The 72,089-nt window shown below is 44.3% G+C and overlaps 1 pseudogene; it reads right to left on the bottom strand.

The window, feature by feature from the left end:
- Positions 1 to 42,288: 42,288 nt before the first annotated feature.
- Positions 42,289 to 42,405, bottom strand: LOC126089863 (5S ribosomal RNA; annotated as a pseudogene).
- Positions 42,406 to 72,089: the final 29,684 nt, after the last annotated feature.

Here is a 72,089-nt window from a genome sequence, read left to right as displayed (position 1 = left end):
CTATTCCAAGTCCAATTGTTACGTTTTAAAAAATACTTGTGCCAATCCTTAATTTGTCTGATGACATGCAATATATCTTAATGTATGTGTTCTTATTGTGATTTCGTGATTTTCTTTGTTGTTGTCCAGTTAACTCACTCATTATTATCGAATCTATTTCCCTTTTTATCCACTCGGAAACAATATTAAATCATGTACAAAATTCGCATGTGACGTCGTCAGCGTCCTCATCATATCCAGCGCTAGTTCATGGGCCCAACGTTCACAGCTTCGACATCTTATCTATCCTTCAATTTCTCTAGCCGTGCGGAGTGACCACGCCGTTTGAGGCGCCATGTCACGGTATCGGCGGCCCCTCCCACCGGAGGTTCGAGTCTTCACTCGGGATTGGGTGTGTGTGTTGTTGTTAGTGTAAGTTAGTTTAAGTAGGGCGTAAGTCTAGGGACCGATGACCTCAGCAGTTTGGTCCCTTAGGAGATCACACAAATTTGAACATTTTTTTTTCATTTTCTTTGGCTCTAGAAAACGCTTCCTTGGAGTAAAAGCAGTCTGTGTCACTGTCCTCGTTAGTGGAACTAAAGTTTCTTGAAAAAGTTTCTATTTATCTGAAGATCTCTTAGCGTTTGGTCCCACTTTTAACTTCTTAGCTTTATATTGTGTTGCCTTACACTGTAATACGTTTTCCTTACCTGTTTGTTTTTCCCTGAGCTCCCTTGTTTTCGTTAAAAGCTCTTCACCTTTTTTCTTTTAGCTTCAGCCAACACATTTTTATGAGGACTTGAAGTGATTGTGGCAGACTTTTCTTTCTTATTCCCAGTTTCTCTTTGATTCACACTTTGTTTCTTAGACAAAAGTCTAACACCCTTTGGGCCTATGTGGAACCTACCTGTTGGATACTCAGAGAAACGTTCTTCAGTGTTTGGACGCTGAGTGGAACCTTGTCTTGGAGGAGGCGTATCACCTGTAATATGAAGGCAGCCTGCACTTGAAAACAGGTCATAAGCTGGTTTTGGAAATGAAAATATTAATGTCCCTAGCCAAAGAAATATCAGTAACTTCAGCCGCAGTATAGTCGCTGGACACGTTAGGTTCTAGAGGAAAATTTCCACACTTTCTAAAGACATTGACTGCTATCACTGAAACTGCTGCAAGAAGATACGCGTCGCCCAAGAGCGCACTTATCTGAAACTGTGTAATAATTCTTCCTGAATTATTGAGAAATTTTTCAGAAGCTTGTGTGCAGGAGGTTTCAAAAGGAGACACAAATACCACATGCAAAGGTTGGAGCTTGTGGCTACAGTATGGGGGCAAACACATAACAGTTGTGCGATTTTCTCTGGCCATATCAATGAAATTTATGTTCTTAGTATGAGTACAGTGAACATCTAAGATTACTAGAACTTGATCCTGAGCCGTTTATTCTGAATATTTAGAAAAAAACGTTCAAACCAAAAAAACTTTCGCTCTACAGCCACCCGCTAGGCTGACACGCAAATTTTATTCCTGGCGGAGCCCCAATTTTAAGTTCAACCCTCATTCATCGCCTAAGGAAGAATACAAAAGAGGGAATGAAGTTTCCTCCTGAACACAAGCACACTGCAAAAGTCGACAGTAAAACTCTATCAGCTGAAGTAGCGGCTTCGAAGTGACGTCTTACTTTGATTTCAAATACTTTGCTGTTATTGGACCGAACTGTTAGAAGATTGCTATCATCTACATTATAAATACGAAGAGCAGGATGAAATCGTTCATCTTACAATGTTTTAAAGACATCAAAAAACTTCCAGAATGAGATTTTCACTCTGCAGCGGAGTGTGCGCTGATATGAAACTTCCTGGCAGATTAAAACTGTGTGCCGGACCGAGTTTCGAATTCGGGACCTTTACGTTTCGCGGGCAATTGCTCTACCACCGAGCTACCCAAGCACGTCTCACGCCCCGTCCTCACAGCTTTACTTCTGCCAGTACCCGTCCCGAGTTCGAGTCTCAGCCCGGCACACAGTTTTAATCTGCCAGGAAGTTTCATATCAGCGCACGCTCCACTGCAGAGTGACAATTCAATTCTGGAAACATCCTCCAGGCTGTGGCTAAGCCATGTCTCCGCAATATCCTTTCTTTCAGGAGTACTAGTTCTGCAAGGTTCGCAGGAGAGCTTCTGAAAAGTTTGGAAAGTAGGAGACGAGGTACCGGCAGAAGTAAAGCTGTGAGGACGGGGCGTGAGTCGTGCTTGGGTAGCTCAGATGGTAGAGCACTTTCCCGCGAAAGGCAAAGGTCCCGAGTTCGAGTCTCGGTCCGGCACACAGTTTTAATCTGCCAGGAAGTTTCATCAAAAAACTTGTCTACGTTAACCTTTCAAACGCTTGTGTTCTAGCCATAGAAGTAGATTCTGGCTTCTTAAGGCCAATATTAGGACGACATTCTCTAAAGCACGTTATCCAGGCTTTGCCTGCCATTTCAGACTCTTTGTTGAAACGAAGTGGTATTTTGTTACGCTTTCTCAACCGGAATGCTAGTCGCCGCAAGTAATTCTCTACAATTCCACAGAATCACTTTTCCATTTCAAAAATGTAATTAAGAGTTTCTTGCTCTTTATCGTCACTGAACACTACCCTTAAGTTGCCTAAAACCTTTTTATTGCCATCTGTATCTCTGTTTTTCCCTATTACTCGTTTTAGTTTATTACGTGGATTATTGAATTGTTTTTCTGCTGCTGAAAATTGTATGTTATCATTGTTTTACTGCTTCAATCGTCTTTTGCATCGCAACAGGGTCCCATGTTTGTTTCTCTGTTTTCCGGATGTATTTTCTTGGCATCTTGAATCTCTTTCAAACTTTTGCAGAAGAGCAGAATAATGGATTTTAGTTTTCCATATAAAACGATTTGTAATGTTTTAATTTCAGTTCTAATACTATGCATAAAATATGGAATTAGCTAAATCTCTCTGGGATAAATAGATTGAAAACGAACTGTCGGGAATGGTGGCATTTCATATGTAGCGTGGCCAATTTTCCCGATCGGACGCTTGTCTGTATCAGTGGTCCACACACAGAGTAATACAATCGAAGGAAATGACAGTGACATAGATTTTTAAGCCAAAAAGCAATGCGTGACCCGTGATCCAGCAAATATTCCTCTGCATAAGAGTGAAGCAACTAAAGTAATATGAGTGACTTACGTTACATCAAACGATCGGAAAACAGAAACGTTTTCACAGAAATGGAGGAAGCTTCCTTTGTCAACGTCACTGACAACTGTAATGGTGTCGATTGCACGTAATTTGACGATTTATCGGTATAAAGTAGCACTGTTGAAGGCAGCAAAGGAGTGGCCATTTTTCCCAACCTGACCGCTTTACCGTTTTTTCTCCTATTTGGTTTTAGTTCAGTTATCACGGATTACGCTTTGGCGTTGTGCTACTGTTTTGCTAAATTAAACCTAGAGGTCAGGGCGTTATACTGGTGAGCTCCGTTCCGACGTGGACATACGAAAGACTAGTTGAATATCGTTCCTTCTAACAAAGGAAGTATCGTATGTTATTGCTGAACGCAATGTAAAATTCCAGTTGACGTGGTGAAAGAGGCTTCCTTGAGATAATTGTATGAAGGCAGTCTGCCTTATCCACACTCCTGACTATCGACGTTAATGACTAAAAGTTATCGTCAAGAAAGCATAACCTTTCGCTGTTGTTTTGTTGAATTACGAATCCTAGTAAAATCCTGTTTCACACAATCAGGCGCCTCTTTTATAATCACAAGAAACTTTTTTACTGGTACAGATGAACTTGGGGCAGACTATTATGGAGTAGTCGAGCAGTACGGAATCCCGTGATTTCTTATCTGTCAAAGTGTTGTTCCCAAATGATAGATGCAGAAACTACTTTTAAATGGTCTGTGATTCTCTGTAGCGACTCCAGTTTCGCCTCCAGACATCGTCATAGATACAGCGCAGAAAAATTGTTTTCTTACTTCTTCAAAATTTTTGCTAGTAAGTTTTAAAAAATATGCAATAGACCTTACACTAACGATCAGAACTAAGCAATTTATTAAGTAAAACAGTAGCAGATTATTAGACGTGTTGCTCGATTTATAGCTATGGATCCAGTTGTCCCTGTTGTTATGTTGCGAAGGCAGGATGGCATGTCGGGCAATATGGAATATGCCTGCTTGTATTTCTTGATAGGGCCGAAAACTAAGACTACATTAGCGAGTTTTGCTAACAGATGGATGTAAAACGAATAACATGTTGGTTGTAGAATCGAACTACTTTTTTTATAGTTCCGCACCTCAGTCCTTATAGAATCACTTCGTTGTCTTGTCTGCCTTTCTGTCTGTCAGTCTATCTGTCCGACTGTTCAAAACCTTTCTTCTCGGGAAAGGATATATGCATCAAGCTTACATTTACATCGCATTTTTAGGTCTATGGTCCCTTAGCGTAGTGAAAATGTGAAGCTCTAAGTCAGTGAACGGCTATTTACGTAACTTATTCCGATACTTGCAGACTCACTCATAAAACCTTACACGGTACTTCCCGTCGACCTACAATCATGACATTTGCCAAGAGACAAGGTTTCGTAGTACAGTCGAAGGAAAAGCACCGAAAATTATTGATTTGTTATTATATCACACGAAAAAAGCTTTTTTGTCGTTTGTTATCAGACTGTCTGTGTCTCCGTTCGTCTGTCAAGACCATTTTCTCAGGAATCGGTAGACGTATCAAGTTCAATTTTGCGTCAGGTAGTCAGGTTTACGGTCCCTTGGCGGAAGGTAAACATTAGCTTCTAAGTCTATGCAGTCAAAAGATGAGCCCATTGATGTCACATATTTTGATACTCGCAAGCGCACTCATTAAAACCTATATGGTAATTCCGCTTGAAGCACAATCATGAAATTTGGCAAGAAGAATGGTTTGACAGTACAAGTGCAGGAAAACGTTTAAAAATTGTTTCTTTATAATTATATCACACGAAAAAAATATTTATTTTATCAATTGTTATCCGACTTCAAGCTTGAAATTAAAACTTTTTGAAAGTCTTGGAATCCGTGAGACCAATGTCTTGCCAATATCATTGTCGGTAACAGGCAAGAATCGTGGAGATCTTCGATTCCCAGAATGGATAAACTGTTTGCATACATAACTAAGTTTGTACAAAACCCTTACATTAAAAACAGTCTGAGATTGCATTTTGTGCATATTAAAAATGATTTTTGTGCATATTAAATATGATTTTCCCACATTTACGCTTACATGATTTTTGCCACTCTAATCAATATTTCAGGACTATTCCATATTCAGTTCCAAGAATAACTTTTTATTTAACGTTTTTTCTGAGGTTAAGTTTTCTAAATACAAATATTTATTGCCAAAAAGCTGAAGTTTATGATAAAGTGTGTTTGAGAGGCAAACATGAATTCAGTTTGGAGTACTCTACCAACAAAGTTTGGATTATTTTGAAGTAGAATGGGTCTACAGCGGCAACAAAATTATTAAAGGATTTCATCCTGCTTTCAGCTGTTAGAATTTTATTTTACGATTGCAATTTCGCCATTAAGCAATTTTCAAGCATTTACAAAACATAATACAACCCAACGAGAATAATTTACAGTGGGATCAACAGTAGATACAACCAATTTTGAAGTTTTTTGAGATTCATACACCGAACGTACAATACTTTGTCATATAGGAAGAGATAACAACGTAATACGCACAACTGCACATCGGACAACAACTAGTCAACGATATTAGTCAGTGCCCCTCTTTATGTGCTGTGATTTTGAGTGGATTCTATACATCACATAACTACAAGTGTGCGCTTACAATGCACTAGCGTACATATCTAAAACAAGTCGAGAAAATTCCTGAAGGTGTTTTCGTTCTACCAGCAAAGCGTATATTTTTATTTCTCAGATCTGTTTGTTCATGAAGCACGTAAAGTACGTACTGAAGTTATTCTCTGAGGGTGCTAAAAATTTCTCTTTCTTCTAGAGTGACCATTAATCTGCGTCTTTCTACCCTGTGTATAACCTTTAAGGATTCCTCGATGTTGTTGGTATTGTAATTATAGTTTCGTAGCTGTTTGTGTGCACTCTGAATCTGGTAGAGAAACATCTACCTAGAATTTTCACATTCACCGCATTTTATTTTATAAATCCCAGAATTTGTAAATGGTTTTGTCTTGTGTATGTTATTCATGTGGAACTCGATTCATACATTAGTTTTACGAAAATTAAAAAAGTAAAGCAAAACCATGTAGACATTCCAGCTTTCAAATACGTATTCCATAAACAGACCTCAGAAATGAAAATTAGCTCGACTGTTTTAGACATGTATGTGCAATCTTGTAGTTGTGTGATATACCTACAGTCTACTCAGAATCGCAGCACGTAAAACGGAACTGCTGACTAGATGTTCCCTGGTGTGCAGTTGTGCATATTACGTTGTTATGTCTGCCTATACGTCAAAATCCTGTAAGTAAGGTATAATAATGTCAAAAAACCAAACAATTGGTTGTATTTACTGTTGATACCACTGTAAATTGTTCGCATAGGGTTTTATTATGTTTTTGTAAATGCCTGAAAGTGGCTTAATGATGAAACTGCAACGGTAAAATAAAATTATTACAGCTGAAAGCAAGTGAATTATTTTAAAAATAATGTTTGGTTTGCAGAGGGAACTGAAAATCTGAAATGACCGAGCCGTTCTAGGCGCTACAGTCTGGAACCGCGCGACCACAACGGTCGCTGGTTCGAATCCTGCCTCGGGTATGGATATGTGTGATGTTATTAGGTTAGTTAGGTTGAAGTAGTTCTAAGTTCTAGGGGACTGATGACCTCAACAGTTAAGTCCCATAGTGCTCAGAGCCATTTGAACAACTTTTTTTGAAAATCTGAAAACAAAAGAAATCTGACCGATCAAGAAAATCCTGTTGAAGTACAACAAAAATAATCAGGAAAAATGCCGAGTCACCTTCTAGTAGTAAAAGAGCGGAAATAAGGTTTTAAGAACAACTTTCGTGACAGTGTCAAATCTGCTATTTAGGAGGGTAGCAGACAATCATTCCTAAAATTGCGCGAGAATTCTGTAATAAATACAGCCTTTACCCCCAGGTTCCATGAAGGGGGCAACTTCCTTCCTTGGTGTCTCCTCCTCCCCCCACCACATTGCGCCACGTGTGAGTAGGTGTCTACATCACGTCGAAATGGCACGCAGCCTGGCAGGTAGTTTGTGTGGATAACCTGAGGGTCGGGTCACGCTCCCTATTGAGGTGCTGCCCTGGGGAGCAGCCCTCGGCCCCCACGCCTGCCTCCGCACAGGTAGCAGCGGGCCACGCGCCGTGATTGCCGGTGGCAGGTGTATCGCTTTTTGCCCGGAGCGCGCGCACGCGCCCGCAGCTGTGCGTCGCGGTTAGGCGCGTGCCGACGCGAGGCACCGCGCAGGCGCACAACGGGGAGTGCCATTGGTGGGCGGCCGGCTCGGCCACGCCCCGCCGCGCCCGCGTTGGCCGGGCCCGCCGCCGGCGCCCGCCCCTCGCGCTCACGCCGCGCGCCGCCGCCTCCGGTCAGTAGCCGCGTGCTAGCCACCGCAGCAGTAGCTGGCTGCAGCGACCGCAACAGCTTCCGACAGCGACAGCATCCACCCGCTGCGTCCGCACCCTCTCGCCTCATCTGCGTCCCACGTCCTGCCTCCGAGGACACAGGTAAGCATCTGCTACCAATACCATTCAGTGTTTGAGATGGAAACCAAAAATCGATGATTGTGTGGATCGTACAGAAGAGAAAAATCTGACATTATGACATTGTCAACGGGGTGCAACTACCGCAATACTGTTGTTGTTGTCTTCAGTCCTGAGACTGGTTTGATGCAGCTCTTCACGCTGCTCTATCCTGTGCAAGCTTCTTCATTTCCCAGTACTTACTGCAACCTACATCCTTCTGAATCTGCTTACTGTATTCATCTCTTGGTCTCCCTCTACGATTTTTACCCTCCACGCTGTCCTCTAATGCTACATTTGTGATTCCTTGATGCCTCAGAACATGTCCTACCAATCGATCCCTTCTTCTTGTCAAGTTGTGCCACAAACTCCTCTTTTCCCCAATGAATAGTGTCTTGAAAGGAGGATATAAGATGAACATCAACAAAAGCAAAACGAGGATAATGGAATGTAGTCGAATTAAGTCGGGTGATGTTGTGGGAATTAGATTAGGAAAAGAGACACTTAAAGTAGTAAAGGAGTTTTGCTATTTGAGGAGCAAAATAACTGATGATGGTCGAAGTAGAGAGGATATAAAATGTAGACTGGCAATGGCAAGGAAAGCGTTTCTGAAGAAGAGAAATTTGTTAACATCGAGTACAGATTTAAGTGTCAGGAACTCGTTTCTGAAAGTATTTGTATGGAATGTAGCCAGGTATGGAAGTGAAACATGGATGATAAATAGTTTGGACAAGAAGAGAATAGAAGGTTTTGAAATGTGGTGCTACAGAAGAATGATGATTAGATAGGTAGATCACATAACTAACGAGGAGGTATTGAATAGAATTGGTAGTAACATAAAAATGTTTTCTGTCTCGATACCGACGTATTTTCATCAACATTTATGTCCGGCTTCCAAACTGAACTTCAGTCTGCAGTGCTGTCTCGCTCATTTGAAACTTTGTGGCAGATTAAAACATTAAAACTGTGTGCTGGAATGAGATTCGAACCTGGAACCTTTGCCAGGAGAGTGAAAATTCGTTGTTGGAACAAACCCCAAGGCTGTAACGCAGCCATGTCTCCGCAGTATCCTTTTTTTCCAGGAGTGCTAATCCCGCAACGTGTGTAGAACTTCAGTGAAGTTTGGGAAGTAGGAGATGAGGTACCGGCAGAAGTACAGCTGTGAGGGCGGGTTGTGAGTGGCGCTTAGATAGCTCAGTCGGGAGTAACGCTAGCCCAAATGTCCTGCAATATATGTTAAAGATATAAAATCAAATACTTGAAAACGGCATAAAAGGCCGAAACCTGAATTGTACTTAAAAAAAGAATAAAACACTCAAATGGCGGTGTGTTCCTATAAAAAACATTGTATGACTCTTGCTCAGCAACATAAAAAACTCTCTCGGTTATGACTAAACCTGCCTGCTTCCATCTGAATATGATGCCACAAGCTACGTGAAATTATATTCCCTCTCCTGACTGGACCTGCTGATAATGTGACGCAGCTTGCAATTCACTACTTTTCCTGTAGTTGTTTATGCATGGACTTGAACGAAGCTTTCAATTAAAAATCACCCAACGAACTTTCGCACTTATTCGCAGGTGAGCAGCAAAACAGAGCAAAAAGTATTTGCACATTTCGAATAATTACACAATGAACTATTCTAAAAAAATTATTGCACTCTATTGTCGCATTTATCTTCGTAATAGTACCGTTTGCTTTCAAATTTCGAACATCCTCAGTTCAACTATAGTTACAGGGCAACCCCTTCAGTGCTGTGCCTCCCGTAAACCACAAAACAGGGCTCAGTGGAAAATTTTTATCAAAATAACCATAGCGCACCAAAACAAAATAATGTACCGCTGCTTTCGCTATGGTAGCTGCAAATGATCTGAAGGTATTGGAAATTTGCACGGAGCTGGTCATCGTTATTAAGACAAATGTGAAATAGATTCCAAGAAGAAATGTTTGAATAATGATCAGTTGTCGCGGATATATCTCCACTTGACACCATGACAAACTTTCATAAATTTGTCTCTAATCATCATAGAGGCCTATTCTGTTCCACACTGACAATGCAGTTGACTGCCCATTACGACTTACGTTAAAATACTGAATCTACCACTCTAATGTAAGCAGTTTTTAACACTATCGATCCACAAATCAACACTGTTTTTCAATTATTGCTTTTATTAGTTGTTTTGTCTATCAGAAATGGTGAAGGATCGGAATCGGCTGTCACTCCTCATGAGACATGTAAATAACATTAAAATTCCCATACGGTGCCGTAAATTTCCAGAAGGCATTTTACACAGTTCTTCATAAGCGGCTTCTAACCAAATTGCGTGCCTATAGAATATCGTCTCGGTCGTGTGACTGGATCCAAAATTTCCTGTCAGATATCTCACAATTCGTAGCAGTTAATTGACGGTCAGTCATCTAGTGAAATCGAAGCTATATCTGATGTTCCCCAATTAAGTGTTAGACTCTCTGTTCTTACTAATCAGCATAAGCGATTTAGAAGACGATTCGACAGTCCTTTACCGTCTAATAAAGTCACCAGAAAATGAAAATGAATTATACAATGAGTTACTCAAGTTACCTGGTGGCATGCCTGCCTCGAAGAGACACGGTGACAATACTCTTTTTAATATGTGTTCTTTCACATCCACATGATTACTCTGCATTCCATGCAACGGTCGCAGGTTCGAATCCTGCCTCGGGAATGGATGTGTGTGATGTCTTTAAGTTAGTTAGGTTTAAATAGTTCTAAGTTCTAGGGAACTGGTGACCTCAGATGTTAAGTCCTATAGTGCTCAGAGCCATTTGAACCATTTTTGCAGTCCATACTTCAATAATGTGTAAAATAAGATTCACTACCATACACATTTGACAATAATTTACTTAAGATACGACCGGTTTTGGGCTTGTGCCTGTCTTCAGATGATGATAAATGCATTTTAATATTTCCACATTCAGTGCTGGAGTTTAGTTCTGTATTCCAACGTAAACACGTTGGACGTTGCGGGTCTGTCTTATCTGTAATTATTTACGTCTACGGTGCCTTTACTGTGTTACAGGTGTAATACGGCAGTTCAGATAATAACAATAGTGACAAACGTGCAGTTAATGTGTGAAAATCTAAATGTGTTTGTAAAAAATGTGACAAATGTGCAGTTACAAATTTGAATACTCCAGCTGCATTGAACTCCAACACTGACTGCGCAAACAAGAAAATGAACGTATAATCACTGAAGATAGGCACAAGCTCGAAACCGCTCGTGTCTTAAGTAAATCACCTTTAATATTGACAGGCAGCTAATCTTATTCTGCATCCTATAAAGGAACAGTTGAGGAGTTCCGCTGCATACATTATGGATAAATTCATTCATGCTTCTGTGTTTGGCCTAGGGTCGCTAGAACCACTTTTAGAACGCGCGCTCTATCGACTTCACGTCACATGATTGTAATACTGTATGACATTCAGATTAAATTGCACAAGCTGAGTAAAACTATATCTGAACATTAGAACTAACAAAAATGTCAGTACTGCCTCGCGTGTTCCTACATTCCTCCGGAAATAAGATTGATCTTTTAAGTCGTTCCCATATTTTGCAAACAGAACTTACTACACTAAAAGTATGATAAGTTTCAAAACTGCCTTGTTTGTAATTTGAATTGCTACAATCTTCTTGAGGTCTGAAAGTATTTCACCTGTCTGATGTAGCTGTCTTGCATGTTGTTGTGGTCTTCAGTCCTGAGACTGGTTTCATGCAGCTCTCCATGCTACTCTATCCTGTGCAAGCTTCTTCATCTCCCAGTACCTACTGCAACCTACATCCTTCTGAATCTGCTTAGTGTATTCATCTCTTGGTCTCCCCCTATGATTTTTACCCTCCACGCTGCCCTCCAATACTAAATTGGTGATCCCTGGATGCCTCAGAACATGTCCTACAAACCGATCCCTTCTTCTGGTCAAGTTGTGCCACAAACTCCTCTTCTCCCCAATCCTATTCAGTACCTCCTCATTAGTTATGTGATCTACCCATCTAATCTTCAGCATTCTTCTGTAGCACCACATTTCGAAAGCTTCTATTCTCTTCTTCTATCTTGCATACCATGGAGAATAATTTCGTCATGGCTTGCTGTCACAAGGATCTCAGTAATTCTGAAGGAAGATTCACCCTCCACTGAGTCCTCCGCTAGCAGTGGAAGGTGGACGCCAGCCACTCGTGCTGGCGAAATGTCAGCAAAACCACTAAACGACCGTTAACTGTACGATTTGACAGACTGTTTTTAAATAGTACAGTACCCAAGTATGACAAACAGGTAGTTATTGTCGTCGTTTTACTGTGGTCTACAGCTGTTTACACTGGTCTGTTCCGTGTAAACCTCTTCAGTTCTGTATAGCTACTAGAACCTACATTCACTTGAACCTGCTTCATGAGGTTCTCCCTCTACAGTTTTTACTCCCCATATTTCCTTTAATTACCTCAGTTTGTCTCCTATCAACTGATCCCTTATTTTAGCCAGATTGTGCCATGAATTTCTTATCTCCCCAATTCTACTCAGCACTTCATCATTAGTTATTCGGTCTATCCATCTAACCTTCAAAATTCTCCTATAGCACCACACTTCTACTCTTCTTTGGTCTGAACTTTTATCGTCCATGGCCATAATCCTTACAAATACCTACAGAAAAGACTTCCTAAAAATTGAAATTTATTTTGTGTAGACGGTGCTGAACAGTTTATTGAAGACCATTGATTTATGTGAGAATAGCGTTAGCACGGGCAGTTTTGTGGCTTTGTGGTTCTTACTACAGGCAGCTGTTTCAAGAATGGAACATTTTAAAACTTTCATTCGACATTGCAGTTGTGGAATGCACAGCCAAATTCGGTTTTGCAACCCGAAGATGATCACAATCACGACCAAAATCGATCGTCTGTAACAAAAATAAAGTAGTACAGATGTGTTTTATACTATGCATTTTTAACATTTTCATTTAAGATAGAATTTAACAAATTTTTCTTTTTCAGAAATTCCTTTCTTATTTTAGCCAGTCTGCATTATCTCTACTTTGGCCACGTCAGCTACTTTGCTGTCCAAACAGAATCTACTACTTTTAGTTTTTCATTCTTAACCTAATCGCCGAAGTATCACCTGATTTAATTTGTATGCATTCCATTACCCTTCTTGATCATAATATAACCACTTTTCAAGACGGTATTCATTCCGTTCAACTGTTGTTCCAAGTCGTTTGCCGTCTCTGACAGTTTTACAATGTCATCAGCAAACCGTAACATTTTCATTTCTTCTCCCTAAACCTTAATTCTCTTTCCAAATCCCCCTTTGATTCCTTTACATGTTGTTAAACCCTGCACGCTACAATCCTATTTCATCCTATCTTTCGCCTGCCATGTTCGCTGAGCGGTTCTAGGCGCTACAGTCTGGAACCGCGCGACCTCTACGGTCGCAGGTTCGAATCCTGCCTCGGGCATGGATGTGTGTGATGTCCTTAGGTTAGTTAGGTTTAAGTAGTTGTAAGTTCTAGGGGATTGATGACCTCAGAAGTTAAGTGCCATAGTGCTCAGAGCCATTTGAACCATCCTATCTTTCGATTCTTGTAACTCTCTTTCTCCGTAATTCAGCCATGCTACCTAAACAGTGTCACAAGCTTTCTGTAAATCTAAAAGTGATATAAACGTAGGTTTTGCTTTCTTTAGCCTATCTACTAAGATATTCCGTAGGATCAATATTGTCTCATTGTTTCTACATTTGTCTGGAAACCATACTGACCTACCCCGAGGTCGGGTTCTGTAGGCTTATTGCGATCATTTGTTTTGGCGCTTTAGCGTGAAAAGGTCAGACATTCCTGTGCCAGTTTGCACGCATAAAGATCGCTTCGTCTCGGGGACAGAGTTACGAAATTCCATAAACTACGTACTGGAAACGTTTAGCTAAGACGTTAAGCTGAACATGATATACTGTAAGCATGCTGCATAAATCAGTTGCCAAGGCCAGTGAAGGATAGACGGAGTAATTTTCGTAACGAAAAACTTTACGGGGATAAGTGTGAGACGTTCTTACGCCAAAACGTGAACAACCGCGTCAGTAATAAAACGATAACTGCCCTATGTTGAATAATTAACGGAAAAGAAAGATCGGGTTCAGGGTTCCGTCGACGACGATATCATTACAAATGGAACACAAGCTCGTATCGAACAAGGACAAAGAATGCATTCAGTTGCGTCCTTTTTCAAAGAGAGCATCCTTACATTTATCTTAGTCGATTTAGAAACCCTTCTCCCAGCCCCAAAGAAAGGTGGCTCGAGTGCGAGTTGAACTCCGCCCCCGAATACGAGTCAAATGTCCCAGTCACTGCGTCATGTCGTTTGGCAGCCAGAGAAGTTTTCTTTGTAAACGTGGGCTTCCGCGGCCGTTGTCACAGTCAATAAAATTCTTCTGCGTTTGAAGCCGCATTGTCAACCATAAATTCTGAAGTTCGGCGACTATTGCAAGCCGCCTTCCTCAGGGTGTATTGCTAACTGCTGAATGAGCACTAGTTTGGTTACTGATATGGTATGGTGGAGAGGTTGGGGAGGAAGGGTATTAGGTGTTTTTTATTGGTCTTTGCATTGCGTGTTGTCATTGGCGGAAATAGGGGTTTTTCATTGGAGTTTCCTTTATTGCTTGCCACTGGTGGAAATCGGCGAATAGGAAACCGAGCGGCAACTGCAGCGTGGCGTTGTTTACTAACTGCCTAGTATCGACTAGGCCGTGTGACCGCTCTGTGTACCCGCCACCACTGTGGCCTACAGCGCGCTTGTTGAGGTCAGTTTTCCTGACAGTTGTTTGCAACCGGTTGGCTGTATAACCCTATGCTGAAACTACACTGAAGCCCCAGAGAAACTGGTATAGGCATGCGTATTGAAATACAGGGATATATAAACAGATAAAATACGTCGCTGCGGTTGGCAACGCCTATGTAAGACAACAAGTGTCCTTTCGCAAAGCTGTCACTGCTGGCAGCCAAGACGCTGTAAGTCGGTACCTGTCTTCTCTATTCACGTTGTCGGATCGCTTGGCCGTTTCCATAGCCTCTCTAACCTTCCTCCTAAAACTAAACGGCTATTTCGCCAGAACGCGGGCCTCTCGGAATTCGATCTTCACCCTGAACTTTTCCTGGTGTTCTGCCACCGCTGATTTGTTTTACTGTTTGAGACGGATCTATCTCTCGTGTTCAGATAACTTCGTGTTTATTGGACGCCAAATCTCACCTTCATACACTAGTCCACATTCGCACCCGATCTCATAAACTCCGGCGGCAATTGGATCTTTCGTAGAGCCCAGAACGTCTTTTAATTTGTCGTTGCTACGATTCGTCGGAATTTTATAGCTGCCAATGCGGCCTCAAACACAGAAGAATTTTATTGAAGTTTTATTTGATTTTACAACACTAAGCGATTTTCTGGATCATGGAATACTTTTGGATAATGCATGAAATGTATTTGTAGTAGCAAATATGGAGAACCATCGCTATATAATGGAATGACGATGAAAACTTGTGTCGGACCGGGACCCGAACCCGGATTTCCTGATTACTGCGGGCGGTCGCGTTACCATTAGGCTATCCGAACACGACTCACGGCCAGAGCCAAACTTCCACATGTCGTCAACCATGTATGCACAACCTACAACCGTACATCCGTCATATATATTCCCGCACAGGGGCGAAATTTTAAATGAAAGTGTCTTGCTCAGTGTCGGCAGATAAATATTACATTGCAGTGGCTGTGTTATTCAACATTACGATGCAATGTTCCTTCGGACATGTTGCTTTGTACTTCATAACAACACTGCCACTGCAATACCGTGCCGGCCGGGGTGGCCGAGCGGTTCTAGGCGCTACAGTCTGGAACCGCGTGACCGCTATGGTCGCAGGTTCGAATCCTGCTTCGGGCATGGATGTGTGTGATGTACCTAGGTTAGTTAGGTTTAAGTAGTTATAAGTTCTAGGGGACTGATGACCTCAGAAGTTAAGTCCCATAGTGCTCGAGCCATTTGAACCATTTTTTGCAATACCGTACTTTTGGATAAGCTGAAACAAGCTCAGCAGTGTCGTTCACTTCATGTATCGGAAGAAGAAAGCAGAGGGTTGACCTCCAGTCGCAACAATCAGGGAAGAGGTTTGAATCTGACTTGGGTCATGGTAAGTGGGATGGAGGCTTCTATAGGTCTCCGGTCTCGGTCCGTTGCTTGTCTTGGTACATGCGAGTGAAACGCCGCTGAACATGAGACGACTCAAATATTTTCTCTTTTGCAGATGACAAGTGTTATTGTGAATGACGGAGAATGTAATACAAAACATGTAGATAGCATGTATTCAGTAACTGTAGCATGTGCCTATCAAAGATTAACGCTCTATTGTAACAAAAGGTAATGCATACTATTGCTAAAACGAGACTCTTGAAAAAAATTCTTGTCTCAACGTGATGAAGTATTAACAATTTTAAATCCTTACTACTGATGATAAATGGAAGCCATCTTTGGAAGTATCAAGTTCATGATCTTGTGCAGAAATTGAATGCGACCATCTTCACTATACGAATGATCTGCGTTGGCTCTGACGGCACCGTGTTACGGGGCAAGTCTGTGCACTCACCGACGTTATCCTTGGCCCAGGAAAGGGCGGTCAGACTAATTACGGTGTCAGTTTCCGCACTTCGCCTGGGGCGTTGTTCAGGCGTCTCAGAATTCTTCATGGCTGTACATATTGTTTTCGACAATACTAACTCGTTAAGAAGAAACTTCAGCATCCACGGAAAAACGGTGTGCATTTGGCTAACACTCCTTTAAGCATTATACAGGGAAGATTGTACAGTGCAGCAGGTTTCATTTTCAATAGGCTTCCAGCAGAACTAAATAAAATTGAGTGATAAGTACCAAGTATTCAAATCCAATTCGAAATTCTGCACACTCGTTCAGAAATTTTTTTGTGTTTAATTAGAACTCTAATTCTTCTCTTCTTAAAATTTATGACCGGTATTATGAAAACCATATACTGACTCGTTCCATGACCAATTAACTTTGGCTAGCGTGGTCCCACGGAGTCAGCTACGTAACTAAAATAAAAATTAATAATGTCTGGTTTCTGTTCGTCTTCCCCGTAAGAAATCACCTACATTTTCTTTCATTAGCTATCTCGTGATCCCTGTTTTGGACAAAACACGAAGGTATTAACGACTCCAGAGGTGCAGTTATTTGAAACTCGTGGCGTGTATTGTGTTGACCCGTTGAAAGTAAATATATTGACCATGGAAAATTCCAACAGTTTCACAGAGGATGGTTTTCAGTATCGTTTCAATTGATTTGTGTTACGATATCACTGAAAGCTAGTTAGTGTAAGAAATTATCGCAACAGAGCAAGCCATCTGCATTTGCAACAGTTGTTGGAGAATTTAACTTCGATAACAAGGACCGGAATAGGCGAGAGCTTATGATGAATTTTCACGGTACAAGACCGCAGTGACAACTCGTATATCGCACGCGTTGAATCGGTCGCAGGGACGTTCCATGTGTACCTAGCTCGCCCGATAACTGCCATCATCGGCTACAGCATCAAAGATTAAATTATATCTGAACTGTTATGTTTTCGATACTCTTGTTTCAACAGTTTTTTTTTATTTAGTCATCCAGGTTTCAGTTTTTGTTATTCTAACTTCTCCTTGAGCAGTGTCTTGGATTTTCTAGCTCTATTCCTTCACACCTCATCTATACCGTTCACGTGTTCCTCCAACTTTCCATTTATTCATGTGCATTACGTATCCGGCATTTTGTATCAGTAATTCCATTGCGCTGTCTTTTTCAGTAATCTGCATCTGTTGTTACATTTTTTCTGCTCTCCTAGTTTTTTCTCCCGTTCAGTTTCCAAAGCTACTTTTTTGTCTCAAAGATAACAATATTGTTTACTACAAACTTTTCTGCACTTTTTACTCTTAGTGCACTGGCTAAAAACTCTACATCTATAGGTAAAACGGTGCAGACAAGCGAATATATGTCTGAGTTTTAAATTCATGTGAATACTGTTAGTGAAATGTTTCACAGATCATCCGAACGATACTTTCATCGAAGTGATGTGGATCGAGTGAGTTTACGGAATACCTGTTAAGCAAGGCTGCTGCATATTGAACTCCCTTCTGACCCAGTAACTCCATTGATAACGGGTAATAAAGGTCATTTTTCCCTCTAATGCAAGGGTTCCCGAACTTTTCCTCTGGCGGAAGACTTTGGGAATCCTGGTTCTCTGATGGAACAGCTTATTTATTTTGGAGGTTTATAACCTTTAAAAAATCAGTCCTGTTCTGTGATTACTTCTATTTTAAATCAAACCAAATAACAAATGGATCATAATAAAAATTTTCAAATATATTTAGTAACGTCAAACTGTGAAAAAAAGAAACGTCGTGTTATTAACAGTTTTTCGCGGAGCACTTATTCACTTCTAGTGAAACTCTGCTCTAGTGTTTTAAATGTAGACATCATTCTTCTTCTCAAATTGTGATGGGTTATATTTGACGAATATGTGTATTGTGACGGCACAGTTAAACTGCCTAGCTCCTTCAAGAGATATCTACACGACGTCCGTTGGAGAATACCACGTATTCTTCTTAATGCTCGCTTTTGTGCAGTCAAAGGATGTTGAAGATGTACGCACATTCCGTCCCCGAATGAACAGCACAGCACTTGCAGGTTCTGCAAACCGCCATAAAGTTGATGGTGCCAGTTTTGAACATGGGCTGTAAACGGCAATTGATATTAAAATATATGTAACGATTTGTCAATTTATATTACCTGTTACGATGCCATTGCTTGCAGTTTCAAAGAGCTTTATCTATCAAAGTACAGAGAAAAGGCTGTAATTATCAAATTTTTTCACCTCACTTGCGTCTCTTCTGCCAACTGTGTGTATTTCGTTTTCTTCCTGGACTTCAAAATGGCTTCAAATGGCTCTGAGCACTATGGGACTCAACATCTTAGGTCATAAGTCCCCTAGAACTTAGAACTACTTAAACCTAACTAACCTAAGGACATCACACACACCCTGGATTTCAGTGCATATTCGTTCGATTAGTTAGTATGGCATATAAAGTTTTCTTGAACAGTTATTCAGTTGATGTCTCAGTTCTACCTTGCTGGTTTGTGTCGCTTGCCAACGAGCAACTGGGTTTTAGACAGGTTTCTGCCCTTTGGGGCTAAATTAGTTTTCATCATTTCCCTCGTACCTACAATAGAACTTATAAGATGTAGACCACGTTTGACCTCAGCTTTCCCCAACAGTTTTTTACTGTATTCATTTGGCCTCTGGCTGACCGAAAGATGTCGTGGTGTCAGACTGTCGGAGCCCAGAAACTGAAGACGTATCTATCGAAGACCGGTGGAAAACGTATGTACACCGCGAAAAAAACGAGTAAAAATGACGAAAAACGTGTGTTTCAATGACAGATGTTTCCTGTAGACCGAAGGGTTGACCTCCTATACTTCGATATAGCCGATAAGAAGCCAGTGACAATTCACTTCTGAACTTTTTATGGAGCTGTCATTCGTATCTTTTGTTGCCTGTTCCTTCTTTCGCCTCTATATAAATTCTAACACGAATTGTAATAAGTAATTGTAAATACGGTATTTCACAGCATAGTTTTGATGTTTCAGGAGCCCACATTTCCTCTTGTTTTACTCTCTTTGGTGTCCTGCTTATTTCGTATTCTGTGCTGGATTTGCATGTTATCATGTATGTTTGTTTTACTATCTTAGGTGTCCTACTCCTTTCGTAATCTCTGCTGGATTTGCATGTTATCATGGATGTTTTCATGTAACTCTTTGCACAAGAAATCTCAGACGAATAAAAAAAGGAAGTTCTCATGTAATTCTCTGCATAGGAAATCTCAGACGAACAAACCTCAGAAGTTATCACTTTACTCCAACAGGTGTAAGTTAGAGAACATTATGCTATCCAACAAATAATTGAGGACATAGGATACAAACGCCTCTCTGATATGAAGAGGTTGGCACAAGTGTGGAATTCGTGGCGAGATGTAAGGAAACGAGTTAGAAGATTGATGAAGACCTAAAAGAAAGTTAGGTTGTTGTGTTGTGACAACTCACTTTTTCAGCAGGTATCATTATGTTAAATCACACTCCATCTGTTGCAGATATTTTTTGGCTTCTGTTTCACTGTTTCACATTCAACTTCCACAAAATAGCAGTCTTTCTCTCTCTGTGTAACCTACAATTTATTTAGCTTTGCAAGCTGTTCATCGTGCAATATTTGAACTGGTAGAGAGCTAGGATCTGGCAGTAGTAAGATGCTGAGCGAAAATAACAAAATGTTTGAAGTAAAATTACTTAGTGATTTATCCCAGAGGCGATTTTTTAAATTACAGAAGCAAGTGATATGTACCACAATGCAGTGCCTGCGTTGTTTCTATGTTCTCTGTAAGTACGCATATGCATGTCGGAAGCACACCGAAATTGCGAAGAAACACAGGCACTGTAGTATGGTATTTCATGCCTAAAAACAAGTCTTCAGTCTTACGTCTCTCCCTGTAAATCACAATCTCTGTGCTCGTATGTGGTGTAGACATAACTGTGACATAGGGAAGTTTGGATATGTCCAGGGAGCTTTCTTGGATTGCCGAATCAGTTAAGGCGATCGCTTGCGTAAAGCGGGAAATCCAGATCTAGTCCCGTGCCGGGACAAATTTTAGCTAGCACCAATACACTGTGTACATGGAGTTCCACCATATTCGCGAATATGATTCCTGCAAGTGATATTTGTCCAACACAAAGGCCAAGTTTCAAAACAGATCGTTAAGTTCTGAGAAATACCTACATGTTATGAAAATTTACTGATACCTACGGTTGAAATTTCTTATAATTAGATGTAAGAAACAGTGATCCGTAATTGCTCTGGAGAAAATTTAATAGCCAAGATCGGATTCAGTACTGTTTATCAGTGATTATCAGTTTCAATAGTTAAGACTGTCATCCTCTAATCTTTAAAAACTTGTTGTTAGACGTCCTGTTACATTGTGACTGTATATGACAGACCATGTAGACATTCTATTGGGTATAGTGTAGCATATTCCACACAAGTTTGTTAAAAATAAAAATAAAAAGCGGTTTGTCTCAAATAAAATCAATACATTTCGAAAACACCTTGTGTGTGGGTGTGACATCCCTACTTACACAAGGTGCATTTTAAATGTTTTTAATGTGAAAAACCTGTTTTTATTTATATTTTTATTAAACCTGCATGGAATGTGCTAATACCCACCAGAATGTCAATCTCGTCCCTCAAATAGTGATAATGGAACAGGACGTAGAACAACAAGATTTTTAAGATCAAAAGATGATTGTCTTAACTGTTGAATAAATTGTACTGAATGCGATCTTTGCTATTAAACTTTCCGTAAATGCTACTAAGCGTAAGCGCAAAGAGTGACGGTCACATGAAACTAGTTATAGGGAAACTTATGCTAGACTGGGATTCGCTGGCAGGATTCTAAAGAAATATAATTTTCGCTCTAAAAATAGCATACATATCCATTGTCACATTGATTCTTAGTCAATTATTCTTTAATCTGGAACGCTTATCAAATAGCAGAAATTGGAGCACTTGTCGTTTCGGCTTTGTCCAGGAAGCACAAAAACATCACGAAGATGCTCGTAGAACCCTAGCGACAAGGGCGTCAACAAAAGCGTTACGCATCACCGAGAGATTTAGTGAAAAATTATTAGAACAAGAAGTGTTGGGCGATGTATTACTTCCCTCCACACACATCCCGCGAGATTAGCTTCACGGAGAAACAAAGGAAACTGTAGCTCATGCCGAGGCTTACCGATAATAGCTCTTCCCGCGCATCATTAGCTAACTGAACAGAAAACAGAAAAAATTACAGTTGTACTTAAAGTACCCTCCACCGCATACTGTATGACGGCTGGCAGATTATAGTTAACACCGTTTATCTGAATGTCGTAACTATACAATTTTGAGGAAGTTGGATAGTTTAATGATAAATTCTTATTACAAAGAGGAAGTCGTTAGACAACTGGCTTGACACTTCACGATCTTGTGACCAACGACGAAATTCGCAGGTTGTGCGGAGTCGTATCTAACACTGAAAAGATGAGGAAAAGCAACGTCGTATGGATACACGTTTGGAGGAGATTTCTGTGACAGTCCATGGAAAACGACCTATCGGGAGATCGACACAGACGTCGGCTGGATAAGCTACACTCCGTGTAGAACTCAAGGTAGGGGGCTCCACCTTGGGCAAGCACAAATGAGGGTAGAGAGCCGAAAGAGCGGACCGTGCTGCATTACGGGACAGCGGAAGTCATTCTAAGCATACAGTTAACATTTATGCATTTATAGTGAATAACATCGGATGACAAGATTGCACCGAACTTCGTTAGCACGATTTTACGACATATTCTGTCAATCGCAAAACACAACAGTAAAGATGGAACGGACTAAGAGTACAGCGCTGCTGCGCTGTATCTTTCATGTTTCTTGCTCACAACCAATTTTGAATTCCAGAATTCGGGGAGAGAGCAAAGAGGTTCCAACTAAGGGCCTACTCGGTGCTAGACGGCCCTTATAAAGGACACGTAGCTAGACCGTGGCAGCACGATTAGCGAAGTTTCACTCTCTTTTACAGACAGTGGAAGAACGCTTGAAGCGAAAAGCTACCACGACGTGCAGAACAGACGTCCTAGGGGCTCATTACGAGCCGTTTGCACAATAGGTCCTGCTGTCTTCCTATTAGTCCATAATTCGTTCACTGTAAATTTCTCAGCTGTTTTCTTAATTGCCGACGCATGTAACTATTTTGGCGTCGGACCAAATACGGTTTTTGGACTGTGTCCCTCTTATTCAAACTAAGTTTTTTTTCTGTTCACCATTTCAAGATTCGTCAAAGGCTTTAACTTTTAACGTTGAATCGGTATAAAATTTCATGTTTATGTTGGTGTCTTTGTCTGAGAAACACATGCTGGAATTTTTTTTCCCAGTGTGGCGTGGTAAGCTGACCATAACATTTTTGTTCAAAAAGTTCTCGCGGTCGTATGTGCTTCGTCTCTGCAGTACCACAGACAATAGGTCTTTACAGTTTATTTTGAACTTGACATGAATGTTTGTTAGAAGTAATAAACTATCTGTCTTTACCTTTACCCATTACTCTCATTGCTCCCAGAGCTTAAACGAGGACATTTTTTATACATTTTATTTCCTGTCGTAAAATAGGCCGGGTTGTTTGAGAAGTCTCTTCTTCTCAGCTAACTATCAGTGAACTCCCCAGGGTGCGTTGTTAAAAATACGTGGTGGCTAATTCCCAATACTGACATTTCTATTACGACCAAGGGAAATCAACCAAAAAGATTTATTCCTAACCACGGCTAGACTTTTAAAAAAATGGCTCAAATGGCTCTGAGCACGTTAAGGTACATCAGTGGAAGTGTTCTCGGCAGAGTTCAAGTAGTAATAAAGGCGAAGGGTGGTGACACTCCATATTACTGCCCTCTAAAAAATGGCTCTGAGCACTATGCGACTTAACTTCTAAGGTCATCAGTCGCCTAGAACTTAGAACTAATTAAACCTAACTAACCTAAGGACATCACACACATCCATGCCCGAGGCAGGATTCGAACCTGCGACCGTAGCGGTCGCTCAGTTCCAGACTGCAGCACCTAGAACCGCACGGCCACGCCGGCCGGCGGCTGGACTTTATTTTTAGGACGATATCGGCCAGATAAAAATGTGATAAATACGGCTGAAACGCTTATTAATACCCAAGAAGAAAAATATGAAAGCCTAGTGTGTGATAAAAGTGAGGAAGAATTACAGGAGCTGTTGAATGGAATGAACAGCCTTCTCTGGACTGGAGATGGATTAAGAGTAGATCAAGGAAATACGAAATGAAACCAAAGAAATAAGAAATGAGACTAGCGGTAAACTTAACATGAAGTTTTTCCTCCACGTAGTAGACGAAGTGAAGGGACTGTGCTACTTCTGAGGCAAAATAACGGATCTTGGACGAACCAATGCAATGGACTGGCAAGGTAAGAAGGAGGTGGGAAAAGAAATGCGAGTAAAATAATTACTTCAACAGACAAGATTATAAGAAATGTATTATGTCTCAATCTGCAGCTGCATGGTTAGTGTCCAATTTACAATTAAGTGCCTGGCAGAGGGTTCATCGAACCACTTTCAAACCAAATCTCTGTCGTTCCACTCTCGAAAAGCGCGAGGGGAAAACGAACACTTAAATCTGTCTGTGCGAGCTTTGATTTTTTTGTGATAATCATTCCTCCCTATGTAGGTGGGTGCCAATAAACGCTAATAAGCTATCTTCACTCTCCGAGGGGAAAGTTGGTGATTGAAATTTCATCTAAGATTCTGCCGCAACGAAAAAAGCTTTTTTTCCAGTGATTGCCACCCCGATTCACGTACCATATCCGTAGCGCACCCTCCCTGTTCCGCGATAGTAAAAAACGAGCTGCCTTTTTTGAACCTTTTCAGTGTCCTCCGTCGATCCTATCTGGTGCGGATCCCACACCGCTCAGCAGTACTCCAGAAGAGAATGTACAAGCATAGTGTAGGCAACTTCTTTAGTGGACCTGTTGCATTTTCTCAGTATTCTGCCAATAAATTGTAGTCTTTGGTTTGCTTTACCCGCAGCATTATCTATGTGGCCGTTTCACCTTAAGTTACTCGTAATTGTAATGTCTAAGTAGTTAGTTGAATTTAGAGCCTTTATATTTGTGTGGTTTATCGCGTGACGGAAATTTAGCGGATTCCATTTGGTGCTCATACGGATGACTTCACACTTTTCATTATTTAGAGTCAACTGCCACTTTTCGCACCATAGAGATACCTTATCTAAAGCGTTTTGTAATTTTTTTTCTCATCTGATGACAATAATACTAGACGGAATTGACGGACGGCGCACCGGGTTGAAGATGCCGGATTAGTAAAACGACATCTCAGGTTGCGTCACGTCCTCGTCCGACAGGAACCGTCGACCCTTCAAGGTCTTTTTTAAGGGACTGAAGGCGTGAAAATCGTATAGGGAGAGGTCTGGCCAAAAAGGGTGGGTGCTCGAGTGTTTTGCGGCTGACTTGGCGTAGCTTCTGCCCTAAAGACATTGCGATATGGCGCGTTCGTCATCATGAAGCCGCAGCACCCTTTGTTGCGCAATATTCCACAACGGTGGTTATCGGCAGATATGTTTTCCCAAGCACATTCTTAGTTTTCCGATGGATGTCTACCGGGGTTTGTTCTTCGGCAGCTAAGAAAAGAATTACAGCGTGTTGGTCGTGTTTGGACGAATTAGATAATAAAGTCGCCATAGTTCATGTTTCCACATTTACGGGACACACGTCAGAAAGTCACAAATGCCACATTAATTCCTTACGTATATGTTGGTGCTCATACATGAGCATTGAAGTACGTTACGTTGCTTGTACGCCGCAGCAGCGCCCTCAAACGGAAAGGTTTTCATCGCCCCTTATACCATCGGATGGGGCAACGTGTAACGGTACTCAAAAGTGCACGCGTCAGGGAACTTAATTTCTTAATGTTGTTATTGTTGCTGATGAAGGTAAAAACAATGGGTTGCGATAGGTTTTAGGAAAGTAAGGTCAAAGTAGTGACTTGCTGCGAGTTTCTCGGGGCCGTCGTTGAGCCGCCTGGAGTTCTTCAAAAAATGCTCCTGCATGCTAACCTTAGATGTTGCAGAGAAGCACGCAGAGAAGCATGGGATCCAGTCGCACCTTGGTTGCCGATTGAAATGGAAAAGTTGGTAGCTTTGAAGCGGATTGGCGGTAGCGTCGCGACAAGAGGCGGTCATGAGGTCCGAGCGGCCGAAGCCACGAGCTACGCAAGGAGGGCCTGCTCACAAGGGAACCTCCCCATCGCACCCCCCTCAGTTTTAGTTATAAGTTGGCAGAGTGGATAGGCCTTGGAAAACTGAACACAGATCAATCGAGAAAACAGGAAGAAGTTATGTGGAACTATCAAAAAAATAAGCAAAATACACAAACTGAGTAGTCCATGTGAGATAAGCAATATCAAGGAGAATATGAGCGTAGAAGCGCCGTGGTCCCGTGGTTAGCGTGAGCAGCTGTGAAACGAGAGGTCCTTGGTTCAGGTCTTCCCTCGAGGGAAAATTTTAATTTTTTGTTTTCAGACAATTATATCTGTCCGTCTGTCCGTCCGATGCGATCACTTTTTTGGGAGTGATAATCACATCCACAAGAAAACGTAAATCGGGCAAGGTAGAAGAATCTTTTTACCCATTCGCCAAGTGTACAAGTTGGTGGGTCGACAACATATTACTGTCATATGACGCACATGCCATCACCAGTATCGTATAGAATATATCAGACGTGTTTTCCTGTGGAGGAATCGGTTGACCTATGACCTTGCGATCAAATGTTTTCGGTTCCCATTGGAGAGGCACGTCCTTTCGTCTATTAATCGCACGGTTTTGCGGTGTGGTCGCAAAACACAGACACTAAACTTATTACAGTGAACAGAGACGTCAATGAACGAACGGACAGATCACAACTTTGCGAAAATAAAGAAAGTAAAATTTTCCCACGAGGGAGGACTTGAACCAAGGACCTCTGGTTCCGCAGCTGCCTACGCTAACCACGGGACCACGGCGCTCCTGAACTTCCGTCGTCCATGTTGTTGCCTATGTTGCGCAAGGACTACTCCGTTTGTACATTTTGCTTATTTTTTTCGTAGTTCCACACAACTTCTTCCTGTTTTCTCGATTGATCTGTGTTCAGTTTTTCAAGGCCTATCCACTGTTCCAACTTATAACTAAATCTGAGGTGGGTGTGATGGGGAGGTTCCCTTGTCAGAGTTAGATATCGAAGTACTTCACCGGGCTCATCGTCGACTACAAGCAGCAGTCCGACGTCCCGTCGGCTGGTTGGCAACATTCGTATCGGACGACCGTTCGTGGCCTGGCTGCCCTCTTCTACCTGTCTGTCATCGGCACCACGCAGTAACCGCCGCGATGCAGCGTGGATCCTTAGAGCTGTTTGCTGATAAAGGGTAGTAACATTCTGTAATCCTCGTGGTGATTGGTGTCATTGTCTGCCCGATCTCATAATTATTTTCTGGTTTATGCCCGGCCCTCAGTGTTTTACTCGGTCGGCTCTTTGGTCGTAAATATAAGCCGTAGTATTGCACTAGACAGTAGTTGCCGTTTGAAAATTTGTTCTGAATTTATACTGCCCTTTCTTTCTAGTTCATACCCGATCATTAATGTTTTAATGAATCAGCTCCTGGTCGGAAATACAGTCGGAAAAATTGTACCAAGGCACAGGTTGAAATTAAAGTGACAGGGGTGTTGTGGTTAGATTTAGATGTTAACCGGTTCAATTCCTTGGTTGCAGTTGCATTTCAGATAATCTGAACTACCTGTTGTACTAAGCTGTGCGTTACTGTCTTTGAAAGACCGGGTCGTTATTGGTGTATTTTAAACTGGATCTTGTGGTTCCCCCGACTGAGTTCTCTTGTAATAAGTGCTCATACGTAATGTTTTAAAACGGTCCGTCAGTGCGCCCTTCATAACAGAGAAGCATTTTAACTTTTGACATATTGACGACCAACTGTCACCAGGGCTTTAGTCAGAATAAGATGGTCAAAAGGGACGGGTTGGGGTCCAGTCGCACCTTGGTTGCCGATTGAAATGGAAAAGTTGGTAGCTTTGAAGCAAACCTTATCATTGTTATAGTTGTTTCCTAATTTGTTTGACCTTGAAGCATAGGTGCGCATCTTAACCCCCAACCATCCAGCATACGGAGCCCAAATTAAAAAAAAAAGTACTTCACCTGTTAGAGTAATTGACGCACTCTTATCATCAATATTACTTATATGTTTTCATATGTGCCGGCCGCTGTGGCCGAGCAGTTCTAGGCGCTTCAGTCCGGAACCGCGCTGCTGCTGCGCTCGCAGGTTCGAATCTTGCCTTGGGCATGGATGTGTGTGATGTCCTTGGGTTGGTTCGGTTTAAGTAGTTCTAAGTCTAGGGGACTGATGATCTCAGATGTTAAGTCCCATAATGCGTAGAGCCATTTGAACCATTTTTTTTGTTTTTTGTTTTCATGTGTTGCGGAGAGGCATTGATTAAGAGAAACTGTGTCCAGCGCGGTAGTAAACACCGCTCTTTCACCCGATAACAGGCGGGCTGCAGGTCCGGGCCCTTGTAATTATTGTCATGCCGTTCTTATTTTGATTTCTCTTGCAAAAGCTTATTCATTTCACTAATTTGTAAAGAAAACAAATTTATGATTATATATTGTTAAATAAACAGATTGTGTGAAAAGAAACTTACATTGGTGGGTCCTCCCTTCCAAGTTTTCCTTAATTCCAGTAAATACCACGTCTCAGACGCTATCTTTCACAGTTCCCCATAAGCAAAAGTCCATAGGTGTTATACCTAGCGACTGTGGAGGAAACTAAATGGGCCCTCTTTGTCCAATCCAATGTCCCGGAAAATTGTCATGCAGGAAAGCTCGTACGGCTAGGTGGTAGTGTGGTGGCGCCTCGTCCTGTTGGTAAAAGACCCCTTCATCAGCTCCATAAAGCGCACGTATACCTGGCAAAACTGATGTGAGAAAGATTTCCAGGTACACTTCTCCAGTGACAGTAGCATCGAAGAAAAAGGGTCTTACTAGCCCCTAGATGATAGTCCACACAACACTTTCTCCCCTGGTAGGTTGACTGCTTTATCCAAATAAACATGCGGGTTTTACGGTGCCCAGTACACATTGTTATGCCGATTCAAGTTTCCATTAAGTTTAAATTGTGCTTCGTCACTCCACACTACCTTCGTCACAAACTGTTCGTCATCAGTTACCATTTGCTGATACCATTCGCAAAATTGCATTCGGCGATCAGGATCGTCATCACTAAACGCGTGCAGTAATCGTGGAATGTAAACTTTCCACTTCGCAGCTTTCAGAATTCTTCGTACACTTGTACTGTTAACACCCACTTCACGTGCAAATTGCGTAGCAGACTTCTGCGGAGAATTAACAAACGTTTCCAACAGGAGAGCATACGAAGCAGGACTTGTAGCTGTACACTGTCTTCCAGACCTTCCTTTGTGAATATCACAAATCGTTCCATGCAGTTCAAACTTGTCAATGATGTTTCAAACTCACGCCTCCACTCACGTTGCACTTCAGCGGCATTATCAAACATGAAAAACCACTTCACAATACATTTTCGTTGCTCGAATGTCAAGCGTGTTCCAGCCATCTTGTTTTCTCAATACCGAGATGAAAGTACTAACATCTGTTGAGCCAAAGACCATACTACAACACACTCCTAACTCAAATCGAACGACAATATCGATATCTCGACAGAGCCTGACAAAGTGTATATAAATTTTTCTGGCGGACTCAGTATAATAGCAAGCAGTAAAAGAAGTAAGCAATAACAGGTTAATGTGTTCTTACACGTTACTCTTTTGTTTACTGTATCCGTAGGCCATACGTAATACCAAAGGGATTGTAGTAGAAGAGATGTGTTTCTCAATAGCAAAGATGAACAATTGCCCAGAGCTCTTTTAGGTATGCATTTTGCAGTCCGTATCTACTGGACTTTTTGTCTTGTTTTGCTACATGCTTCCTTCCATCTCAAAAATTCGGATACTTTTTTAACACACTGTATAACACAAGGTGATGAAAACTGCCCCACTTTGAGGTCGGTATGCGATTCCTCATCCTGATGCCGGGCAAAAATTGATCGAGCAAAACCATATCGGGTGCATTTTGAAACCACATGTGCGAAAACGAGGAACCGGCAACACAATCACATCGCGCAGCGCTTCGGAATGTACAGAGTAAAGTGTATTATCACCACTACCAGCTGTCATAGCTCAGTGAATGCCGGCACGCTAGTTCAGCGTGCTCGGTCAGAGGGCGAGCTTTCCTCTGTAATAAAAAACTGAGTTAATGGACCAACGATGAACTTGATCAAGCGTCATGTGACCTCGGCCCCGAACAAATAGAACAAACAATAACGAACAAAATCAGATAAAAAAGCGTGTTCAGAGGGTTAGGTGCCCTCTGTAATTAAAAAAAACTGAGTGAACGGATCAACTACGAACTTGAACGGGGCGTCATGGGACGTCCACCCAGAACAAATGCAACGAACAACATGAGATCAACGAAAAAAAAAAAAGAAAATCGAGTAGACTGCTGGGACATTAAACACACATCCACAAAGGAGATATGGCTCGAATCCTTGTCAGGTTCCTTTTTTTATTTTTTAGACGTCCGTTCCCTAGTTTTCATCATTTTGTCACATGACAATAGCCTCTCACATGACAGTGGGACCCATTGGACTACTTTAGTGAATCTACTAACCGCGCAGTGCACAACCATAACTGGTCCTGTCACGTTCATGTAGAGCGGCTTCCGCTAGCAGTACCCAAATGATGAATAAGTCGATATGCTTTAGGTACTGGGTGTATCCGATAGAAAAACTGCTGCTGCTCGTCTTTCTCGTCTCCTTGAGCAATGCCTTCGGGAAACAAGTAATCTTCGTCCACAAGTAATGGACAGAGGTCGTTCAAGCACTAGACGTACTACACAGACAGAGGAACCGGTTCTTGAAACCATTTACCAGTTACTTCAGCGAAATCTCGTGATATTGAAAAGCAAATCAAAATATATAACAGACTGGTTATTGAAGTGTTGCACGATGAAGAACGGCATCCCTATCATTATGCCTTAATTCAACACCAGACACCATAAAACAGCATCCGACGAGTACAGTTTTGTAAATGGCTTTTGCACCGAGTAAAAGATAAGTAACATTTTATGAATCACGTGATATGAGCTGACGAACCTTGCTTCACTCGTGAAGGCATTTTCAACCTCCAAAATAGCTATTATTGGTCGGAAAACAAACCACCCGTGAATGCAGCTTTCAGGCACGCTTTGGCATAAACACGGAATCCCCTACCTATTGCCAAACAAGTTGAATGCGCTGCAGTATCGTACGTTTCTTAGCAATTCTTTACCTTACGCAGTAGAAAACGTCCCTCTTGGTATTCTGCGACAGAATGTGGTGCAGCGCCACTATTTGGAATGAACGTGCGGAACTATTTAAATGAAGCTTTCCCCGGGGATATGGATTCGTCATGGAGGTCCAATACTCTGGCCTCCACGTTCCCCGGACACTAATCCAGTAGATTTTTATTTGTGGGGATACTTAAAGCAACAGGTTTATTGTACTCCACCCATGGTTGTACACGACGTAAGGATTCGCATGCTTGCCACTTTGGCAATGGTGGATGCAGGCGTGTTGCGTTTCGTCCAACAAAGTATGATCCAGCGAGTGGCGAAGTGTTTTCAAATGCAAGGTGGTCGTTTTGAACACCTTTTCTGAAGTGAATGTCGCTAGTACGGCTCTTTGAAGATAAACCTGAACGTTAAACGTATACAGTGGAATAGTGCGCAGTATAAAGTGCAATCTAGTGTAACCTACTTATTGTGTTTTTTTATACCTCATTAGATTCAGACGATGTAACTGTATCCCCCATTATTTTCTATTGGCTTTATTTATGTCATGAACGAAACGAAGTGGCCATTTACGTCTCGAAGACGTTCATGCTATGTCTTAATAGTTAAATGAAGGTAACACTAACAGCAAGAAATACACAGGGTACGGCATTGTGGAGGTGTAAATAGGATAAAGTTTCATCTTTTAACTAAAAAAAAAGAAAAAAAACCATTTGACTCGAACACCGCCAAGTCTGCATATCCGTTCCCCACTTAATTGCCTGTTACCACTCACCTAAAGAGACAGCTCCAGCATAGAGCAGACTTCATGAATGCTACCTGTTCTCGGCCACTCTACACGCAGTTGCGGCGTTGACAGAGCCTCGTCCTTTGAATCACACTTCTACTAAACCTACTGGCGGGACTATGTTTTGCTACATGCAATTTTGTCTTGAAATCTGATGAGGAATCGCATGCGACCGCCAAGTGCGGCATTTTTTCTTCACCCTGTAGACCTGTTTTACTCTCTTTGCCAGCTGTGCAGACGATTTCCTGATTTCTTACCAATTCAGTCCAGTTAATTTTTAGTATCCTTCTGTAACATCACATCTTAACCAGCTGTTCCGCAGTCCATACTCACTTCCATACATACTTGCTCCAGAAGAATATTCTCAGAAATTTCTTCCTCAAATTAAGCCGTATGTTCAATACCAGTAGCTTTCTTTTGACGAGGATTGCTACAGAGGGGTCCAAAAAAATGTATCCACTGTTTAACAGTCCATAACTGGCAAACCAATTGACTGAGTTGTCTCATCTTTGGTAGTGTAATAGTTGGTAGTTCTGGCAATCACCACACAAGCGTTGTATTGCGTTGTTTTGTTTTGTCAGATGACAGTCGCCACATAGTCAGTGTTTTGTTCTTAGTTGCACCTAGTTACTCGAGTAAACACGGCTGGCGCAAGGCTTACGTTCGATGAAAGGAAGTCAGTTTTGAAGTGGTATTTTAAGCACGAAAACATTAATGAGATTCAACGGCAATGGCGAAATGAGTATCAAACAGAGCCACCGACACGTTTAACGATTCGTCGCATTCGAGACAAATTTGAAGCCGAAGGCTGTGTTAAAGATGTACACAAACAACTATCTGGACGACCTGTAACAGTAACAAGTCCAACTAACTCCCGTCGTGTGTTACAACAATTCACTCGCTCACCACAGAAGTCTGTGAGACAGTGTGCCCGTGAAACTGGAGTGAGTCGCTCAAGTGTTCGGCGAATTTTGAAGACAGCAGAGTGGAAGTGCTACATCCCACGATTGCTACACGCAATGAACGAGGACGACCCAGATTGTAGAATGGAGTACTGCAAATGGTTTACTAACATGGTGCGCAACGATGAAGAGTTTGCAGAGATGATTGTGTGGTCTGATGAGGTACAGTTCAAACTCAATGGTACAGTAAATCGCCACAATTGCATCTAATGGGCCGCCGAAAATCCGAACGTCCATGTAGACAAAGCCGTGAATTTTCCAGGAGTAAATGTGAAGTGTGGGTTGTCTTACCGGGGCTTGATTGGGCCATTCTTCTTTAACAGCACAGTTACCGGTGAGGTGTACCTTCAGAAGCTTCAGACATCCATTATACCTGTCATCCGAGACTTGTATGGAGACGGAAGAGTTTACTTTCAACAATATGATGCACCAGCCCACTACCAAAATCGTGTTAGGGCGTATCTCGACTACCAAAATCGTGTTAGGGCATATCTCGACGAAACTCTACCAGGAAGATAGATAGGCCGTAGAGGTGCTGTGAAGTATCGACCACGTTCCCCAGACCTAACTTCTCTGGACTTTTACCTGTGGGGAAGACTAAAGGACGTCCTTTATCGACAAAAGCCACGGAAATTGGATGAACTTCGACAATCCATCGTACATTCATGTGCAAATATGCAACTGAACACGTTGCATCCAGCAGTTCGTGCTGCAGTTCGGCGGCATCGATTGTGTGTGGATGTTAATGATGACCATTTCGAACACCTACAGTGATATCGTTAAGTTGAATTTTAAGTTACTCTTTCACCAAAAATGAGACAAATTGAGCACTATGGGACTTAACTTCTGAGGTCATCAGTCCCTTAGAACTACTTAAACCTAACCAACCTAAGGACATCACACACATCCATGCCCGAGGCAGGATTCGAACCTGTGACCGTAGCGGTTGCGCGGTTCCAGACTGTAGCGCCTAGAACCGGTCGGCCCCTCCTGCCGACCAAACATGGGACAACTCCGTCAATTTGTTTGCAAGTTATGGACTTTTAAACAGTGGATACATTTTTTTGGACTCCTCTGTATTTTCATCCCTTCTAGTCTCTCCTTACCTACTCTTTGTTTCTTCCGTCGTGCGTAATTTTGCTTCCAAGGTAGTAGAACTACCGGGTGATCAAAAAGTCAGTATAAATTTGAAAACTTAATAAACTACGGAATAATGTAGATACAGTGGTAAAAATTGACATACATGCTTGTAATGACGTGGGGTTTTATTAGAACCAAAATAAAACACAAAGTATTGCTAGATGCGGGAAAGATCTCTCGCGCGCGTCGTTTGGTGATGATCGTGTGCTCAGCCGCCACTTTCGTCATGCTTGGCCTCCCAGGTCCCCAGACCTCAGTCCGTGTGATGATTGGCTTTGGGGTTACCTGAAGTCGCAAGTGTATCGTGATCGACCGACATCTCTAGGGATGCTGAAAGATAACATCCGACACCAATGCCTCACCATAACTCCGGACATGCTTTACAGTGCTGTTCACAACATTATTCCTCGACTACAGCTTTTGTTGAGGAATGATGGTGGACATATTGAGCATTTCCTGTAAAGAACATCATCTTTGCTTTGTCTTACTTTGTTATGCTAATTATTGCCATTCTGATCAAATGAAGCGCCATCTGTCGGACGTTTGTATTTTTTTTTTTTTTTTGATTCTAATAAAACCCCACGTCATTCCAAGCATGTGTGTCAATTTGTACCTCTCTATCTACATTATTCCGTGATTTATTCAGTTTTCAAATTTATACTGATTTTTTGATCACCCGGTATTTCATTTCGTCTACAACGTGGTCGAAAATTTTGGTGTTCAGTTTGTAACTAATATCTGCTGCTTCTCATTACTTTCGTTTTTCTTTGGTTTACCTCAATCTTTTATCTATGCTCATTAGACCGTTCTGTTCAAGAGGTACCGCATAGTTTCCTCAGTTTAATCTTCCTCAGCTTCCCAAAGGATATCAGTGTTAAATATCAGCCAAGATTATAGCAGCATCTGCGATTCACGCTTCGGTTCTCCGCTTTCCCGGTCTCTCCACAGTGGAACCCCCGTTGCTGGCGAGGTGATTTATGAGTATGAGCTGGTGGCAGACTTGGTTAGCCCCCCGGGGCGCCTGTTGCCACGGGATGGGTGCTCGTGCTCGCTTTCCACAGCGGCGTTCCGGTGGCTGCGCGGGAGCAGCGCATGTGTGTCTCCGTGAATAGCCCCGCAGGGGTCTCCATGTGAGCCAAGCAGACCGTGTCATGGCCGCGACGCCATCCGCGCGGGCCGTCGTCGCCTCCATTGACTCAGCGCGACCGTCACATAATTCAAGCCCGCCGGCTTAACGGGTTGCGTCGACCTCCGCGCCCAGCTGGGGCTCAGTCTGCCATGTGAACGCGCCCTTTTCACTCGCCCGTCTCGTGCTTCATAACAGCAGATCGTTCAACGGAATAGCCATGGAGAGAGTGATGGCATTAGACAGTTACGAACGATAGCCATAAAGGTTTAATTATTGAGATCCGTGAAACTTCCTGGCAGATTAAAACTGTGTGCCGGACCGAGACTCGAACTCGGAACCTATGCCTTTCGCGGGCAAGTGCTCTACCAACTGAGCTGCCCAAGCACTTGTAGAGTTGGTAGAGCACCTCCCCGCGAAAGGCAAAGGTCCCGAGTTCGAGTCTCGGTCCAGCACACAGTTTTAATCTGCCAGGAAGTTTCACATCAGCGCACACTCCCCTGCAGTGTGAAAATCTCATTCTGGTGTTGAGATCCGTGTGCCTCAGTATCGTAGAACCTAACGAAGTGGTGCAGCCCATAGAATATCGTGCCGTAGTTCAACGCTACAGCAACCCGCGTTGAGTTGGTGGATGTGTGTGGCAACAAAGCATGGCAGTGGTTTGATGGCTCAGACACTTCCAGTTTGATCATACGAGTCTGAATGACAAAGAACCTTGTGTCAGACCACGCCTCTATGAAGAACGGGGAATCACACGAGAAGTGGAGGCTCTGGTGTTCGAAGACCGTCCTATCACAATCGAAGGGATATTGAGATAAGTGAGAATCCGTCACGGGCGAGTTTTTATCTTGCACGACATTCTGAATAAGCAAAGGTCGCCGCCCGCTGTTAAAAGCGACTGCTTACATCCACTGAAAACGCGTGCCGATCCGATGCAACAGCTCAAATGTAGCCGCTGCCTCAGGCCACTCTGTAGGACGTGACAAAGGAGCAAAGCAATATTTTTAGACGCCACCATGCTGTGGTCATCTTTGTTCTTCTGGCGTGGCAGTCTCGTTGTGACGTGTTGTGTTGTTTCCATTTCCGTGGCTCTCTTGGTCCACGGAGATGGAAACACCGCAACACATCACAACGAGACTGCCACGCCAGAAGAACAAAGATGACCACAGTATTTACGAAAAGACTATGTAACGTCAGTATGACCTTATTGTAAAGTTGTTTTTGTAATGCCATTTAGCCCGAAGATGAGGTTTAACACTCGAAACACGTCGCTAAATAAATAAGTAATACAATAGTTGACCAAGTTTGTGAATGGTAGCGGTAATTAAAAAAAAAAAAGGACATAGGTTGCAAGTGCTACTCTGAGATGAAGAGGTTGGCCCGGGAGAGAAATTCATGGCAGGCCGCATCAAAACAGTCAGAAGACTGATGATTCAAGAAAAAAAATGGCCACAAAGTATGGAGGCTGGATCTGTAGGGACAGTATCAACAGGCCAGCAGGTGTTCCATGCCTTCCACAGGACCACAGTCACACTTCAAATATTTTGGCTGTCGTGAAATATCGACAACCAATCAGGTATACAACGGAAGGACGAAAATGAACATTTGTACCGGAGCGGGGCTCTAACTCTGATTTTCCGCCTTAATCGCTTTGACTATCTGTGCATAACTGACGGCCCGACCCAAACTTCCGTACGTCGTCAACCACGTGTGCACCTGCACTCGTACCTTCACTGCTTACATTCACTTACAGCGGAGACATTTTAACTGAAATTAATGACTATATTTAATTGACGTAGATTAAAATGCTTCCCCTGTATGCAAATATACATAATGAATATAAGAGTGCTGGTTGCAGGCACGTGGTTGACAAAGTATGGAAGTTTCGATCTGCCGTGAGTCGTGCCCGGATAGCATAATGGTAAGACGACCGCTCGAGATAAGCAGGAAACACGTTAGCGATTCTCAGTAAGGAACAAATTTTCACTGCAGTCATTCCATCAGACAGCTGATAGTTGTCCGCATTCGCAACTGGGAATAAATTTCATGTATTTCATAACCGCTGCAGTCGCCGCAGTGACTGTTCCGTCGGATGTGCATGCATATCAGAGAGAGCATTGCATCGGACTTCCAAACAACACTGGGAGTATAATATTGTAAAAATCGCACTTGTCTTACTCCGTCCTGAAAAACAGTCTAGGTCGTCAATTTTCATTGCCTTGCAGTTGCTGAGCAAGAAAAACTATACAGTCAGTTGATCAGTAACAGACGAGAAGAAAGACGATATGATGGAGTTAGCACCTTTTATTTGTGATCGAACGCACGGCATCAGGGGAAAAAACTCCGTACCGACAGCTATGAAAAGATGATGAAGATGAGGAACTACTGTGTGACATTTAATTTGTTGAACAATGTGTTGTCATTTCTAGTTCAAGTAGTTGTCATTTCTAGTTCAAGTAGCGTGTCAAACTTAGAGGAATTTTATGTTCACTGCAGAACCATTGTAATGTTTTGGAATGACTGCATGATCATATAATCTAGAATTCATTATTTACAGTATTAATATACAGAGACTGGAACTTTAAAATACGACACTACACAACAGTAATTAAACCCGAAGCTCTCTACGCATCTGAGACACTAAACCTTCAACACAGAACACTAAAAGGGGAATTAGAAGTGAAAGAACGTAAAATAATGAGGAAAATCCTAGGACCAAGAACTAAAGATGGTGTGCATTATCCAAAACCCAATGCAGAAACATATAAAAATATCTCTAAAATAACAGCCACAATACGCATGAGAAGAATCCAATTCATGGAGCATTTAGAAAGAATGGACTCAAACAGGATAACGCACAAAATCCATACATTTTTAAAGAACAAAACTACAAGACCGAACTGGTACAAACAGAAGGAAAAAGACCTGAGAGAATTAGGGTCTCCAAATCTACACTCCTGGAAATTGAAATAAGAACACCGTGAATTCATTGTCCCAGGAAGGGGAAACTTTATTGACACATTCCTGGGGTCAGATACACCACATGATCACACTGACAGAACCACAGGCACATAGACACAGGCAACAGAGCATGCACAATGTCGGCACTAGTACAGTGTATATCCACCTTTCGCAGCAATGCAGGCTGCTATTCTCCCATGGAGACGATCGTAGAGATGCTGGATGTAGTCCTGTGGAACGGCTTGCCATGCCATTTCCACCTGGCGCCTCAGTTGGACCAGCGTTCGTGCTGGACGTGCAGACCGCGTGAGACGACGCTTCATCCAGTCCCAAACATGCTCAATGGGGGACAGATCCGGAGATCTTGCTGGCCAGGGTAGTTGACTTACACCTTCTAGAGCACGTTGGGTGGCACGGGATACATGCGGACGTGCATTGTCCTGTTGGAACAGCAAGTTCCCTTGCCGGTCTAGGAATGGTAGAACGATGGGTTCGATGACGGTTTGGATGTACCGTGCACTGTTCAGTGTCCCCTCGACGATCACCAGTGGTGTACGGCCAGTGTAGGAGATCGCTCCCCACACCATGATGCCGGGTGTTGGCCCTGTGTGCCTCGGTCGTATGCAGTCCTGATTGTGGCGCTCACCTGCACGGCGCCAAACACGCATACGACCATCATTGGCACCGAGGCAGAAGCGACTCTCATCGCTGAAGACGACACGTCTCCATTCGTCCCTCCATTCACGCCTGTCGCGACACCACTGGAGGCGGGCTGCACGATGTTGGGGCGTGAGCGGATGACGGCCTAACGGTGTGCGGGACCGTAGCCCAGCTTCATGGAGACGGTTGCGAATGGTCCTCGCCGATACCCCAGGAGCAACAGTGTCCCTAATTTGCTGGGAAGTGGCGGTGCGGTCCCCTACGGCACTGCGTAGGATCCTACGGTCTTGGCGTGCATCCGTGCGTCGCTGCGGTCCGGTCCCAGGTCGACGGGCACGTGCACCTTCCGCCGACCACTGGCGACAACATCGATGTACTGTGGAGACCTCACGCCCCACGTGTTGAGCAATTCGGCGGTACGTCCACTCGGCCTCCCTCATGCCCACTATACGCCCTCGCTCAAAGTCCGTCAACTGCACATATGGTTCACGTCCACGCTGTCGCGGCATGCTACCAGTGTTAAAGACTGCGATGGAGCTCCGTATGCCACGGCAAACTGGCTGACACTGACGGCGGCGGTGCACAAATGCTGCGCAGCTAGCGCCATTCGACGGCCAACACCGCGGTTCCTGGTGTGTCCGCTGTGCCGTGCGTGTGATCATTGCTTGTACAGCCCTCTCGTAGTGTCCGGGGCAAGTATGGTGGGTCTGACAAACCGGTGTCAATGTGTTCTTTTTTCCATTTCCAGGAGTGTACATGACAGTAATAAAATCAGGAAAATTATAAACACACGGGGTTTTGAGGAAGAAGAGAGAAAAACTAACCGACACACGTGGTCTACGCAACGAAAGCTAGCCAATTCCATACTTATGAAGGAATACTGGACGAAAAGGAAGGCCAACAAATGTCGATTACGCGTGGTCCTAAGTGATCCATCAGCGAAGAAGAAGAATACAGAGAGTTTAAAAATAATATTTCATATTTTGAGAGGTGTTACTGTGGAGCAAAACAAGAAAAAAATTCCAGTAACCTTGGGCTATAAAAGGTGTACCTTAAGAGCAGTGAGCAATTGCTCATCATTGCTACTTTGAAAAACATCTCTTCCACTGCAAGCTCTTCGCTAATAGGAACGACATACAAGATGCAGTAAAAGAATGAGGATACCGTCCTCTGTTATTGCTTCCGGGTTAGGCATGCAGTAAACACCCGTTAGTGTTGAAACTTCCTGGCAGATTAAAACTGTGTGCCGGACCGAGACTCGAACTCGGGACCTATGCCTTTTGCGGGAAAGCGCAGGAGAGCTTCTGTGAAGTTTGGAAGGTAGGAGACGAGGTACTGGCGGAATTAGAGCTGTGAGGACGGGGCGTGAGTTGTGCTTGGGTAGCTCAGTCGGTAGAGCGCTTGACCGCGAAAGACAAAGGTCCCGAGTTCGAGTCTCGGTCCGGTACGCAGTTTTAATCTTCCAGGAAGTTTCATATCAGCGCACATTCCGCTGTAGAGTGAAAATTTCATTCTAGAACCTGTTAGTGTTGATACTGGAAACCGTTGCATCCATTTGACAGACCATAAAAGAAGAACATGTCTACCATTTCTCGTGTGGAATAATAGGCTGCCATTATGGTACTAAGTGGTAACTTAGAACTATAGTGTAAAATCATTTCACAAACCTATCACAAAACCAACTGGTTGCATTAGAACTGATGTAAGCGGTGAATTTACCGAGAATTGAGAATACGGTTTACTGTAAGAACACTAAAAGGTGTTTTCTGCACCCTGTTTCCATGGTCAATAAGACAGTAATGTGCCCTCCTTTGATTACTGCCTCCTTTTGTAACTCGTTCCTAATAGCAAAGAGCATAGAGTAGAAGAGATGCGTCCCACACTAGCGAAGATGAACACTTGCTCATGCCTCTTACGGTTTGTATTTCAGAGTCCATGTCTACCAGACATTTTTGTCTTGTTTTTGTCCTTGCTACCACCTCTTAAAATATGGAGTACTTTTCTTTTAACATCCTGTATATGTTTGTTAATTTTTCGAACGTCTGTACCAAAGAAAACTGATCAAAAAGTAAGTAGTTTTAGTTTTTCATTTTTCAAATTCTTATTTTTCTCCAAACCAAGCTTTTGGATTTAGCCTACGTCATTTCTGCTCTGCGCGCTTCATTTAATATGCAGCTACACTGCTCTCCTGCCATTCAGTGGGATCCACAAGAGAAGAGGATAAAGTTGCTGTTGTATTTGTTTTGGGCTTTGGTAAGTATCGCGAAAGATTAAATGCAATTCCTCGCGTGCATTCCTCGGGAAATGAAGCGTAACATGTGTCACGGAACGCAAACATTTTTTTTCTCTCTCTCTCTCTGGGGTTTCCACCAGTGGCGCGGAACGAAACGGGCAAGGGATTTCGCGTGCCGCATTCCTAGCGGTTCTTCCAATTCAATTACAAAACTCGCGCCGCCGGGAGTACGCGGAGGTATGTTTAAAGTTGTGGCCCGTAGAAATAAAGGAGCGCAAACATGGTAGCGGCTGTTAGTGAGATTACACCCCATAAATTAGCGGCAGGGCCGCGTGTGTGTTTCTGCTGGCGCAGCGGCCAGCCCCCCGCTGTAAGCAGCCGCTGGCGGCTACACCGGTGGCGCGGCGTGTCGTGTGGAAGGCCCTGCTCAGACCACACGGCCATTAGTTCCGCCTCCGCTGCCGCTGGCAGCCGCGATTGCGTTTATGCTAATGCGAGGTGAGGCGGCGCGGCAGCAAATAGAAGAGCGCTGGCGGCTGCTCGCTCGTTACGTGGTCGCGCCGCGGGCTGCGAAAGCCGGGCTGCTGACGTCACGCCGAGGAGGCGACGCCGGCCGGAGCCGCGGGCACAGTGAAACGCGCCGCGCTCCTCGGGCGAGCTGGCCGCGGGGACACGTCCGAGACGGCGAGTTTCACCGTATGCCGACGTGGGCTCGCCTTCTTCCGAATAGCAAAACTCCGCAATATTAACAGCGTGAGAGTAACAATTTCTTGCGAACTAGCGTTTATTTGAATTTCCTTGAGACACAGAAGTTGCTGTCCATGCATCAGCACGGCTTTAGAAAGCACCGCTCCTGAGAAACGCAACTCGCCCTTTTTTCACATGATATCTTGCGAACCATGGATCAGACGGATGCCATATTCCTTGTCTTCCGGAAAGCGTTTGACTCGGTGCCCCACTGCAGACTCCTAACTAAGGTACGAGCATATGGGATTGGTTCCCAAATATGTGAGTGGCTCGAAGACTTCTTAAGTAATAGAACCCAGTACGTTGTCCTCGATGGTGAGTGTTCGTCGGAGGTGAGGGTATCATCTGGAGTGCCCCAGGGAATTGTGGTAGGTCCGCTGTTGTTTTCTATCTACATAAATGATCTTTTGGATAGGGTGGATAGCAATGTGCGGCTGTTTGCTGATGATGCTGTGGTGTACGGGAAGGTGTCGTCATTGAGTGACTGTAGGAGGATACAGGATGACCTGGACAGGATTTGTGATTCGTGTAAAGAATGGCAGCTAACTCTAAATACAGGGTGTTACAAAAAGTCCCGGCCAAACTTTCAGGAAACATTCCTCACACACAAAGAAATAAAATATGTTATGTGAACATGTGTCCGGAAACACTTACTTTCTGTGTTAAAGCACTCCGTCTTCAGGCCACAAGTGGCCCATCGGGACCATCCGACCGCCGTGTCATCCTCAGTTGAGGATGCGGATAGGAGGGGTGTGTGGTCAGCACACCGCTCTCCCGGTCGTTGTGATGGTTTTCTTTGACCGGAGCCGCTACTATTCGGTCGAGTAGCTCCACAATTGGCATCATGAGGCTGAGTGCACCCCGAAAAATGGCAACAGCGCATGGCGGCTGGATGGTCACCCATCCAAGTGCCGGCCACGCCCCACAGCGCTTAACTTCGGTGATCTCACGGGAACCGGTGTATCCACTGCGGCAAGGCCGTTGCCACTTTCCATGTTAGAGCTCATTTTATTACTTCTCTTCAAATCACATTAATCATGGAATGGAAACACACAGCAATAATAAGTACCAGCGTGACTTCAAACACTTTGTTGCAGGAAATGTTCAAAATGTCCTCCGTTAGCAAGGATACATGCATCCATCCACAGTCGCATGGAATCCCTGACGCGCTGATGCAGCCCTGGAGAATGGCGTATTGTATCACAGCCGTCCACCATACGAGCACGAAGAGTCTCTACATTTGGTACCGGGGTTGCGTAGACAAGAGCTTTCAAATGCCCCCATAAATGAAAGTCAACAGGTTTGAGGTCAGCAGAGCGTGGAGGCCATGGAATTGGTCCACCTCTACCAATCCATCGGTCACCGAATCTGTTGTTGAGAAGCTTACGAATACTTCGACTGAAATGTGCAGGAGCTCCATCGTTCATGAACCACATGTTGTGTCGTACTTGTAAAGGCACATGTTCTAGCAGCACAGGTAGAGTATCTATCCCGTATGAAATCAAGATAACGTGCTCCATTGAGCGTAGGTGGAAGAACATACTGACGAAACTAAAATGAGCTCTAACATAGAAATTAAGCGTTTCCGGGCACATGTCCACATAACATCTTTTCTTTATTTGTGTGTGAGGAATGTTTCCTGAAAGTTCGGCCGTACCTTTTTGTAACACGCTGTATAGATAAATGTAAATTAATGCAGATGAATAGGAAAAAGAATCCCGTAATGTTTGAATACTCCATTAATAGTGTAGCGCTTGACACAGTCACGTCGATTAAATATTTGGGCGTAACATTGCAGAGCGATATGAAGTGGGACAAGTATGAAATGGCAGTTGTGGGGAAGGCGGATAGTCGTCTTCGGTTCATTGGTAGAATTTTGGGAAGATGTGGTTCATCTGTAAAGGCGACTAATACGACGTATTCTTGAGTACTGCTCGAGCGTTTGGGATATCTATCAGGTCGGATTGAGGGAGGACATAGAAGCAATTCAGAGGCGGGCTGCTAGATTTGTTACTGGTAGGTTTGATCATCACGCGAGTGTTACGGAAATGCTTCAGGAACTCGGGTGGGAGTCTCTAGAAGAAAGGAGGCCTTCTTTTCGTGAATCGCTACTGAGGAAATTTACAGAACCAGCATTTGAGGCTGACTGCAGTACAATTTTACTGCCGCCAACTTATATTTCGCGGAAAGATCACAAAGACAAGATAAGAGAGATAAGGGCTCGTACAGAGGCATATAGGCAGTCATTTGTCCTTCGTTCTGTTTGGGAGTGGAACAGGGAGAGAAGAAGCTAGTTGTGGTACGAGGTACCCTCCGCCACGCACCGTATGGTGGATTGCGGAGTTTGTACGTAGATGTAGACGTAGATGTTATTGTCGTTGTTGCATTCGGAAAACGCTAATATAACCTGCCTCTTCATCCCTCCATAACTATAGCAATATGCGGAGTAGTCGCTCGGTTTGAGGTGCCTTGTCACAGTTCACGCGGCTCTCCTCGTCGGAAGTTCGAGTCCTGCCTCGGGAATGGGTGTGAGTGTTGTCCTTAGCTTAAGTTAGTTTACGTTAGATTAAATTGTGTATAAGCTTAGGGACGGATGACCTCAGCAGTTTGGTTCCATAGACCTCACCACCAATATCCAAATTTTATGCAGAGTATTTCACAATTCCTGTTACCGAGCGAGGTGGCGCAGTGGTTAGCACACTGGACTCGTATTCGGGAGGACGATGGTTCAAACCCGTGTCCGGCCATACTTATTTAGGTTTTCCGTGATTTCCCTAAATCGCTTCAGGCAAATGCTGGGATGGTTCCATTCAAGGGCATGGCATACTTCCTTCCCCATCCTTCCCTAACCCGATGTGACCGATGACCTCGCTGTTTGGTCCCCTCCCCCAAATCAACCAACAATTTCTATTACAGGATTCTAGTCATTGTAGGGGGTCTTAGTAGATTATGTGTTGGTAAGGAACCTATATCTAGAAAAGTATCACTTGGATATAAAAGAGTTTCAAGATTAGATCACTTATAAGTCTCCCACTTCATAGCTCGTACATAGTCTGAGAGGAAGGTGCAGTCGTCAGTCCCCATTGTAACTATGACATCAAAAACCACAACAACAGTGGCTGTGAGAAACTGGTACGTCGCAATTAGTAGGAACCCGACGACGATTTGAGCTCTTCTAGAGCGCATAGCATTCATTGTTTCCACTGTGTGTGTTCCGTGAAGTGGGAGATTTGAAATTGAATTGGTCTTCAAACTTATTTTACGTCCAAACGCTACATTCCCGGACACGGGTTCGTCTCTAAAACAGTATCTACAGAGTCCCTTTTACAACCCCTGGAAGCCCGTAATAGGAATTGTGAAGTACTTTGTATATCCAGATAAAACTGAAAATGAAAACGGTATGCCTGCACACTGGGCGTTAAAATGTGATAAAAGTTGAAATGGAAATGATAAATTAATTAATGGCGTATGACGAGGGTCTCCCGGCGGGTAGACCGCTTGCCTGGTGCAAGTCTTTCGAGTTGACGCCACTTCGGCGACTTGCGCGTCGATGGGGATGAAATGATGATGATTAGGACACCACAACACCCAGTTCCTGAGCGGAGAAAATCTCCGACCCAGCCGGGAATCGTACTCGGTCTGTCGCGCTGACCACTCAGCTACCGGGGGTGGAAATGATAGAAATGCAGAAAAATTCGAATTAATAAAGGAAGGGAATGTGCGGGGAAGCATAGCCCTGAAACCGCCTCTGGCTGTAGGACAGCATTGGCCTAAGTGGGCGCCGTACTGTCAGTCTCCTGTGGCCACAGACATTAAAATACTCCGAACCGACAGACAGTGCAGCCATCCGGCGTCGTCTGGTTGGCGAGTGGCGGGCTCCAGTGCACTAAAACGGTCAGCGAGGTACCGGCCCCGTCACTGTCCACGTTCCAGACACACTGTTCTCCTCGCTACAAAGGCGAAAATGCCGGGCAACCACTGTAGTGCGACGAGTGGATCTGTGCTCTTGTCGCTCAAGTAGTCGAGCCACCAAACATCGTCCCATGCATAATACAGTGCGCCAGCCCCAACACTGAGTTTAATTGGCCATCACCAGCCGGGAACGTATTGAGAAAAAGTTGAATCAAGGCAAAAAAGGGGGGGGAGGGCAGGTATGGAACAAGCCACGAGAGCATGGCGTCTTTCAGTGTGTGGTGCATTGCACAGGACACTAGGCAACAAAGCACGGAAAGAAAAAAAATAAATATAATAAAGCCTACACCTTTCTTGACATACGGTTCAGAGTCGCGGATAATACCAAAGCAAGACGAAACATGTAAACAGGACATAAACATGAAATTTATGAGAGACACAAAAGATGCAGTCCGAGGGATCAGATAACAATTGAAGACATCAGAGCTGTGCTGGGAACTTACTCGTTTAAGGAAAAAAAAAAAAAAAAAAAAGAAAAGAAAAGAGATTTCAATGTCTAGAACAAAACAGTAGGAAGCCAGGAGGAAGACTAGCAAAAGTGTTGAACTGTAGATCACAACTAAAATGATATCCTGCAGGAGCACAGAAGAGGTGGCTCACAGGGGGTCTCTTCGATTTTCTTCACACTTTTAGAATTGAAAGTAAAGGCCCAGAAATCTATTTCCTAATGCAGTATAACACAATTCATTTAAAAAAAACTCAGAAAATCGTGTTTGAAGATGTCAGAGCGCTGTTAAATACAAGATATTTTCGACTTTTTTAAAATGTATTCGCAAGAAAGTGAACTCATAGCGTAATATGATTGTAATCGTAAAGTCACTAGTCCGAATCTCGCTAGTAAATTCCACATTTATTATCAAATGAATGTTAGTTAACAAATACTGAATCACAATTTTATAATAAAAATAACATACTTTTATTTGAATTATTTTTCACATGAAAATGCGACAGTAAAACAGTACGCCCTATGTTGAAATTTGATACAAAAATGTGAAACATCGAATAAAATGTAGAATACTTCTTTATTTATGGAAATTAAAGAGTATTTTTGATGTATGTAAATTTTTAGTTTATCAAAAAGGCTTTTCGCATGTCTGTACCAACTATTAACTTATTCGTGTACAACCAGTAATCATCTTCTTCTATCTTCTTGCGAGGTGCCGGGGCAAGCAGTGTATTTAACACTAAATTCTTCTAGAATCTCCATATGTAAATGATGCTCTAAGCCCCCCCCCCCCCATTCTAACTCCGACTTTTGCTGTTGCACATGGATTAAAAAATATACGCAAACTGACTGTAATCAACCCTGCAAGTGGAGTAGAAAAGAGTTTGGCACGTGCAATAATTTAATTTGATAAATAAGTTAAATAAAGGAAGGTTTCATTAACGTAGTGAGAAATGATGGGTTGCTGTACTTATTAACAGAATGAAAGTTCTGTCCAAAATAACAATATGATTTATTAAGACTAAACACAAAATAATAAACAAAAACACATGAAACATTTATAATACATCAAATTGGCTCAAATTGGATACTCAAACAAACGCTATGAAGTTGAAGTTGTCCCTAAACTAGATTGTGAGGTTTAAGACGAAGTGGTATGTGGAGCCAATTCCTTGCCACTCAAATCTTAAGAGAGACACACAGCTAACCCAACATTAATTGCTGCTACTCAGGACAGAACAAAGTTAGAAAAAGACGAACAGGCGCGCTCTGCTGAGCTCTGATTATCAACTAGGAAAATCCCTATCTGCCGGTGCTGCGGACATACATTACCAAACTGTCTTCTTAACTGCCAGAACACGATCTGGCGTACCGGAGGCGATGGCTGGTTGCTTCGACGGCCTCGACCGAAAGGCGAGAGCCGACTACTTAGAGCACCCATACAGGCTGAACACACAACATTCCCGCCCCCACGACAGTGGCCGTGGTTAAACATTCCAATCAGCAACTCGAAAACCGGAGGAAAATTCCACTCTATTGCCGGAGCACTACCATTCCACCAATGGAGATTCTTGGCGCCAATTTCTGCGCTGATTTTGCTACGTCACGGAGCTATGCCCTGATCAAGCCAATCACAGTTACTATTTTGCAGAAAGCGCGGGAATTTTCCCGCCACAACTGCCTGGGTACACAAGTCATTCCCACGCCTCGCTGGTAGCCCGCCAGAAAGTGTTTTCGCTAAGTTTCTGCGAAGTAACGGAACCTCTAGCCCAGCCGCTACTTCAGACTCCTCCGGGCGTGTCTTTTGACAATGTCGGCGTCTGCAAAGCATTCACTCGACTTCCTCACACCCGTCGGCATAACGCTTTCCTAATCAGCAGAGCCCGCCTGTCACCGGACCACCCGGGTGACGAGAGACGCTGCGTGGGAAGTCCGCGTGTGAAGGAATAGCGACTTTTCACTGCATGCAATTAGAGAGGAAAATCGTAAGATAGAAATATGAGAGGGGGCTCATGCCACCTCTCATTCTTTGTTCCAGTCGCTCGTTCAAAAAATATTTTTATTAAGAAATTATGATTCAATATTTGTTTAATTAGGTCTAAGATTTCCATTTGTTGATAAATCAAGACTTGAATAATGGTGAAGAAGTTGCTAATAACGAGATTTGGACCATTGACTTCATGATTATTATGTTACATATTTTAAAAGGCTTTAACCTTAATATTTTCCTTTTTTTGTTTTGTTTTGTTTTTTATGCTCATTTGTTTCCTGTTAAATTACGTTTTGAGAGTAAAAACACTGCCTCTTGTGCAGAGTCCGCTTGTATGTGGAAGATAGTCTTTTTTCCTTCCGGGATACCTATTTTTCTGAAAGAACGTTACGTCTATAAGTAAAAGTAAATTTAACATTCTTCTTAAAAAACAATTTCCAGATTTCGTTGTGATTATTTACGGTAAAATAATGCTGTACCTGTAAAAACTGAAGCGACGAATGAAAATTTGTACTGAGGCTGGGATTCGAACAAAGAGCTCTTGCTCACTAGGCTGATGCACTACCAACTATGCCACCATGGTACAGTAATTGCATAATTACACAGACTGCACTAGCGGGACTTCTTCCTCAATCCAAATTCCCATTAATGCCCAAGCCGACTTGGTATTCCCCTAAACTCGAAATCGAGCAGGAGACCGAGGTTCGAATACTCATCTTTGTGCAAGACTTCATTCGTCGCTTCACTTTTCGTATACACTGTGATCAAACGTATCCGTACACAACCAAAAGCATACATTTTTCATATTAGGTCCATTGTGCTGCCACCTACTTCGAGGTACTCCATATCAGCGTCCTCAGTAGTCATTAGACATCGTGAGAGAGCAGAATGGGGCGCTCCGCGGAACTCACGGACTTCCACCGTTGTCAGGTGATCGGGTGTCACTTGTGTCATTCGTCTGTATGCGAGATTTCCACACTCCTAAACATCCCTAGGTCCACTGTTTCCGATGTGATACTGAAGTGGAAACGTGAAGTGGCTCGTAATGTGCAATAGAGAGACGTCTATCCAGACCATCACACAGGAATTCCAAACTGCGTCAGGATCCACTGCAAGTACAATGACAGGCGGGAGGTGAGAAAACTTGTATTTCATGGTCGAATGGGTGCTCATAAGCCACACATCACGCCGGTAAATGCCAAACGACGCCTCGCTTGGTGTAAGGAGCGTAAACATTGGACGATTGAACAGTGGAAAAATGTTGTGTGGAGTGACGAGTCACGGTACACAATGTGGTGATCCGATGGCAGGATGTGGGTATGGCGAATGCCCGGTGAACCTCATCTGTCAGCGTGTGTAGTACCAACAGTAAAATTCGGAGGAGGTGGTATTATGGTGTGTTCGTGTTTATCATGGAGGGTCGCTTGCTCACACCTGTTGTTTTGCGTGGCACTATCACAACACAGGCGTACACTGATGTTTTAAGCACCTTATTGCTTCCCAGTGTTGAAGAGCAATTCGGGGAAGGCGATTGTACCTTTCAACACGATCGAGCACCTATTCATAGTGCACAGCATGTGGCGGAGTGGTTACACGACAATAACATCCCTCTAATGCACTGGCCTGCACAGAGTCCTGACCTGAATCCTATGTTTGGGATGTTTTGGAACGCCGACTTCGTATCAGGCCTCACCGACCGACATCAATACCTCTCCTCAGTGCAGCACTTTGTGAAGGAAGAGCTGCCATTCCCCAAGAAACCTTCGGGCACCTGATTGAACGTATGCCTACAAGAGTGGAAGCTGTCATCAAGGCTAAGGGTGGGCCAACACCGTATTGAATTCCAGCATTACCGATGGAGGGCGCCACGAACTTGTAAGTCATTTTCAGTCAGGTGTCCGGATACTTTTGATCACATACTGTACATCATACATGCATGAGGGGTACTTGGAAACTTGTAGTTTCAGCTGATTGAACATAATAACGGAACGTAAATGAAAACTGTGAAATCTGTATTTTTAATTCACTTTTTTCAAGCAGAATATACAGGGTGTTTCAAAAATGACCGGTATATTTGAAACAGCAATAAAAACTAAACGAGCAGCGATAGAAATACACGGTTTGTTGCAATATGCTTGGGACAACAGTACATTTTCAGGCGGACAAACTTTCGAAATTACAGTAGTTACAATTTTCAACAACAGATGGCGCTGCAAGTGATGTGAAAGATATAGAAGACAACGCAGTCTGTGGGTGCGCCATTCTGTACGTCGTCTTTCTGTTGTAAGTGTGTGCTGTTCACAACGTGCAAGTGTGCTGTAGACAACATGGTTTATTCCTTAGAACAGAGGATTTTTCTGGTGTTGGAATTCCACCGCCTAGAACACAGTGTTGTTGCAACAAGACGAAGTTTTCAACGGAGTTTTAATGTAACCAAAGGACCGAAAAGCGATACAATAAAGGATCTGTTTGAAAAATTTCAACGGACTGGGAACGTGACGGATGAACATGCTGGAAAGGTAGGGCGACCGCGTACGGCAACCACAGAGGGCAACACGCAGCTAGTGCAGCAGGTGATCCAACAGCGGCCTCGGGTTTCCGTTCGCCGTGTTGCAGCTGCGGTCCAAATGACGCCAACGTCCACGTATCGTCTCATGCGCCAGAGTTTACACCTCTATCCATACAAAATTCAAACGCGGCAACCCCTCAGCGCCGCTACCATTGCTGCACGAGAGACATTCGCTAACGATATAGTGCACAGGATTGATGACGGCGATATGCATGTGGGCAGCATTTGGTTTACTGACGAAGCTTATTTTTACCTGGACGGCTTCGTCAATAAACAGAACTGGCGCATATGGGGAACCGAAAAGCCCCATGTTGCAGTCCCATCGTCCCTGCATCCTCAAAAAGTACTGGTCTGGGCCGCCATTTCTTCCAAAGGAATCATTGGCCCATTTTTCAGATCCGAAACGATTACTGCATCATGCTATCTGGACATTCTTCGTGAATTTGTGGCGGTACAAACTGCCTTAGACGACACTGCGAACACCTCGTGGTTTATGCAAGATGGTGCCCGGCCACATCGCACGGCCGACGTCTTTAATTTCCTGAATGAATATTTCGATGATCGTGTGATTGCTTTGGGCTATCCGAAACATACAGGAGGCGGCGTGGATTGGCCCCCCTATTCGCCAGACATGAACCCCTGTGACTTCTTTCTGTGGGGACACTTGAAAGACCAGGTGTACCGCCAGAATCCAGAAACAATTGAACAGCTGAAGCAGTACATCTCATGTGCATGTGAAGCCATTCCGCCAGACACGTTGTCAAATGTTTCGGGTAATTTCATTCAGAGACTACGCCATATTATTGCTACGCATGGTGGATATGTGGAAAATATCGCACTATAGAGTTTCCCAGACCGCAGCGCCATCTGTTGTTGAAAATTGTAACTACTGTAATTTCGAAAGTTTGTCTGCCTGAAAATGTACTGTTGTCCCAAGCATATTGCAACAAACGGTGTATTTCTATCGCTGCTCGTTTAGTTTTTATTGCCGTTTCAAATATACCGGTCATTTTTGAAACACCCTGTATGATTCACTTTAAGAAAAATGTCGTCGGGCAGCGTAGCCGAGCTGTCTGAGGCGCCTTGTGACGATCCACGCGTGTTCCCCCGTCGGAGTTTCGAGTCCTCCCTTGGGCATGTGTGTGTGTGTTGTCCGTAGCGTAAGTTAGTTGAAGTTAGGTTAACTAGTGTGTACACGCACTCCGCTGCTCGACTCACTGCGGCTCACTTCGTTGCCGTCGCTCACTCGCGCACGCCAACGCCACTAGCACAACGCCACGTCGGGACGCGGAAAGGGAGGCAAACTTGCTGCTGTGGCCAAGCTTGTGCTCACGCTGACAGGAGACGGCCGCGGCAACAAGAAGCGCAGCCGACCGCAACAAAAGAGGCAGTGCTACCGCTGCCAGAAGATGGGACACGTCGCCAGGACGTGTAGGGACGCAGTCGCGTGTTTGAAATGTGCAAAGGCACATTATACACGGGACTGAGACAAGCCATCACACGTCGCGCCAACGTGCGTTAACTGCGGCGGCGCGCACGCTGCAAACGCACGTAGCTGCACATATTTGAAGCAGCGGACGTCAACCGCCAAGAAAGCGGTACATGGAGAAGAGGCAGGCGTCTCGCCACCCCCTACCAAAGGGGGAAACGGAGAGGCCGCAGTCCTGCCCAGCGCCACCACCGACGACGCTGTGGCCGCCCTAAAAAGCCGCGATGGCGGCAGAGAGAGCGGCAATGCAGAAGGAGATCAAAGGTCTCCAACGGCAGCTGCAAGAGTTGCGGGAAGAAATCAGGACGCTCCAAAAGAAGACACCTGCCCCCGATGCCACCCCCCACGCTGGTACGACAAGCTGGGGTGGATGTGGCAACACAAACGGACGTCCCCCCGAACCTGTAGCAATACAGGAAACCGGGGAGACGCCCATGGACGTGGTACAGCCTGTCCCGCCACCGCCGGATGTAGAGAAGAAGCAGCAGCAGGACAAACAAGAGGGAGGATGGATGCACTCTGAAGTCATCCCCTTTCCGGACGTCACGAACCTGCCAGCGATACTCAAGAAGATCACAACCACGGTACGAGATGGGCGGTGCGACGTCCAAAGGAAACCCTACCTTTTCGCGCAGGCGGAAGGGAAACGGAAGCCACCACTTCCACACCGGCCGTTCGAGCTTCGTGGCGGATATCGGGCAATTATGCTCGAATTCGTCTCGAAGAAGGACCTCCACACCATCAACTCCAACCCAGTCTTCACGCCCCGCGACTGGGGCTTCATCTTGGAATCTTGGAGGATGCGGTCGCGCGGCTGAAGAAAGAAGTCCGAGATGGAGAGAGGAAGCTCTCACCCGAGCTGGAGTCCGCGCTGAACAACATCGCGCGCGATGGGAAGACCAACTAGTGCTACATCAACAGCCGACGTCACCGCCAGCATGCCTGCAAGCTGGCAACCAGGATCTATGACCAACAACACGCAAGGACCATCCAGAACGAGAGGCAACACTACTCCAACCCGCGAGGATCTTGGAGGAAAAGCTATACACAGCTTAGACTCCAAACCTCGGGCCAAGGATTAGACCCGTATGTATAGCGTCAGTGTCAGCGTCAACTAGTGTGTAAGCTTACGGATCGAAGGCCTCCGCAGTTTGGTCCCATAAGACCTTACCACAAATTTCAAATTTTTTGGAAAAATTTCAATGGGACAATGGGAGGCAATACTCCGTTATTCGCCCCTCTTCAATGATGGGACCACTGACGGTTTGAGTCTCTTTTAATCTCTTAACGTAGAGGCGTTTAAAACATATATATATATATATATATATATATATATATATATATATATATATATATATATATATATATATATATATATATAACAATTAATGAAAAGCAGCGTACATAGGAAATGTCTTCCCTGAAGTCTTCTGTCTTGAGCGATGGAAGTCTTACTATCTTTAAATATACTGGACATCAGCACCATATTTTTGAATGCATAATTGCTAGCTATAAACCAGGTACATTATACAAGGTGCATTCAAGTTCTAAGGCCTCCGATTTTTTTTCTCCGGACTGCAAAGAGATAGAAACTTGCGCATTGTTTTAGAATGAGGCCGCGTTCATTGTCAATACGTCCCAGAGATGGCAGCACCGTGCGCGAGATGGAATTTTACCGCCAGCGGCGAGAATGAGAACTGTTTTAAATACTTAAAATGGCGACGTTTTCCTTACTTGAACAGCGTGCAATCATTCGTTTTCTGAATTTGCGTGATGTGAAACCAATTGAAATTCATCGACAGTTGAAGGAGACATGTGGTCATGGAGTTATGGATGTGTCAAAAGTGCATTCGTGGGTGTGACAGTTTAATGAAGGCAGAACATCGTGTGACAACAAACCGAAACAACCTCGGGCTCGCACAAGCCGGTCTGACGAGACGATCGAGAAAGTGGAGAGAATTGTTTTGGGGGATCGCCGAATAACTGTTGAACAGATCGCCTCCAGAGTTGGCATTTCTGTGGGTTCTGTGTACACAATCCTGCACGACGACCTGAAAATGCGAAAAGTGTCATCCAGGTGGGTGCCACGAATGCTGACGGACGACCACATGGCTGCCCGTGTGGCATGCTGCCAAGCAATGTTGACGCGCAACGACAGCATGAATGGGACTTTCTTTTCGTCAGTTGTGACAATGGATGAGACTTGGATGCCATTTTTCAATCCAGAAACAAAGCGCCAGTCAGCTCAATGGAAGCACACAGATTCATCGCCACCAAAAAAATTTCGGGTAACCGCCAGTGCTGAAAAAATGACGGTGTCCATGTTCTGGGACAGCGAGGGCGTAATCCTTACCCATTGCGTTCCAAAGGGCACTACGGTAACAGGTGCATCCTACGAAAATGTTTTGAAGAACAAATTCCTTCCTGCACTGCAACAAAACCGTCCGGGAAGGGCTGCGCGTGTGCTGTTTCACCAAGACAACGCACCCACACATCGAGCTAACGTTACGCAACAGTTTCTTCGTGATAACAACTTCGAAGTGATTCCTCATGCTCCCTACTCACCTGACCTGGCTCCTAGTGACTTTTGGCTTTTTCCAACAATGAAAGACACTCTCCGTGGTCGCACATTCACCAGCCGTGCTGCTATTGCCTCAGCGATTTTCCAGTGGTCAAAACAGACTCCTAAAGAAGCCTTCGCCGCTGCCATGGAATCATGGCGTCAGCGTTGTGAAAAATGTGTACGTCTGCAGGGCGATTACGTCGAGAAGTAACGCCAGTTTCATCGATTTGGGGCGAGTAGTTAATTAGAAAAAAAATCGGAGGCCTTAGAACTTGAATGCACCTCGTACATAGGCACAGACTCAAGCAGTAATGCCGACGGCGGCAGACAGCCGATCGGGATATGCGCAGAAATATCTCATTGTAGCAGTGTTCGCTGGGATACCACTCTCGAGTGAGTAGCGCCTGCCAGCGCAGCTCGCGACCGCTGCAGGCGGCTTCCTTACCTGCGGCTTTACGCGGGAGAACGCAGGGTGTTGCGTGCGGTGGGGACCGGACTTGCCCGGTGTCTCATTAGGCGCCACACTCGCCACGCACATGGGCCGTGCCCACACACGTAACTGGCGGAAGCGTAACAGCGAGCCAGGCAAAAACGAATGCCGCCGCTTAATCACCACTGCTCCGGCGAATACCCCAACTCGGGCGGTTGTGAGTGTTGGCGGCACTCGAAGGAAACAGCGGTACTTCTGCGAAAGTATCCGGACGAGGTGGCGCACGGCAAGAATTGGGACTAAGAGAAACCAGTCACATCAGCCGCATTTCGGCTTTAAAATAAACCGAAGACGACAGCTGGAAAATTTGTGCCGGACCGAAATTCGAACCAAGATTTCCCGTTCCAGAGTCCGCCTTGACCGCCTCGGCTCTCCTGACACGCTTCCCATCCGCCCCAATTTCCCATGTTGTCCTAGGCAAGTAGCGCCCCTGTCATTCTCCACCACCTGACAGCTCACCCTGCTTCCCACGGCTTCGGAAATATTTGTAAGAGGCTCATAGACGAACACTCCGTCTTCAGGCCACAAGTGGCCCATCGGGGCCATCCGACCGCCGTGTTATCCTCAGTTGAGGATGCGGATTGGTGGGGCGCGTGGTCAACACACCGCTCTCCCGGTCGTTACGATGGCTTTCTTTGACCGGAGCCGCAACTATTCGGTCGAGTAGCTCCTCAATTGGCATCACGAGGCGGAGTGCACCCCGACAAATGGCAACAGCGCATGGCGGCCTGGATGATGACCCATCCAAGTGCTGGCCACGCCCAATAGCGCTTAGCTTCAGTGATCGCAGTGATCTCTCATAGACAGAAAGAATTATCTTCAGTGATGTGTCGCGCTTCGAACGGAGCCCCGATGACCAGCGAAACGTGTGTGGAGGCGCCCCAGACGGTGGGGAGATGCCAATCTGACTCTCGCCCGCCATGCAGCTCGTCAAACAGGAGTCATGGCCTCGGGTGCCATTTGTTTACATAGCAGGACCCCTTCGGTTATCATCTGCGGCATCCTACAGGACAGCGCTTCGTCGACGATATTGTACGAACCGTTTCGTTGCGTTTCATGGAAAGTCAGCCTGGGTTACAATTCAGCAGGATACTACACTACTGGCTATTAAAATTCCTACACCACGAAGATGACGTGCTACAGACGCGAAAGTTAACCGACAGGAAGAAGATGCTGGGTATGCAAATGATTAGCTTTTCAGAGCATTCACACAAGATTGGCGCCGGTGGCGACACCTACAACTTGCTGACATGAGGAAAGTTTCCAACCGATTTCTCATACACAAACAACAATTGACCGACGTTGTCTGGTGAAACGTTGTTGTGATGCCTCGTGTAAGGAAGAGAAATGCGTACCATCACGTTTCCGACTTTGATAAAGGTCGGATTGTAGCCTATCGCGGTTGCGGTTTATCGTATCGCGACATTGCTCCTCGCGTTGGTCGAGATCCAATGACTGTTAGCAGAATACGGAATCGGTAGGTTCAGGAGCGCCGTGCTGGATCCCAACGGCCTCATATCACTAGCAGTCGAGCGGACAGGCATCGTATCTGCATGGCTGTAACGGATCGTGCAGCCACGTCTCGATCCCTGAGTCAACAGATGGGGACGTTAGCGAGACAACAACCATCTGCACGAACAGTTCGACGACGTTTGCAGCACCATGGACTGTCAGCTCGGAGACCATAGCTGCGGTTACCCTTGACGCTATATCAGAGACAAGAGCGCCTGCGATGGTGTACTCAACGACGAGCCTGGCTGCGCGAATGGCAAAACGTCCTTTTTTCGGATGAATCCAGGTTCTGTTTACAGCATCGTGATGGTCGCATCCGTGTTTGGCGACATCGCGGTGAACGCACATTGGAAGCGTGTATTCGTCATCATCATACTGGAGTATCACCCAGCGTGATGGTATGGGGTGCCATTGGTTACACGTCTGTCACCTCTTGTTCGTATTGACGACACTTTGAACAGTGGACGTTACATTTCAGATGTGTTGCGATCCGTAGCTCTACCCTTCATTTGATCCCTGCGAAACCCTACATTTCAGCAGGATAATGCACGACCCCATGTTGCAGGTCCTGTACAGGCGTTTCTGGATACAGAAAATGTCTGACTGCTGCCCTGGCCAGCACATTCTCCAGATCTGTCTTTTTTTTTTGTCATCAGTCTACTGACTGGTTTAATGCGGCCCGCCACGAATTCCTTTCCTGTGCTAACCTCTTCATCTCAGAGTAGCACTTGCAACCTACGTCCTCAATTATTTGCTTGACGTATTCCAATCTCTGTCTTCCTCTACAGTTTTTGCCCTCTACAGCTCCCTCTAGTACCATGGAAGTCATTCCCTCATGTCTTAGCAGATGTCCTATCATCCTGTCCCTTCTCCTTATCAGTGTTTCCCACATATTCCTTTCCTCTCTAATTCTGCGTAGAACCTCCTCATTCCTTACCTTATCTCCACCTAATTTTCAACATTTCAAATGCTTAGATTCTCTTCTGTTCCGGTTTCCCACAGTCCATGTTTCACTACCATACAATGCTGTACTCCAGACGTACATCCTCAGAAATTTCTTCCTCAAATTAAGGCCGGTATTTGATATTAGTAGACTTCTATTGGCCAGAAATGCCTTTTTTGCCATAGCGAGTCTGCTTTTGATGTCCTCCTTGCTCCGTCCGTCATTGGTTATTTTACTGCCTAGGTAGCAGAATTGCTTAACTTCATTGAATTCGTGACCATCAATCCTGATGTTAAGTTTCTCGCTGTTCTCATTTCTACTACTTCTCATTACCTTCGTCCTTCTCCGATTTACTCTCAAACCATACTGTGTACTCATTAGACTGTTCATTCCGTTCAGCAGATCATATAATTTTCCTTCACTTTCACTCACGATAGCAAAGTCATCAGCGAATCGTATCATTGATATCCTATCACCTTGTATTTTAATTCCACTCCTGAACCTTTCTTTTATTTCCATCATTGCTTCCTCGATGTACCGATTGAAGAGTAGGGGCGAAAGGCTACAGCCTTGTCTTACACTCTTCTTAATACGAGCACTTCGTTCTTGATCGTCCACTCTTATTATTCCCTCTTGGTTGTTACACATATTGTATATGACCCGTCTCTCCCCTACTTTTCTCAGAATCTCGAACAGCTTGCACCATTTTATATTGTCGAACGCTTTTTCCAGGTCGACAAATCCTATGAAAGTGTCTTGATTTTTCTTTAGCCTTGCTTCCATTATTAGCCGTAACGTCAGAATTGCCTCTCTCGTCCCTTTACTTTTCCTAAAGCCAAACTGATCGTCACCTAGCGCATTCTCAATTTTCTTTTCCATTCTTCAGTATATTATTCTTGTAAGCAGCTTCGATGCACGAGCAGTTAAGCTGATTGTGCGATAATTCTCGCACTTGTCAGCTCTTGCCGTCTTCGGAACTGTGTGGATGATGTTTTTCCGAAAGTCAGATGGTATATCGCCAGACTCATATATTCTACACACCAACGTGAATAGTTGTTTTGTTGTCACTTCCCCCAATGATTTTAGAAATTCTGATGGAATGTTATCCATCCCTTCTGCCTTATTTGACCGTAAGTCCTCCAAAGCTCTTTTAAATTCTGATTCTAATACCGGATCCCCTATCTCTTCTAAATCGACTCCTGTTTCTTCTTCTATCACATCAGACAAATCTTCACCCTCATAGAGGCTTTCAATGTATTCTTTCCACCTATCTGCTCTCTCCTCTGCATTTAACAGTGGAATTCCCGTTGCACTCTTAATGTTACCACCGTTGCTTTTAATGTCACCAAAGGTTGTTTCGACTTTCCTGTATGCTGAGTCTGTCCTTCCGACAATCATATCTTTGTCGATGTCTTTACATTTTTTCTGCAGCCATTTCGTCTTAGCCTCCCTGCACTTCCTATTTATTTCAATCCTCAGCGACTTGTATTTCTGTATTCCTGATTTTCCCGGAACATGTTTGTACTTCCTCCTTTCATCAATCAACTGAAGTATTTCTTCTGTTACCCATGGTTTCTTCGCAGCTACATTCTTTGTACCTATGTTTTCCTTCCCAACTTCTGTGATGGCCCTTTTTAGAGATGTCCATTCCTCTTCAACTGTACTGTCTACTGCGCTATTCCTTATTGCTGTATCTATAGCGTTAGAGAACTTCAAACGTATCTCGTCATTCCTTAGTACTTCCGTATCCCACTTCTTTGCGTATTGATTCTTCCTGACTAATGTCTTGAACTTCAGCCTACTCTTCATCACTACTATCTTGTGATCTGAGTGTATATCTGCTCCTGGGTACGCCTTACATTCCAGTATCTGATTTCGGAATCTCTGTCTGGCCATGATGTAATCTAATTGAAATCTTCCCGTATCTCCCGGCCTTTTCCAAGTATACCTCCTCCTCTTGTGATTCTTGAACAGGGTATTCGCTATTACTAGCTGAAACTTGTCACAGAACTCAATTAGTCTTTCTCCTCTTTCATTCCTTGTCCCAAGCCCATATTCTCCTGTAACCTTTTCTTCTACTCCTTCCTCTACAACTGCATTCCAGTCGCCCATGACTATTAGATTTTCGTCCCCCTTTACATACTTCATTACCCTTTCAATATCCTCATACACTTTCTCTATCTGTTCATCTTCAGCTTGCGACGTCGGCATGTATACCTGAACTATCGTTGTCGGTGTTGGTCTGCTGTCGCTTCTGCTTAGAACAACCTGGTCACTGAACTGTTCACAGTAACACACCCTCTGCCCTACCTTCCTATTCATAACGAATTCGACACCTGTTATACCATTTTCTGCTGCTGTTGATATTACCCGATACTCATCTGACCAGAAATCCTTGTCTTCCCTCCACTTCACTTCACTGACCCCTACTATATCTACACTGAGCCTTTGCATTTCCCTTTTCAGATTTTCTAGTTTCCCTACCATGTTCAAGCTTCCCACATTCCACGCACCGACTGGTAGAACGTTATCCTTTCGTTGATTATTCAATCTTTTTTTCGTGGTAACCTCCCCCTTGGCAGTCCCCTCCCGGAGATCCGAATGGGGGACTATTCCGGAATCTTTCGGCAATGGGGAGATCATCATGACACTTCTTCAAATACAGGCCACATGTCCTGTGGATACACGTTACGTGTATTTAATGCAGTGGTTTCCATTGCCTTCTGCATCCTCATGTCGTTGATTATTGCTGATTCTTCCGCCTTTAGGGGCAATTTCCCACCCCTAGGACAAGAGAGTGCCCTGAACCTCTATCCGCTCCTCCGCCCTCTTTGACAAGGCCGTTGGCAGAATGAGGCTGAATTTTTATGCCGGAAGTCTTCGGCCGCCAATGCTGATTATTTATCAAAATTTAGGCAGTGGCGGGGATCGAACCCAGGACCGAAGACGTTTTGATTATGAATCAAAGACGCTACCCTTAGACCACGGGTGCGATCTCTCACCAACTGAAAACGTCTGGTCAATGGTGGCCAAGAAACTGGCTCGTCACAATACGCCACTCATTACTCTTGATGAATTGTGGTATCGTGTTGAAGCTGCATGGGCAGCTGTACCTGTACACGCCATCCATGCTCTGTTTGACTCAATGCCCAGTCCTATCAAGGCCGTTATTACGGCCAGAGGTGGTTGTTCTGGGTACTGGATTCTCAAGATCTATCCACCCAAACTGCGTGGAAATGTATTCACATGTCAGTTCCAATATAATATATGTGTCCAATGAATACCTGTTTATCATCTGCATTTCTTCTTGGTGTAGCAATTTTAATGGCCAGTATTGTACACACACGCACATAGCGAAATTTTGTACCGTTAGTCTTCGTGCTTTCCAAGCCAAATAACTGCTTACATAGGTGGACCAATTTGTTATTTATTGACTTTCTCAATTTCTGAAGCTCTTTCCCCAGAATAAATGATGGAATTTTTATGAATTGTAATCATTTGTTTGCCTCACAGATACCTAATTTTGTTACATTCGGATGTGTTTTGTAGGGTATATGTGTATATCTTCAGGACTAAGGACTCACATTCGGTAGGACGATGGTTCAGATCTCGGCCAGATATATAGATTACACTGCTTCTCATAAGACCATTACGGTAAATGCGCGGAGGATTACAATGGAACCTCGTTTGTCTTTTCACCACTAATATGGATCTCCGGTTTGTCCAGATTTTAATTTTTTTAGTACAATAGCAGTACGGACTTCCATAATTCGGAAGTAATAGTGTCAGTAATCTGCAACGAGAGTAACTGAATTTAAAATCAGCCAACTGCCATTCGTAAATCCCTGGAAGTTCACACTAAATGAGTTGACACTGAGCTGTACGCTGTTGTATTACCCCAGTTGTTGGCAGTGTAAAATGACGTCAAAGATATCTTCTGATAAACCTTCCGCGATGTAAGGTCGTGGTCCATGAAACTCTTCAGCTCCTAACGTTTCGTCCAGAGCTGCGCTAGACATCTTCAGAGGGGTGTTTCTCCTCCGGTGAGTCTTGCCGACTGACGGGTCGGACGTCTGAGAGCGACTTACATATCGTAGAAAGTGGGCGTGGCCAGAGTTACACGTGATATGCAGAGACAATATTTGTCAGAGATAAAACTTAACTATCGATCGTAATCTCGTCACGGATAAAACTGTCTAGCAATTCTGTAGTGCTACTGTCCAAATATCACTAAGTTTCATGGTCTCTTCTTTCCGATTAAAATTATCCCTATGTTTATATATTTCAATTGCTTCTCTACAAAGCCGTGGGCAATAGTTCGTCGTCGTAGATAAAATTTTTGTTTCGGAAAACTTCACTTGATGATTTCCTGACTGAAAAGCGTGTTCTGCTACAGCCGATTTATCTGTTTTTCCTAATCGGCAAAGACTTCTGTGTTCGTTTAACCGTGTATTTACGCTTCTTTTCGTTGTTCCAATATAAACTTTACCACATGTACACGGAGTTTTATATACGCCACTGGCTGATAGAGGAGCGCGTTTATCTTTTACAGACCGGAGAACATGACAAATTTTCTTCGTTGGTCTAAAAACAGGTGTAATATCATGTTTACTTAAAATCTTTCCAATCTGATCCGTTACTTGCTTTATAAAAGGGAGAGAGGCTGTATTCTTCCATCGTTTTTCGGGCTTGTCCTTAGGTTTTCTGTTGTTTGGGTGCAGAATTCTGCTTACTTCTTTCTTTGAGTAGCCATTTTTCTCAAAAGCGTGCTTCAGATGTTTTAATTCGGCGTCTAGATATTCTGGCGTGCAAATCCGTCTGGCTCTGTCAACGAGACTTTTAATCACATCTCTCTTTTGTAGTGGATGGTGGTTAGAGTTTTTATGTAAGTATCTATCTGTGTGCGATATTTTTCTAAAAATCTGTTGTTTCAATCTTCCATCTGTCTGTCTCATAACTAAAACATCCAAAAACGGTATTTTGTTGTCATTTTCTCTCTCCATGGTAAACTGGATTCTTGGATTTATATTATTAAGGTAATCAAAAAATTCGTCTAAGGCTTCTCTACAATGTGGTCAGACCACAAATGTATCGTCTACATACCGATACCAGCGAGATGGTTTCTTATCTGCTTTTTCCAAGGCTGACTTTTCGAATTTCTCCATGTAGAAATTAGCTACTGCAGGACCCAATGGGTTACCCATTGCTACGCCATTAAGTTGCTCATAAAATTCATTATTCCACTGGAACTGACTGGAAGTAAGACAATGTCTGAAAAGAGCAGCCAGATCTTCTGGAAAAATATCCGTTATAAAATCCATAACTTCGTTAACTGGAATCATAGTAAATAAAGATGCTACATCAAAGCTTACTTGACCTTACATCCCGGAAGGTTTCCCAGAAGATATGTCATGCGGTCGTGAAAGCCTTCATACTATGACATCAAAGATGTTGCGACCAGGTGAGACTACTTTCGTCGTGCCATTGCTGTGGGTTCTTTGATTGGTCTGAGAGAAGCTGCATCAAACTAGAACACTTGAAGGGTCTGGATTATGCGAATGCCTTTCATAATATTTACTGTGGTCTGTTAACAATACTGAAATGGACTGCTTTGTCCAGAGTCCATTTTATTTTATGAATGAATATAATATTTACTTAACGTTGACACACTTCTTTGCCACAGGAGTACTGGATAATTTACTGTCATGGACTAGTAAAGCATCACTTGATGTATTGATTAACAAAAGTGTTCTCTTGCAGTACAATATTGCACAATTAAATGAACAAATCCATCAGAAACTTTACCTGTGTCATTGGTGCTGTACTAAGAGGTTCACGGCCCCTCCCGCCGGAGGTTCGAGTCCTCCCTCGGGCACGGGTGTGTGTTGTTCCTAGCATAAGTTAGTTTAAGTTAGTTTAAGTAGTGTGTAAGTCTAGGGACCGATGATCTGAGCAGTTTGGTCTCTTAGGAATTCACATACATTTTTTACGAGGCTGTCTTCTTCAGCTCTTCCTAGCTCGGCTCTGTATTGACATCCGGTTCGAGGGCGCTGCTGTCCTGGGGAAGAGGAGTGGTCTTCAGGAGCGCTTCCCATTGGTCTTTGAGGATTGGAACGAGCCCTCACTAATGTCAATTGTATCGATTCATGTTACCGACTTCGCTGTGGGACTGTGATCTCTGGATCACTGCACAAAAGAGAAAAAGATGGTAATGTCTTTGAACAAAAGATTAGATGCACTGCGTAGGATAGATAAAGGAGAATAGTTGAAGAACTTTGCTGCTGCGTTTGGTGTTCATGCATGCGGAAAAATTCTAGGATGCTCAGACGTACAGTGTCTGATCAGAAGTACTTGGACGCGAATGTGTAATGCGGAATTGACCACGAGATGTCACGAGAGATGGATGCAGCAGTATAAAAGAAGGTGAGGAGGATTGTGTTGTCGGTAGAGGAATCAGTAGAGAAGCAGTAACAGCGGAGTGGATTGCTCAGAAGAGCTCACCGACTTGAAATGTGGGCTTCTGTTTGGATGTCAATTGAGTAACAAATCTATCAGGGACATTTCAGCCCTTCTACAGCTACCCAAGTCGACTGTTTTCTGATGTGATTGTAAAGTGGAAGCGTGAAGGAACAACCACAGATAAGCCAAAATCAGTCTGACATCGTGTGCTGACGGTCTGGGACCAGCAAGAATCGTGCAGGATGGTTATAAAAACTGCGTGAAACAGCAGAAGGAAACATTCGCGAATTGCACAGTGGCTGTGCAATTAGTTAAAAGTAATGGGGTACAATGGTCGGGCAGTTCCTCATAAGCCTCACGGATCTGTAATCTGTAGTTAGTGCTACGCGACATTTGAGGTGGTCTAGTGAGAGCCACCGCTCGACAGTGGATGATTGTAATCGACTGATTTGGAGTGATGAATCACTCTGTAAACTATGGCATTCGGAAGGAGGAGTTTGAGTTTACCGAATGCCTGCCATCATGTGTCCTGCGGTCCGTAACATTCCTGAAATGGACTGCTCTGCTCAGAATCCCGAATGGACTGTGCGGCTGGTCCCTGCGGAGGTTCGAGTCCTCCCTCGGGCACATGGGTGTGTGTGTTTGGCTCAAATGGCTCTGAGCACTATGGGACTTAACTTCTGAGGTCATCAGTCCCCTAGAACGTAGAACTACTTAAACCTAACTAACCTAAGTACATCACACTCGTCCATGCCCGAGGCAGGATTCGAACCTGCGACCGTAGCGGTTGCGCGGTTCCAGTCTGATGCGCCTACCACCGCTCGGCCAGGTGTGTGTGTTTGTCCTTAGTATAATTTACGTTAAGTAGTGTGTATGCTTACGGACTGATGACCTTAGCAGTTAAGTCCCGTAAGATTTCACACACATTTTTTTTCAGAATCCCGACATAAACCCAGCAGAAGACTTTCGGATGATAATGATAGAAACTGAAGAAATGAATTGCAATCTGTGCCACAGCCAGGACTTCAGTCCGGGTCTCCTTGCTTACTAAGTAGTTGTGCTATCCATTACATCACCGTAGGTAACACAGCTGCACGGATTTCCCTAGCGCAATGCCCTCACTAACACAAATTTCCAGACCCCAGCGTCGAACATCATTACCTTTGGTTCTTGAGGAATGATGGCCCACAATTCCTCCATAAACACTCAGACATCTCACTGCAATTGTCCCCACCAAATTTAAAGGTTTCATAAAGACGAAGGGTAGACGTAAGTCATCTTGCCATATTAGTGTTCACCAGTAGGTGTCCAGATACTTTTCATTAGGTAGTATGGGCGTTATAGACATAAATCACTGGCTGCGAAATAATAGCGTTTTCTGATCGAGATATTATTTCCATTAGTTCATCGGCAGACAGTAAAGATACTGACAATGGATTAGCCGACGAAACTGGCACTCAAGACAGGTAACATACGGAGACAACAATGCAGCTGACCATAATACTGGGCTATTTGGAACAATACAGGGAAACTGCTCGGAAAATAATTTATTACCGGAGACAGTACATTTCTAACGAAATTACTGGTTTCGGATGGCATTGGCCAATCGTAGGTCGTAAAATAAAGGTCGTTCTTCAGTCCCAATATGCGGAAACTACGCAATCAATTAATCAAACAACTTCGGCCGAAGTATTAGTGGTGAAACGCCTGCACATAAACGACATACGAATGTGGTTGAAAAGCAACTTAATAATTATTTATGGGTATAAAACTCTTCTTGTTTAATACCTAGTCAACGTTTATGTGAAAATAAGTACAGTTTGTGTGTCTACATGAAAATAAATACATGTATGCCTGTAGCATTTAAAACGTGTTATTCTGTTTTTTTTCTGATGTTCTGGATTATACAGGTTTTCTATTATTCAGGTAACCTAGGATGACACTTAGTGCAGCTAAACTGGTTTCTGATGTCCAGCCATCGCGCACGGTGGTCTAGCGGATGCCGCATAATCGAATCCCGTCCGGACGTTGTATTTTTCAGTCTGCGTTTTAACTTAGCCTTCACCTTTCATCGATATGATACGTCGCCGGAAACGACACGTGTTCGAATTCCGCGTTACACTATTGGTTTCTGTCCCCGCTGGATAAATGGGATGAGCTAGAGGCACGCAAGTGCCCAAAGCGGAGTCCAATAGAATGGCTTGCACCTGGCCACTGAGCCATGTGGAATTATTACACTGTACTTCCAAGAGAACACTGTCAATTCCTTCATCATGTATGCACATACAGAGTGATCCAAATTCCTATTGCAGGTATCTACGGTTTGTTGTGGGGGGCAGCGGGGGGGGGGGGGACGGGAGGTAAGGAGGGGGCTTAGTAGATGACGTTTTGCTGAGAGCCTCATTTCCGAAAAAAAATTGTAACGGTTTTGAAAGACTAACGAGCACTCAGTGGATGTAGTCACATACATTAAATATCTAGGAGTATGTTACGGAGCGTTTTGAAGGGGAACAATCACATAAAACTAATCTCAGTGGTTCACTGGAAGAAACCTCAGAAACTGTAGTTCGCCCACGAAGGAAGTAGCCAAAAAAAACCTTGTTCGCCCAATATTTGAATAATGCTCGTCTGACTCGGACAGGACTGATGGAGAACATAGAGATCTAGCGAACAGCAACGCGTTTCGTCGTAAATTCATGTAGTAGGCGTCAAAACGTATGGTGATGCTCTGCCACTTGCAGGGGTGTACGCTACAAGAGAGGCATTCTGTGTCACTGTGTGATTTATTTATATTATCACAAGAGCGTACGTTCCTGGAAAAGTCAGCCAATATATTGCTCTGTCCGGCGTATACGCCGCGAAAAGATCTTGAAGGTAGAGAAGAGGTGATTGAAGCTCACACTGAGATTTGCTAACCGCCTTTATTCCCGCTCTCCATTAGCGAGTGGAACAGGGAATGAGGGACCTATCAGTGGTACACAAAATACATTTCGTCACACACCGTAATGTGCTCTTTATTTGTAGATGGACTCCAGGTACGTTCCTACGGCGTAAATCATGTGTAAATCATTCGTTCAGAACAAGGGTTCTGTGCACTACAAGAAAGAGTGGCTTCAAAGAGAGTATGGTAGATCAGCTGCAGTGTTCAGTAAACCAGGCTACAACCGAACACGACTGCACAGCCAAAAAATTCTGGAGACCTGCAGCACTCTTCAGTCCTTATTTAGTACGCAGCGTTGTTTTGCAAAGACGAACAAAAGGAGTCCCAAATTTATTTGGCTGGCGCGTGAGGACCTCCGGGAAAAAGTGACGCACCGGAGGAATGAGTCGTCCCTGGCGTTATTATAAAGGCTGAGACCGGAGCTGATCCGCTTTTTGGGTGTTGGTGGCTGTTAGCAGGTGTCCGCTTTTTGTGGGAGGGCGGGCGCTGGGTTGTCATTAGTCATTACGCGGGCCCTGCCGCGTCTCCACCGCACGCAAAGCGGCGCACGAGCCTCCTCGCACGGAGAATTGTCCGACAACTCGGCGCAGGTGTCCCTTTGCCGTCGCCGGCGAGTGCACCAAGTTCGAGATTATGCTCAGTACCTGAAGGAGCAAGAAAACAACCAATTTCGAACAAAATATTGTTCCCCCGCTTCAAAGGGTACGCTGTCGCTTTGGTGCGCTATGGATAGTGCCATGCGCTCATAATGCCGGCGTAAGTAACGGCAGTGACTTTTTTTCCTTTATTGTTATTTTAATACCCTACAAAAGGTAGGCGGCAGCGGCCTACCTACGCCGCTCTTCGTCCACAGAATATCAGATAGAAAAGCACGGAGACAGAAAAACAGACATACATGAATGGCAAAAACAGGAGAGAGACATTTTGAAACAAAAAGAAGCCGTTCACGGAAGTCACTGGTGGTACAAGTAAGTTCAGCACTCCACACAAACGTTGACAAAACAGTTTCACACGCGAACGAAGGAGCACTGAAGAAGAAACACCGACGCACTTAGACGAAGAGAACATTGTAGCATATGGGTGATGACCTTAGGCGCACTATACACACTAACGCACAGAAGAGGGGGGGGCTGTCACAGGGAATAGGGGAGGGGAGGAGGGAGATAGGGAGATGCATGTGTGAGAGAAGAAGGGAGGGAGAGAGGAGAGGATATGGTGGGGTGTGGAAACCTGGAGAGAGGAGAGGGAGAGGGAGAGGGGAGGGGGAGCCCTAGGAGCGAACATTCAGGAGGAGGAAGGGGAGGATCAAATCTGGAAGGAGGGGTAGTTTGAGGGGACGAGGGCATTATCTGGGAGGGGGAGTTGGCGAAAGCCACCTTGGGCTAGGGTGTGGAGTGTGGTAAGATGGAGAGCGGGAGGGCTGCAGGTGTACAGGCGCGGCAGCGGATTGGGATGAGAAAGGATGGGAGAGACAAATGGGTGAGGGGGATCAAGTTTACGGGAGATGTAAAGGATCCGTATCCGTTCAAAGAAGAGGAGGAGATGTGGGAAAGGAATTAGGTCATAGAGGATCCGCATGGGGGATGGGAGGCTGATATGACAGGCGAGGCGGAGCGCATGGCGTTCCAGGATTTGAAAGGACTTGTAGCAGGTAGGAGGGGCAGAGATCCAGGCGGGATGGGCATAATAGAAGATGGGGTGGATGAGATATTTATAGGTGTGGAAGACCGTGGAGGGGTCCAGACCCCATGTGTGGCCAGAGAGCAGTTTGAGGAGGTGGAGTCGGGAGCTTGCCTTGGCTTGGATTGTCCGGAGATGAGGGGTCCAGGAAAGGCGACTGTCAAGGGTGACGCCAAGGTACTTGAGGGTGGGGGTGAGGTTGATAGGACGGCCGTAGATAGTGATATAAAAATCAATGAGACAGAAGTAAGGGGTAGTTTTGCCTACAATGATCGCCTGAGTTTTTGAAGGATTGACCTTGAGCAACCACTGGTTACACCAAGTGGTGAATCGGTCAAAATGGGATTGGAGAAAGTGCTGAGAGCGTTGCAGGGTGGGGGCGAGGGCAAGGGAGGCAGTGTCATCGGCGTATTGGAGAAGGTGGACGGGGGATGAAGGCGGTGGCATGTCCGCCGTATAAAGGACGTAGAGAAGAAGGGAGAGGACGGAACCTTGGGGCATACCCGCGGAGGGGAAGAAGGTGTAGGAATCTGTGTGATGGATGGTGACATCAGTGAATTGGTGTGTATGTACCGGTCTTGTATGAAATCAGCGCAGTAAGGTGCATCGAGATGGGCAGAAAGATGACCATGGCTGAGTCGTAACTTATCTCTGGAGTGGTTAGTGTGACGGCTATTTGTTGTGCCTGTGCCTTTCATCGATCTCTTATTTAGGCCCGCGCGGAATTATTCGAACGGGAGTCGGCGCAGCAGCAAGACGCGGTGGCCGTTGACCGTGTCAGTCGTTGTCGTTGCAGTTCTGGTCGTTCCGTGGTCGATGGTGAGCCATGAGAACGCGGAGTTTGTTTTGGCCGAGTACGGAAGCAATGCTCGTGAGTGCACGACGTGGCGTGAGACTTCACGCCAAAAGCGGAACTGGGACCTTGCTACGTCTGGAAGACAGTGTAGCCGTGCAGAGGCCTGAATAGAACCCTCTCCATCCTACCACCGTGGCAAGACTTCTGTCTGCAGCTGCCACCTTCAGCTGTATTTATTCTGGTGGCTAAGCTGTTTTCTCATCCAGGAGAGTTCTTGTACGATTAACTGTTGGGTGGCCCTTTACGACTTTCGCGTCGAGCTGTGGTACCTCAAATGTTCTGTCGCGTTTTGTGTGTGGGAGTTTCTCGCCACGTACGTGCCGTTTTCCTTAAAAGTACTGAGACGCCCTGCTTAACCCGCAGAACAGGACAGAAAGCATAAATTGTGGAAAGGGGCCAAAATAAGGGGCTGTCAGTTACACTCGAACATAGAACTTTATTATTTGATTAAACATTACAAGAGCCCAAAAAAATATTTTTGAACACACAGCTTTAATCTTTGGGACTTAATTACCGGCTAAAAGCCACTTTGATTTAAAAACGGCTGAAAGCCAATAACTTAAAACGCAAGCATAATTAGAAATTCAAAAGGCAAGCCTTATCTTAAAACAGTTCCTTAGTTAGGTTGAAGTAAACAAGTTAGATTCAAATCGGCTGAAGGCCGAACACTTAAAACTCCAAAAACATTACATTTTTCAAAAATACCAAAGTCCTTACGTGAAACAGTTCTTTACTTTAGGCTGAAGGCCTTAAGAACAAACAACTGAAATTCAAACCGGCTGAAGGGCAAAGACTTAAAAATTCAATTTTTTTGTTTGTTTTTTGTTTTTTGTTTTTGGGTGGCAAAGGGCTTACGTGAAACAGTACTTTAAACTAGGCTGAAGGCCTTAAGAGTAAAACAACTCTAATTTAAAACACAAAACCGGCTAGAAGCCATACAAGTAGCAACAACAAGAACAAATTTAAAAAATAAGGCAGTACACACAAGGGCGCCCAGATGTTCGAGGTCGGCCTGTAATTCAAACACTAACGCTCACTTAGGTAAGACAGCCAGTCGGGCCAACCATTCACGATCCGACGACATCCCAACCTACCGACAGTCAGCGGACCCACTGACAAAATAACTTGCACTTCACCCGACCAGGGCGCAACAGGGACTTCAAAGGAACAACATGGAAGATATTGGCGCCCACAACCAATCATGCACGGAGCTGTCAAACTACACACCGTGCTTAACAGCAAGAACACGATGAGGAAACTACACTGCCTGAAATTTACGTCAACGCCCAGGGCAGGTAACCGGAACGTTAACGGCCACGAGGCATAAGATTCCACTGGTGCACTTCAATTCAAATAACCAAATACTGTGAAACTCCACCGGAGGGTGGCTAGAATTTTCCAACTTGAAAACCACGTTGTTGCTCGCGGGAATATCCCAACAGCCGACAAGGAACTCCAAGCGACACAGTATGAACAGTCTTGACTTGCTGGTAGGTTAAATCAGAACTCAACTTTCGTGTCCAGGTTCGGTGAGCCACGGACCTCGTAGCAATGGGAACAGCGCCACACTCTCAGACACCGCGTAGAGACCGCCAGCGGGCCCCAGCCAAACTTCGCCCCGCCGAGAATTCCTCACTGCTCCACGCCAACCGACCGACTCCTCAGAGCCAGTACACCGACAACATTTAAAATAACTTGTCAATCAAAATCACACAAACTACACACAGTCTCACGAACACTTGCACGAAGAACCAGACAATGCTAACGACAGTGATTGTACAATAACAGGGACGAAACACGAGTAGGCACACACAGCCAACCCATAAACGATCGCCGGCAAGACCAACCAAAGACGTCGCCACTCCAATCATGTGTGTCGGCAACCGTCGGGCGAGTCATGGCGGTCCGGACCTCACTGCTGAAGCGCCCCGACTGAACATGTGCCCCGTGATAACTCAAACACTGCCAGGTCCGAACGAATTACTGGCACGTTCCAACTCATTGGTCGACACACGACGACCGGGAAGTAATAGCAGTCCAGCAAAGATAATACGGCAGGGCTTATATCGATAAGAGCTGCTGCTGCCGCTCACGGGCAGGGAAGGCAGCAACTCAGTGACACGAGTAATTGAAAATTAACATAACGAGGTGGCAGTGCGGCAAAAACAGAATGTTAAATAAGAGATGGCACGGCCACGAGCCACGCACGGCTCAAGTACTATCTGTGTCTATTGCGTAATTTACTGGATTTAACTTACGAAAGCTGTGCAAACTGCTCAGACTGTATAGAGCTTGTGTCCGGGAAATTTTGCTGGAGTAATATCTGTTTGTTTAAATCCAAATGCCTCGCAAGTTCTACAAGAGTGAGAGTGGTGAAGTCTGTTATGTTTTTTGGAAATTTGCGGTAATGACTATGGGAACAAACTGCTGAGGTCGTCTGTCCCTAGGCTTACGCACTACTTAATCTAACTTAAACTAACTTACGCCAAGGACAACACAGACACCCGTGCCCGAGGGAGGACTCGAACCTCCGACGTGGGGAGCCGCACCAACCATGACAAGACGCCCGAGACCGCACGGCAACTCCGCGCGGCTATGTTATTTGAAACATGTTGCACTCAATAGCAGCGTGTGTAGTTTTTAACTGTGAGCCAGTCAAATTACTGCTAATGGTGGCTGTTGTAGTACTTATGTACGGGTTACCTCTGCTAAACTGTGTGTGCAAGCATCTCAAATTATGCAATTCCGTTTTAGTTGTAGT

This window comes from Schistocerca cancellata, chromosome 6, assembly GCF_023864275.1.
Source record: "Schistocerca cancellata isolate TAMUIC-IGC-003103 chromosome 6, iqSchCanc2.1, whole genome shotgun sequence".
Taxonomy (NCBI): domain Eukaryota; kingdom Metazoa; phylum Arthropoda; class Insecta; order Orthoptera; family Acrididae; genus Schistocerca; species Schistocerca cancellata.
The sequence above is the reverse complement of the archived record's forward strand: the minus strand, read 5'-3'. Positions and strand labels throughout refer to the sequence as shown.